Raw genomic sequence first — 69,992 nt, 5'->3', positions numbered from 1 at the left:
TTAGGAGCCTCATCCCATTGTTCCCTCCTTCTCTTCCCTATTATTATTGGGATCCCCCTGCACCCCCTTTTGCTGGGCACTGGGACGCCCTGCTCAGCCATTCCTGGTTTTCCAGACCCCACTTTCTTTGACTCCTAGACCCCTGTGCTCCCCCTTTCCTGGCACTCCCTGAATCACCCATTTCCATACACTGAGGCCCCCCTGCACCCCCTTCTGCAGATCCATGACCACCTGCAGCCCCATTCCCCATCATCTCACCTCTCCAAGACCTCAGACCATCCCTTTTCCTTGACCCTGGAATGCCATGAACCCCCATTCCTGCCTCTCCCAGTCCCCAACCCCTCCTTTCCTCAAATCCCAGTACTCCGTGAACCCCCTTCCTGCACATCCCAGGTCTCCCCACCCAATGAACCACCCTTCCTTGACACTGGAGGCCCCTGGACCCCCCTTTCTTGGGCACAGGGACCCTCTAGACCCACTCTAGTGCCAGTCCCTACATTCTCACTTTCTCCTTGATTCTGGGACCCCCCTTGAGCCCCCATTCCTGGGCTCAGGAACCCCCCTTAACCCACTTATCCTGCACCAATAACCCCCTGTACCCCCTTTCCCTGCCATCCCGCCTCTCCCAGCCCCCAGGTCTCCCTTTTCCTTGATCCTGGGACCCCCTGGACTCCCGTTCCTGCCTTTCTGAAACCCCAGACCCCTGTGTTTTGAACACTGAGGAACCCCCTGAACCCCTTTTCCTGTCATTCTGTGTCCCCCTACCCTGTGACTCCCCCTTTCCCTGACACCGAGGACCCCTGGACCTCCACTGACATCCCATCCCACCTCTCCAATCACTGCACCCCCCTTTCCGTGGCCCTGGGACCCCCGGGAACCCCCTTCCCCAGCACTGTGTCCCCCCTGCACCCCCAAGACTCAGCCCAAAATAACCCTCCCAGCACTTCCCCCTCTCTGCTCTCTCCACTTTGGGGGCCCGAGGGTCCCCCCTCTCCCGGATCCCCCTCTCGGGCTACCAGGGCTCCCCCCTCTCCGTGCTCCGGGCTGGCAACCAAGGGCCTGACCCAGCAACACCGACCCCACCGCGGGGGGGACCCGCATCCCCCCACCTACCGCCGGGAACCCACACCGGGACCCCCAAAAACACCTCCCGGGGACCCCCGATAGCCCCCCAAGGCGCATTTGCGGCTCAGCTTTGGGGTCCTGCAACACCCAAACATCCTCTCCCTCAAAACCCCACAAACCCAGAGCCCCCCCAGACATTCGGGGCTCGGCTCTGGAGTCCCGCAGCACTTTCTCTCTCCTCTCTTGCCCGGCCCCGTTTCCCAGCTCCGGCCCAGCCCCGCGGCAGCACCAACGCGGCATCCAAGCCCCGGGGCCATTCCTGCTTCCCTTCCCGGCCTTTCCCGGGCCCAGCCCGGCTCTCCTGTTCTATCCCACCCCCGCACCGAGCTTTGGGGGGCACGGCGGGGATTGGGGGGCTCTGCTGGGCCACGAAGGGACCCCAAGGGAAGCCCTTTCCCGCCGTCCCACCTCCCCTTATTCCCCCTCTCCCACCCCTTTCCCACCGTCCCCCCAAACCCCGGCTCCTTCCCAGCTCCCTTTGGGAGTGACCCACCGCCCCTCGCGCTCAGTTTGGGGGTCCCATCCCCTCTTTTCCCCCTCTCTTCCCCCCTTTCCCACCGTGTCCCCCCCGCTCACCCGAGAGCTCCGCGGCCGCAGGGACGGAACAGGAAAAGGCGGAGCGGGAGGAACGGGAGGGGATAAAGGAGGAAAAGGAAACGAGAGAGGATCGCCCCGCCCCGTCCCGCACGTTCCTGGGAAGAAGGAGCTCGTCCCAAAAATCTTGGTTGGTTGGTTCGTTGTTTTTTGTTCATGGCGGGCAGGGGGGTGAATGTTTGGATCTTGCAGGACCCCAAAGCTGAGCCCCAAATGCCCCTTGGGGGGATATCGAGGATCCCCGGGAGGTGTTTTTGGGGGTCCCGGTGTGGGTTCCCGGCGCTGGGCGGGGGGATGCGGGTCCCCCCCGCGGTGGGGGTCGGTGATCCCGGGTCAGGCCCCGCCGCCTCCGCTGTCCCCCGGTACCGGCGGGGGGGGCTGGGCCGGGGGGGACGGACGGACACGACCCAGCGGGTTTGGGGACCCCTCGGGAGAGCCGGGGGTGGGGGGGAGGAACCCCTGGAGTGGGGAGAGCGGAGCGGGGCGAGAGCGGAGCTGGGGGACCCACGGCAGCCTGGAGGGGGCGGGATCCCGAAGATGGGTCTCCTGTAAGGCTGGACAAGGAGGGAGCCTGGACAGGGGGACCCCTGAGGTCCCTGGAACAATAGAGCTGAGAAATTAGAGAGGGGGGACCTCCGGGTTTCCTGGCACCCCAAAACAGAGAGTCAGGGGAGAATAATCCCATGGGACACCCCTGCAATTGGTAAGCAGGACTCGGGAGAGAGGACCCCCAACAGCACAGAACAGGGGGACCCGCAGAACCCCAAAACTGAGAGTCCAGAGAGGGAGAGCTCCTGGGACTTTTGTTTTCAACTGAAACTTGTTCTTCTGCAGTTTTGGGGGATTAATCTAAATGTTTCTGAGGTTTCTTAGGCTGAATCTTGATGTTTTGGAGGTTTTATGGTCACAAGATGCCCAGTGACTTCTAGAGATGGACTTGGGCAGGAGAAACCCCCAACCAAACGCACTCACACAACCAAATCCTGCTTGTTATTCCCCCCACAGCAGGATTTCTCCTTCCCAAACCTTGGCCAGATGGAGGAGAAGACTGTGAGGAAGAGGAAGATGCCCCAGGACCCCCAGGCAGGTGAGGAGGAAGTCAGTGCCCCTTTGCCCCTGTCTTGTCCTGTATCTCCCAGCTGAGCATCACCCCCGGCTGCAGGACAACCCCGCTGCCGCCGCCGTCCTGCCGGGGCCGGAGTTGGGGGGATGTCCTTGGCCTTCCCTCTGGGCCGGAGGCAAATCCCCTCCCTGTCTTCTTCCCTCCTGCCCCAGGCCCCGAGCTGAGGACGGAGAGCCTGGAGGACAAATCCCCCCGGCAGAGCCTGGTGGGAGAGGCCGTTTTGAAGGGCTCCACGGCGCAGGAAGGCAGCGGGGAGGGAAAGCCACGAAGGTACCCCAGGAGGAGGGTCTCCAAAGCCAGCCCAGGGTGCTCCCAGGAGGAAAGAGCCACCCTGTGCCGGGAAGGTGGCCGGAGCTTGAGCCAGAGCTCCAACCTGGAGGTCCATGAGCAGTTTCACACCAGGGAGAAACTCTTGAAGTGTTTGGAGTGTGGGAAGTGCTTCAGGCAGAGCTCTCACCTCCTTTCCCACCAGCGCACCCACACCGGAGAACGTCCTTACACATGTGGGAAATGTGGGAAGAGCTTCAGTGACAGCTCTGCCCTGAGCAGACACCAGAAGATCCACACTGAGAAACGGCCCTACAAGTGCTTGGAATGTGGGAAGTGCTTCAGACAGAGCTCCAACCTCCTTGCCCATCAGCACATCCACACTGGAGAACGTCCCTACACATGTGGGAAATGTGGGAAGAGCTTCAGTGACAACTCCACCCTGAGCAGACACCAGAAGATCCACACTGAGAAACGACCCTACAAGTGCTTGGAATGTGGGAAGAGCTTCATCGAGAGGTCAACCCTGAGACGACACCAGCATATCCACACTGGAGAGCGGCCCTACAAGTGTGGGAAATGTGGGAAGAGCTTCAGCCGCAGCTCCCACCTGATCATCCACCAGATCATCCACACCGGGGAGCGACCCTTCAAGTGCTTGGAATGTGGGAAAAGCTTCAGTGACAGCTCCTACCTCCTCACCCACCAGAAGATCCACACTGGGGAACGGCCCTACAAGTGTGAGGAATGTGGGAAAAGCTTCATAAAGAGCTCCAATCTCCTCAGCCACCAGCGCATCCACACTGGGGAACAGCCTTACATGTGTGGGGAATGTGGGAAGAGCTTCAGACAGAGTTCCCACCTGATCCACCACCAGCAGATCCATACTGGGGAACGACCCTATCCATGTGAATGTGGGAAGAGCTTCAGCCGCATTTCCAGCCTCCTCACCCACCAGCGGGTGCACAGCGGAGAGCGGCCCTACACGTGCTTGGAATGCAGGAAGAGTTTTAGCGACAGCTCCACCCTCATCCGCCACCAGAAGATCCACACTGGGGAACGGCCCTACAAGTGTGGGGAATGTGGGAAGAGGTTTCAGACCAGCTCGAATCTCCTCAAGCATCAGCGGACACACACGGGGGAGAGGCCCTTCTGCTGCACCGACTGCGGGAAGAGCTTCAACCAGAGCTCCCACCTCATCAGGCACCGGCACATCCACAGCGGGGAGAGGCCCTACAAGTGTGACGAGTGTGAAAAGAGCTTCTCCCACAGCTCTACCTTGACCAAACACCAACGGACCCACCAGTAAGAGAAGCCCTGCAAGTGCCCTGATTGCAGGAAGAGCTTCGTCCGCTGCTCCAACTCCATCAACCATCAAAGGACCCATGTTGGGCACAGACCTGCTGACCCACATTCCAAGTGATCCATGCTGGGCAGTGTATTGGGTTTGCCAGGTTTTGGTAGCAGGGGGACTCCAGGGCTGGGTTCTGTGAGGAGCTGCCAGAAACCTCCCCATGTCCAATGCCTGTCCCGACCCCCACTGAGGAAGAGGGTGACCCAGGTTCTTGTTAATTGATGCCTTGGGGCAGATTAGAGTTAAAGGACGGTGAATGATTGGTGGTTATAACTATAAATAGTAGAGTTTAGTTTAGAATACTTTGGTTGCCATATAAAGCAGGTTTGGAGCAGTTTTGGTTCCTGTCTATAGTGATAGAAAGCATAAAAATAACACTTAAGAAAATGTATAAGGGAAAAGAAAGAATCAGAGTAGAAAGATGCAGTCTCACCCTGAGGATCCAGCACAGACTTGGTTGGTGCAATTCCCACGTCCCTTGGTCCAAGTGATGGTCGAGGTGTTTTACAGTTGGGGGTGGGGGAAGCCCCTGAAACACAGTGAGTTAATACATGTTCAGGTTCAGGAACACCCAGGTTCCTCCCCTGGGAGCAGTTTTACACTGTCTGATGTAACCCTGGGGATCACGGGGCACTTTGGGGGTCCTTGATGGTTTGAGGCCCCTTCTCACACATCACCCTGCCTCTCACATCTGTGGTTGAGCCAGTTGTGGCCCCTGAGAAGGGATGAAAACTTCCAGGCGACGTGGGAATGTCCCAGTCCTTCCCCAGGGGGAGTTTTCCCCCTGAGCCAGTTGTGTAAGGGAGGACATTACCCTGATCCAAAGCACTGTCCCTGCTGGCAGGATCTGCTTCTGAGGGGCCTCTTCCCTTCTCTGGCTCCAAACCCAGCCTGTCCTCTTGGGGGGTGGGTGTTCCCCCCCTCTGTCCCTGGGCAGTTCCTTTGCCCATGGGCAGCAAATGAGGGGGGCTTTGAGGGGAACATGCAGGGCAGGGGTTGGGGCCGAGGTTGGGGGTGAGATGGGCATAACTGGCCTCCAAGATGGATCAAGAATTCGGACCCCCATGAGTCCTCCTTGTGTCACCCCACTGGGGGGCTCCTGAGGGGCCACCTGTTGCCTAAAATTGTCTCTTAAAGAAACCTCTAGGACCCAGTTGGTGAGTTTTAGCAGCAGACATTCTTTATTACGATGTGCTGCACGGTCACACACATCGGGTGCCCTGGGAATCAGTTCCCAAAGTGCACACAGAGGTGTCTCCACTGCAGCTGATATGTCAGCGTTACATGATTATTCATTTTTCATTCCCCACTGTAGGGGCATTCCTGTTATGTATTCATGACATTTCCCAACACTTATTAGCATATATGCATATCCTTATAAGGTCTCTGAGGGGCTTCATCGTGAGTGTCTCATGGTCGTCTGTGTCTGGAGCCCCCAAAGTTCTAAGTGACCACCTTATGAACTTCTTTAAGACAATTCACCTGAGTTACTCAGTATTGCTTGGCTGCTGCCTCAGTTCCCTTCTTCATTGTTTCATTACTTTGCTTGGTTAGTACCTTTAAATCCCTTGCATCAGCTCTGTGGAGTTTCTATGGTACATTCTGCTGCAGAAGCTTAGTCCTTGTTACATCTCAAAACTCAAATATCACTCCCCTGTTTTTCTTAAGACTTGGCCATTAGGCCAATGTCTCATTATTCAAAGCATACTTTGAACCATAAGTGACTACAACAGCTACAGCATTAAATCATAATGCAAGATAATACACAAACATGGATTATAATTTTTATGGTTCAGTCTGTTGGCCTTTCCAATCAAATGGAGCTTTCTTAACTCGAGGATAGTGTGTCCAAGGTCCTTCTTTGGAATTGTAACTGCTGTAAATGGGGTCAACAAAGCCTGGAAAGGGCCTTTCCCCTTTGCCTGAGGGGGCTCAGAGTCCCCCCATTTGACGTGGACCCAATGGCCAGGCAGGGACAGATAGGCTGGGGCGTCCAATCCACTGGCCAAGGTGTCACCACGAATCTCTGGAGTTTCTGCAGGGTGGATCCTAAAGTGTCCATTAGTTCATAGGGGCTTAAATAGTCTCTTCTCCCAGGCTGACCCTGAATTCTCAGCAATGCCATAGGCAGGGCCTGCACCGATGTCCTTGAGGTTTCCTGGCAAATGTTACTTGTCTTGTGTCCCACTGCTGCAATAAAATCTGATCCTTTATCTGATGACATTCCTAGAGGAATTCTGAACCTGGGAATAATGCAGTTTAAGAGAACCTTCAGTACTTCTCTTGCATTATTGGTGCAATAAGGACAGAGCTCTGGCCATCCACTAAAGGTATCAACTAGCACTAAAAATGTACCAATATCCTTCTTTCCGGGGTAACTCAGTAAAAACTATTTGCAGATAATCTCCAGGAAGATTTCCAGCTTTTGTGACTCCTACAGTTATTTTATTGCTAGTGTTTGGGTTCTTTCATGCTCTTTTTACATATTTTTTTCCCATATTTATAGGTGGGGCTGTCACCTGCCCTGTAGGGGTGACAGCCCATCCTGTACCTTGAAAGTCAGCTTTGAGCAATTCCATTCACTGAAAGTCCTTTTTTATTGTACTTTGGGGCAATTTTAGGTAACATGACCTCCTTTTCTGGGACTAAAGCCAGAATGTCTTTTTCTGCTGCTTCTTTTGCAGATTTGTCAGCAAAATGGTTTCCAGTTTCAGAGAAAGTTTTCAATGCCAAATGTTGCCCTTTTTCCTTAAGTCCAGGGCTAAGAGCAGTTAGTTCTGCTTTCTGAGCAGAGACAGTCGTTGGGGAGGCCAAGATTCGATTCCCTTGTCTGGAGTGGTCACTGCACACCCTGTCACTCGTTTTCCCTCCCAAACAAAGCTGTTTCCATTGTGTACAATTCCCAGTCAGGGTTTTTGGCTGGAATAGGCCTTGGCTCTTCACTGATGCCCAGGAAATTGTGCAAGCACTCCCAGAGCAACATTCTGTCTCTCATAGGTAAACAGTTCAAATGATTTTGAGAGATCTGGCAGACCCAGAGCCGGGGCTCTCATCAGGAAATGCTTTGGCTGTTTAAAGGCTGCTCTTGCACTGTCTGTCCAGGCGAGGAAATTCTTACAGGCTGTGTTTAAAAGCTCATCTAATGGTCTTACCAAAGTCCATAGTGAGCAATCCAGAGTCAACACCATCCTGCCGTTCCCAAGAAGGCACTTCATGAACTGTTCATGGCTCGGGGAGGAGTCAGGTGGCTTCTTCTCCTCCTTCACAGTTTCTGGATTGTCTCATTCCTAAACAAAGATTTCTTGGCTTTCCTTGCTCAAGGGGATGCAGGAAAAGACATCTTGTAAATCTAAAACTGTAAATGATTACAGGTTATCATTTAAGGGAGTTCTCTCAGGTCCTGCCCTAATCAATAATCTTTCCCATTTGCTTTCTTAATGGGTACTTGTATTCCCAGTCTACAAGCAAATCATGCTTAGCAAATTTGTGTGCTACTGGAACCAATCCAACTTGGCTTTCTAATTTCAAAGGATTCTGCTTTTGCCTTATCAGTAAGGTAATTCTTAAGGGTAATTACCCTTAAGGGCTTAAGGGTAATTCTTACAGGTGCTGCCTTTCCTGATTTTCATAGAATCCCACTGGCCCACACGATAGGAACAACTGCATCTTCAGCTTCCCTTGGGATGTTGCTGCTAACTGGAGTTATTTCCTGCTCAAGAAGAGCTGCTGCTTCAACATATTTAGTCTCAGCAATTACAATTTCAGTGTGCCCATTTTTAAATTTAATTTCTGCCTCAAGTTTTCCAATCAATCTCTTCCTAGCAAAGGTTTAGGGGAGTTTGGCAAATAGAGAAACCAATGATTATTTTCCTAATTTAACCCCTGTCACACCAATAACCTTTGCAGTGTCATTCCTTAATTCTCCTTCTGTTGTGTTAAGAACTGAGTTGCACCTGTGCCTGACTAATACATGGGCAACCCAGACAGTGGGGACTCCACCCCACACCTTTGAACCAGACAATAGTGTCAACATCATGCTCAGGATATAAAGTGGGGGAGAGAAGGAGGAAGGGGGGACCTTTGGAGTGATGGAGTTTGTCTTCCCAAGTCACTGTTCTGTGGGATGGGGCCCTGCTCTCCTGGAGGTGCTGACCACCTGCCCAACCATGGGAAGCAGGGAATGAATTCCTTGTTTTGCTTGTGTGTGCAGGTTTTGCTTGTCCTTATTAAACTGTCTTTATGTCAACCCATGAGTTTTCCAGCTTTTCCCCTCCCAGTTCTCTCTCTGATCCTGCTGGTGGGGAGTGAGAAGTGGCTGGGAGGGGCTTGGGGGCTGGATGGGATGAAACCACAACAGCCTTTGTTGGTGTCCAGCGTGGAGCTGGGAGTGTTGGAGATACTGACAGGTGGGATTGGGATGTGCTGCTGGAATTTACAGCTGCTGGTGCTGTCTGGAGCTCCTGGCTGTCTGTCAGAATCTGGTGCTCCTTAGTGGCTGCTCGTTGCTGTCACTGCTGCTGAGCTGCTCAGCTCTGATCACCTCACTGTGCTGTGCCTGGGAACGTTGGGCAACAGCCCCGGCGATGTGCCCGGACTGGCAGGAGGCCCGGGAATTGCTGCTGCACTGGACAGGCTGGAACTCAGTGTGAACTTGAGCTGAAGGGCCTGTGACCTGTGGATGAGTCCAGGATGGAGCAGAGACCCCCCTGCAGCCTGGGGAGGAGCCCACGCCAGAGCAGGGATGCCCAAAGGAGGCCGAGAGCCCGTGGGAAGCCCCTTGCAGAGCCTCGGAGAGAGGAGCCCACGCAGAACAAGCTCCTGCAGGACTTGTGACCCCGTTGGGGACCCACGGTGGAGCAGCCTGTTCCCAGGGGACTGAACCCATGGAAGGGACCCACAATGAAGCAGGGGAAGGACTTCTGTCCCTGAGGGGGAAGCAACAGCCACAAACATGTGATGAACTGACCATAATCTCAATTCCCATCTCCCCTGTACCACCAAGGGAAAGGAGGGAGGGAATCGGGGACAAAGTGAAGCTCAGTGTTTTTTTCAGGATTTGTTTCACTTCTCATTCTCCTGCTCTGATTTGGCTGGTCATAAATTGAGTTAATTTCCCCAAGTCGTGTCTGTTGTGCCTGTGACAGCGATGGGTGACTGACCTCTCCCTGCCCTTATCCCGACCCACGAGCATTTCCTTCTGTCCCCTGCCCTGATGTGGAGGGGAGTGAAGGAGTGGCTTTGGTGGCCCCGGGCCCCCAGGCAGGGCCAGCCCAGCCCAGGAATCTGCAAGAATTCCATCCGGCTCCATCTGTAAGGCAGCCGTGGGCAGGCGGCCCCAGAAATACCAGCTGGGCACAACGGGACAGGGGGAGGGGAAGCGGGTACCAGGGGGGAAATCTCCTTCCTCCGGGCTGGCAGGGAGAGGAGGGAGAACCTGGTGCCGAGTAAAGGGGAGAGGAGGAGGGACGAGGCTGGAGCTCTGGAAGGCGCTGGCGGTGGCTGCGGGGCAGCCGCGACGTTGCTTTCCAAATCTCTGAGGTGAAAGGAAGCGCCGTGAATTCCGTCATGGAAAAGGGAGGAGAAATAGCAGGTGGTGGAAATGGCCGCCCGTTCGGACTCAGTTTTCCGTCTGGATGACATTCCCGACAGAGCCCGAGTGCCGCTGGACACCAGTCTCTGACAGCGCCGTGCCCCGAGGGATCCGAGCTCCGGCTGGCGGGGCTGGAAGCTCCATCCGGCAGCTCCGCGCCTGCTCCGCACTCACCCCCCAAAGCCCAGGATGGACCGAAGGGTCTGGGACACGGCCCCATTCGGGGGGGCAGAGCCACTGCTGGGAGCACCGGGAGTCCGAGGGATCCTTTAACCCCCTCGTGCTACTTCAAGCGCCAGAGGCCAAATCCTGTCTTCTAGGGCTGTCCCCTCCCCTCCCCAGCTTGTTGGGTTTGATTCCAAACTGCAGCGAGCCCCCCTTGCCCCATGGCAGCAGCCGGTCCCGTGACACAGCCCCGGGAGCCGGGATAATGCCCAGCAGTGCCCAAGAGTGAATGAGGGGAGGGGGATTCATAGCGACCAGCGCCCCTTCCTGCCCATAAGAAAGGTTTTTAATCCGTCTGAGCGATTTCCCGGCGTTTCTCAGCTCGGCGGGGCCGGGCACGCGGCAGCGGGACACGCGGGGCCCGGGCCGTGCGGGCGGACCCGGTTGGGAACTGCGGGGCGGCCCCAGCGCGGTGCCCGAGGGCGGAGCGGACCCGGTTGGGAACACTCCGCTCGGCCCCGGCCGGTCCCGCGGGACGTCGCCGCTCCTCGCGCGGGTGGAGGGGTCAGTCGGGGCCGCGCCCGCCCGTCCCTCGGGGCGGCTCTTTCGGTGACACGGGCCGGCGGGGACCCCCCGGTGCCACTCATCGCCCCCTCACACCCCGCGGTGCTGCCCCGCCGGTCCCTCGGGGCAGCTCTTTTAGATGCAACGGGAGCACCTCAGCGCAACCTTTTACTCCAGTGATTTTATTCTCTATATTTTATGGTTATTCGCACCTCTCCTGTCCCTCGGTGCATCTCTTTCGGTGACACGGGGTGGCGGGGGCCGCTCAGTACCGATTTTTATTCCGTTCACTATTTTGTGTTCACACCTCGCCCGTCCCGCAGTGCAGCTCCTTTCGTGACACGAGGCGACAGTCACCCCACGGCGGCTCCTTAAACCCCGTCCCGCCCACAGCGCAGCTCTTTTGGTGACACGGGCGGCAGGAACCCCTTAGCGCAGTTCTTTATTTATTTTATTCAATTGATTTTATTCTATTCGCTATATTTTATTGTACTCACACCTCGCAGGTCCTGCCGCGCAGCTGCTTCAGGGACACGGGGCGGCAGAGACCTCTCTGTGCCTCCTCGTCGGTCCCTTGGGGCGAGTCTTTTAGATACAAGACAGTGGAGACTCCCCAGTACGGCTTTTATGGTGTTTTATTTTATGCTCTATATTTTACTCCATTCACAGCTCGCCCCCCGCCCTCGGCGCGGCCCTTCTGGCGACACCCGATAGCGCAGGTCCCTCGGTGCAGCTCTTTCAGAGACAGAGGGCGGCGGGGACATCTCAGTGCAGCTTTTTATTCTATTTATTTTACTCTATTCTCTGTATTTTATTCTATTCTCACCCCGCCCGTCCCTCGGGGCAGCTCTTTCAGTGACACGGGGCGGCAGAGGCCCCTCGGTGCCGTTCATCGCTCCCTCACAACCCCCGGGGTTGCCCCGCCGAACCCTCACTACAACTCTTTTAGATGCCGGGTGGTGGAAACCCCTCGGAGCAGATATTTTATTCCATTATTTTATTCTCTATATTTCATTCTATTTAACACCTTGCAGGTCCTGTCGTGCAGCTCCTTCGGTAACATGGGGCGGTGAAGACCCCCCGATGCGATTCTTTTATTATATTTTACTCTGTGAATTTTATTCCTTTCACACCTCCCGTTCTCGGTGCTGCCCTTTTATCGCCGCCCCGTGATGCGGCTTTTTCGGGGACACCGAAAATCGCCCGACCTTCCCGGTGCCGCCCCACCGGTCCCTCGGGGCAGCTCTTCTAGATACGGGGCAGCGGGGACCTCGCTAGTGCAGGTTTTTTTCTATTTATTTTATTCTTTATTGTATTCATAGCTCGCCTGTTCCGCTGTGCAGCTTCTTCACTGACACGGGCCGGCCGGGACACCCGGGGGGTGTCATCAACCCCTCACCCCCCCCGGTTCCTCAGTGCAGCTCTTTTAGATATGGGGTGGCGGAGAGTCCCCCAGTGAGGCTATTTTGTTTTCCTTTGTTTTATTCTCTGTATTTTATTCTATTCAGACCTCGCCCCCCCTCTCTGGCGACACCCGACAAGGCTCGTCCCGCGGTGCGCTTCGTTTCCTGTATTTTCCTCTCTTGTCTGGATTTGATTCCATGCCCACCCCGCCCGGCCCAGGGCGGCTCCCCCAGGGCCCGCCCACCGCCGCCGCTTCCCGGGGCCCTCCCCGCGTCCTGCCGGGATCGGACACCGCCGGCAGCCCCGGCTTCTGCTGGGGACAGCACACAAGTGCTGCTGGGGGGTCCCACCTCAGTTCGGCTTGGTTTGTGCTTCCCAGGCTGAACAAAACCCATTGTTGGAGTTTTCTGCCAGAAATCCGCCCCCTCCTCCGCTCAGCCAAGTGGACTGGGGGCCTTTTTCCCTTCTGGGAATAAATAAAACCGATATGTTGAGCCCCGACAAAACACAGCAGCCCTGCAGCCTGCGGAGCCTATGGTTGGCTGCTGTCCCACTCCCCTAAGCTGGGATCCCAAAAGAGGGAGCAGAGGGATTTTTGGGGACACGCAGCTCCTCCTGCTCCTGTGCAGGGGGGTCTGCAGGGGTTTGGGGGAGTCTCACCAGGGTGCTTTGCCCCAGGACACCCTGCCTTGGCCTCTGGGGGGTTGAGGGGGTGACGGGTGCTCTTGAGCCCCTCCTTTTTTCTGTACTCCTTCCTGAACACAGGATCTGGCATCCAGTGCCCCGAGGGGTCCTTGACCGCAGCTGTCCCCCTGCTGTCCCCTCGGGGCCCTTACAGTCACCCTGGCGCTATCCCTCGGGCTGGGTGAAGAATGGCCCCCACGGGCTTTTTGGGGTGGTGGTGGAGGGGTCCGGGTACCCCTCTGGTGTTTTCAAGCATGTGATGAACCGGGAGCAAAACCCCCAAATCAGGTTTCCTGGCTGCAAAGCTCAGTGGGGCTGCCCCATGGCACTGCACTGCCCCTGGAACCGCTCTGCACCAGGGCTGTGAGGGGGGATGGACTGGGAGCACTGGGAGGGGCTGCTTGCAGCAGCCCTGACACCCTCCCACAGATCCCCTCCTCCCCTCCAGCCTTCGCCGGGGGTGCCATGAGGTTTCTTCACCCACCACCCACATTGGAGTTGTCCCACAGCTGATTCTGAGGCTCCTGCAGAGGCATCTTTGGGGGGTCAGGATTAGAGGGGCCCTGAGACCTCTCCATGCAGCCCCAGGAGAGCAAAACCCCCTGAGCAGACATGGGTGTGTCCCCCCTGCTGCAGAGGAGAGACCCCCGGCCCCAGCACCACCTCTGCCCTGCCCAGCTCCTCTAACACTGGAGGCCTGATTGTTAAGAGGTTCTGGAACTGTGGGGTCTCTGAAATGACTGCTCTATGTATGGCAGTTTCCCAGCTAGCACAGAAGTCAGGGTATTTGGATTAGAAGGAAGAAAAATAGAAATCCAGGTGTCATTAGTAAAGTATTATGATCTCAGATTTTTCTTAAAATCTAGGAACTGAAAGGTAAAGAATATTTTTCTCCCTCTGAGACATCCCAGGGACTTTGGCTGCTACAGCTCCAACCTGTCAAAGGCACTCGCAGGGGCTCCATGGGGACATTCCAAGGATCTCCAGCCTGCTAAAGAGCCGGGATGTCACAGACACTCACAGGGGTTCCTGTCCTGGGCACAGTGGGAGTTTAAGGCAAAGTCTATTAGAGAAGCTCCCATTGAGTCACGAGGTGCAGAAAGGACCCCCAACACCCCCCAGAGACCCCCAACCCCCCCCCCCCAGACCCCCTGGCTTTCTAAACTACTTCCCCCAGAGAAGTGTGGCAGTGGCTAGATCCAATCTTAGCCCCAGACTTCTTCAATGGTTTCTGTGTAAAGGATTATGCAAGTCTGATTGAACCTCCCCAGCTCTGCCCCCTCCTGCCTCTTCCTCTGCACTTGGGAGAGGAGAGAGTAAAAAATCTGCATCACCCTCCTGCTTCCCAGCCCAGAAACAATTTTGGAGCTGCAGCTGCTGCTCAGCACCCACAGCTGATTCTTATTTGGGGCTGATTTTGTTAAATCTCTTATTCTGGGAGAGAGATGGAGCCTTTCCCTGGAGCAGAGGCCCTGCTCAGGGGTGGGAAATGGTTCTGCGTGGGGAAGGCTGGTGGAATCCATTCCCCCTGACCCACCCCTTGCACTTGTGGCTGGTGGGTGAATGGGTTGGAGGGGCCCTTGGAAGGGGGGAAAAGCTTTGAGGGAGAGAGATTCCTGTGCCTCCATCCTGTTTTCCCACTTCTTCCTTCCCAACTTGTTTCTCACCCCGAAACACCCCAAGCTGCAGCCTGGAGCAGGAGGAATTTGAGGGATGGAGACAGTAACAGAGGGCTGCATCAATTAAACCTTATTAAAAATTCAAGCATTTGGACAGGAAAAAAACATCCTTTTGAGTCTTGCCTTTGCAAACACAGGCAGGGGGTTCTCACCTGGAAAATATTTACCTGGGGAAGTACCAGGTGCAGGGGCTGTAATAAATTTATTTACAGTGGCGATGCATGACATCTCAGGCATAGACCCCATGCAGTATAATGGAATCCTTTATTACAGTTCTTTCACGGTTTATATACCCCGTTACATCAGCAGTAAATTCCTGTTAGTAACTTTTCTCTAGATCTACTTTTTAGTTAAGCATTCACTGCCCATGAGAAAAATACTCCCAAACAATTTCCTCCCCACAAAGACACATCTCACTACGTCCGCTTTTATCTTGCCAAGTTCCCCTTAAGTTTCTCCCAGGGTCACATAATCTTGGTTCCCTACATCTCCCTCTTCTTTATTTTCTAAGGCAGTTAAAGGTAAAGCTGTATGGACTTGTACCACCAAGGCTCGATGTATTACCTTTTGTTTCATAGATCATACAATCCCAATCAAGCATGGTAAACAGAGAATCATCCCCAATAGACACAACACTAGAACCAAGCCACACATTAGAATCTTTTTCACCCATGGCCCCAATCCCAAAGTCCAATCCCATCCTTCAAAGGGGTTCCATCTGTTGTTCACCGTCAGTTTCTTTGTTAGGTCCTGTAACTGTTGTAAAGCTTTTGTGAATGGAGGTTGATTTGTCACTCAAGTTCATGCAACACATTCCATCAAATCCTTCCCATCCATGTCCCTGTGCTAAAAGCAAAAAGTCAATAGCAGCTCTGTTTTGCAAAGTAGCATGTCCCACTGACTGAGCATCAGTCAATAAATCTGCAATAGCCTGACTAGTAGCATTTGTCTGTTTTGCTAACCAACATCCTAATTTATTTAATGTAGCTACAGTTTTTGCAGCTGCCACTCCAAGTGCTAGGAAAGAGGCAGCAATTCTTGTCCCCTGATTCCAAAATTCTACGTTATCCCTACATTCACTAGTGAAGGTGTGTACATGTCTCTCGTATCTGTAACAGTGTTTTAGGATCATTGTTGTATTAGGAGTGAACAAGGTTAATTTTCCTACTGTATAAGGTCCTCCAATAATTTGTGCTGGTACCAAAACCCAGGCTCGATCTCCACAAAAGAGGAAAAGACTGGATGGTAAGGTCATGGGACTGGAAAAGGATAGGGTACTATTATCTACATGTGAACACCATAGAGACACGTTACTAAATGGTCTGGTACCTGTAACATTCCACAAGGTGCTGACATTGTTCCTAAACATTATGCATCTATGTGCATCCAGGGATTCTAACAATTCCAGTTCTTGAGGGGGATTTGTACCTGGCTGACTTATGTGAGGCCACCACTCATCCCAGGAGTCATAAGTGTTGTTTCTCATAAGATTCTGGCAGGAGGATGGTGTATGCAGTGAGTAATTACAAAGAGTGAACAATTCCTGCAGATCTAGAGGAACACCTACTAAGCAAGTCAAAAAAGGGTTGTTGGGTGTTGCAGTGCTAAGACACAAGGTATCCTGACCCGTTACATTGGCTAATGTAACCCATACGTTCTGTTTCAGTTGAGCCACCAGCCATCCTTGAGTTACTGCCATTACAGTGGCAAAAAGCATACACGAACAGGTATCAACAGATACATGAATGTATTTTAGTCTGCTAAGGGAGGGATAATGAGCAGTATCAGTTTGCTAGATGTCACAGGGCTGTAAGCCCCGAGGGTTCACACCATGTGGCAAAGGCAAAGGACTTATATCCTGGCAATCAGGGCAACTGCGAATAATGTTTTGAGCCTGTTCTCCTGTGTGAAACCATAGGACCTTTGCAAAGCTTTTGCATTTTGATGGAAAAAATCATGTGAAAGTCTGGCCTGCTGATAGGCATTAGGGGTTTTTGCTGCTGCAAGCGAGGGAGTCTGCTATTTGATTTCCCTGTACAATTGGGCCTGGCAACATTGAACGTAAAACAAAATATTCATGGTGATGGTATTCTAATAAAAACAACAACTGCCTAAGGAGTGAAAACAATCGTTGATTAGAAACTGTTTTGAGAAATGCTCTGTCTAAGCGCTGAATAATACCCGTGACATAAAGTGAGTCAGCAACAACATTCAAAGGACGCTGTGAAAGAAGAGTAAAGGCACGAACAGCAGCTGCCAGTTCCACTACCTTTGTAGAGCCTGTAACAAAACTAACATCTGAGTTCCATTTATCACTGTCTGTTTCCCATGCTACCACGGCTTTTCCCGTTGCCCCCGACCCATCTAACAGTTAAAGCATTTGGGATAGCAGCTCGAGAAAGGTGGGTCTTTAACTGTAAAGGCAAGGCTGACAGTGAATGTAACAGCTTGTGACGAGGAAGAGAAAATTTTCTCTTTCAGTAAATTCTGCTAAGGCAATCTGCAATGGCATGTGCTGTTGAAGCCAAAAAGCAAAATCTTGTTTTGCAACCGCTATATAAATTACTGCAGGATCACATGCCATTAATTGTTGCAAGCAGTGTCTGCCTCGCTGTATGAGCATAGTCAACATTTCAATACCTGTGGTTACTGTTTTAGGAAAGGCATGAGGCAGAAAAACCCACTCCAGAACTTGTAAGGGGTTCATCCTACTGGCATAAGCGGGCATAAGGTTGAAAGGTATTATAAATTAAATTTTAAAAGACTGGTAATTCCAGTCTGCGACAGCTATATCGACCCTGAATAGCCTGAAGCACAAAAGACAAAGCTGTTCTGCTTCATTAGTTAATGAACGAAGTGAAGATAAGACAGAATCACGCTTTAACAACTCAAACAATGAGGCCAATTGTTCTGTAGATATGCCTAATTGCGGTCGCACCCAATTCATGGTGAGGAGAGGCCCGGGGAGCGGCGACCCTCGCAGGGGGCCGCCGGAGCGGGAGATGCGTTTGCTCCCAGCGGCGCTGGGAGCCGCGCGTTCCCCGCTGCTGACAGCGCCAGCAGCACGGCCGGGCAGTCTGAGGCCGTGGGGGCCACTGCCCCCGGCCCGCTGGGCTCCCATGGCCCCGGCGGCGAGGAGGAGGCGGCGGTGGAAGTGGATGCGCGGGGCGGCGGCGGAGCGGGGCGGAGCGGGGCGGGGCGGGGCGGGGCCGAGCGGACTGAGCGGGGCGGAGCGGGGCGGGGCGGGGCGGAGCGGACTGAGCGGGCGGAGCGGGCGAAGCGGGGCGGAGCGGACTGAGCGGGCGGAGGGGGGCGGAGCGGGGCGGAGCGGGGCCGAGCGGACTGAGCGGGCGGAGCGGGCGAAGCGGGGCGGAGCGGGGCGGAGCGGACTGAGCGGGCGGAGGGGGGCGGAGCGGGGCGGAGCGGGGCCGAGCGGACTGAGCGGGCGGAGCGGGCGGAGCGGGCGGAGGGGGGCGGAGCGGACTGAGCGGGGCCGAGCGGACTGAGCGGGCGGAGCGGGCGGAGCGGGCGGAGCGGGGCAGAGGGGGGCCGAGCGGGGCCGAGCGGGGCCGAGCGGGGCGGAGCGGGGCGGAGCGGACTGAGCGGGCGGAGCGGGCTGAGCGCTGCGCTGGAGGGCGGACAGAGGGCGGGATGGCGGCGGGAGCGAAGCCAGTCTTCCCCTCCTCCTGTCCTTTTCCCTCCTCCTGTCCTTCTCCTTCCTACACTGCTCAAGAGTCCCACAATATTGTGAAGAATCACTGTTTTTCTCGCTTCCCACCTCGAGTTATGCGGGTTTTGCCCAAGACACGGAATTCGCCGTGGAGGGGTTTTAGCGGCGGATTTGCCGGCGCGGCAGAAGCGGCGACGCGGAGCGAGGGGTTTAGCAGGGCTGTTCCCGAGGGGCGCGCGGTACTTTGCGGTGAGATTGTCAGCAGGAGGCGGATATAAATCCTGCTCTTTTTCAGAATCGATCCAGGGTGGGTCGAGAGGATCAACAGGGTTTGAGTCTTGGGTAGTAAACGGGGATTGTTTCTCTTTAGGATCATTCTTGGCGAGGGGCGCACTTGCCAAAGAAGGTAAATCAGTTACATTTGTGGCTTGTAGGCGGGTTAATGCCGAAAACACCTGTTGCCACGTTGAAAGTAAACTTAAAGCTTTTTCATCCGGCGTTCGTCCCAGCTCTTCCCCAGTTCGCTTCCATATGGAAACATTCAAAGTTCCCTCTCGGGGAAACCAGGAACAATTGTATGTTACCCAAACTAACAGTGTTACTAATGATACCTGGCATACATTACTGCCGTAAATCTTTAATATCTTTGTGAGTATTTCCATCTAATTCTTTTTTGTTCTCGTGTTAGTGATTGTCCCATGGTTCCCAGCTGCTCACCCGCTGTCCTGCAGAGGTGATGGGCGCGTGTAGTCAAATTCTGATCCCGGTCTCTTTCCATGGTTCACCAGGGCTATGCCACCGGAGCTCCAGCTATATTTTCTGGATTAAATTTTGCAAACCCCACGTTCAGGATGCCATTCGTGACGTCTCAGACACGGATCCCATGTGGTATAATGGAATCATTTATTACAGTTCTTTCATGGTTTATATACCCCATTACAGCAGCAGTAAATTCCTGTTAGTAATTTTTCTCTAGATCTACTTTTTAGTTAAGCATTCACTGCCCATGAGAAAAATACTCCCAAGCAATTTCCCCCACACAAAGATACATCTCACCACGTCCACTTTTATCTTGCCAAGTTCCCCTTAAGTTTCTCCCAGGTCATATAATCTCTGTTCCCTACAGTGATGCCAAGAACACCTGCTGGGCATTGCTAAGGGGGTTTATATAGTTTTAGTAAGTATAGAAACACTTTACATTTGCCAGTGACTCGGCAGCAGAGTCCACAGGTACTCCTAGTCTGTGTCAGTTGATCCTTGTTCTGTTTTCTGGATTTTTTTCCTTATAAATATTCCACAAATTGCTCCTATGGGATCAGTTTTGCTTTGCTGAGGAGACGTGTGACTTCTGGGGGCCGTGGGGGAATTATCAGCTTTGTGTGTTTTCATTTGAGGAGAACAGGAAGATCCTGATAAAGCCCACGACGGAGCAGGACCTGTGCAGGCCCTGGGAGCTCGGGGTGTTGTCCCAGATCAGCTTGTGGCAGGAGGAGCTGAGGGTGCCCATGTCCCCTCTGTGGCCCCGGGGGTGGCAGAAGCCCCTCGTGAGGCAGGTCCAGAGGCACCATCTCCTGTCCTGGAGGCTCCATGAGCTGCCCTGCAAAGGGTGTGGAGACAGGGGTGGCCTCAGGTGGGTCTGAAGGGCCGTCCAGCACCTTGGGGGGTGACCGGGGGGGCCTGGGACTGAAAACACCTCCCGGCTGTGCAAGTCCTTGGGACGACACCTTTCCAGGTGTGGTGGTGCATCCCCACCCCCCCAGGCCTCCCTGTGATCTGAGAAATGCTCCTTAGGCCTCAGCCTTGATGAACAGCCCTGGGTTGAGCTGCTCTTGAGCTGCTCAGAAACACTCTCTGCTGCCAGGAACTGGTGCTGTCTAACCAACTCCTGCAGTTTAACCAACAGCCTGGGAAACTTCTTATTTTTCCTGCCTGAAGAACAACCCAAGTGGAATCCGATTTTTGTTCTCCAGTGGATGACAAGGTGGGAGTTGTGGTTGAAGCTCTTCCTGTAGTCAGTGCAGCAGAAAGGCCTCTCCCCTTTTGTGTGTCTGCTAATGCAGGAGATGTGAGCTGGTCTGAAACCTCTTCTCACTTTCAGGACACTTGTAGGGCTGTTCCCCACTGTGGATCTTCTGGTGGCAGATCAAGTCAGAGCTCAGGCTGAAGCTCTTCCCACATTCCAAGCACTTGTAGGGCCGTTTCCTGGAGTGCAGGCGCTGGTGGGTGATGAGGTTGGAGCGGTCATTGAAGCTCTTCCCACATTCCCCACACTGGTAGGGTTGTTCTCCAGTGTGGATGATCTGGTGGCGGATCAGGCAGAAGCGCCGGCTGAAGCTGCTCCCACACTCCGAGCACTTGTAGGGCCTTTCCCCGGTGTGGGCGCGCTGGTGGCAGATCAGGTTGTATCTCTTCCTGATGCTCTTCGTGCATTCCAAGCATTGGTAGGGCCTTTCCCCAGTGTGAAGCTGCTCATGGACCTCCAGGTCAGAGCTCAAGCTCTGGCCGCCTTCCTCCTCAGAGCACCCTGGGCTGTCTTTGGAGACCCTCCTCCTGGGGTACCTTCGTGGCTTTCCCTCCCCGCTGCCTTCCTGCGCCATGGAGCCCTTCAAAACGGCCTCTCCCACCAGGCTCTGCCGGGGGGATTTGTCCTTCGGGCTCTCCGTCCTCAGCTCGGGGCCTGGGGCAGGAGGGAAGAAGGACAGGGAGGGGATTTGCCTCCGGCCCAGAGGGAAGGCCAAGGACATCCCCCCAACTCCGGCCCCGGCAGGACGGCGGCGGCAGCGGGGTTGTCCTGCAGCCGGGGGCGATGCTCAGCTGGGAGATACAGGACAAGACAGGGCAAAGGGGCACTGACTTCCTCCTCACCTGCCTGGGGGTCCCGGGGCATCTTCCTCTTCCTCGCAGCCTTCAATTTTGGCTGCATGTGCGGGTCCCCACCCCCGATGGAGCAGGACTGGTCACTGTGACTCTGATCCTTGATTCCAAATCTCCTTCTCTCTCTTTCTCTTCTTGTCCCCTTTCCTCGTGATGATCATAAATGCCAGAACTGCTGTAGACTCCCTTCCCCAGCCACGGATTACCCATTATGGTTCCAGAGTTGCCAAAAATAAAAGCCATTCCTGTTGTCACTCCAGTTCTTGTAACAGTTCGTTTGGATACATGTCTGGAATAAAGACAAGTGCCAGAAATATTCAAACACACAAAATATCTTTTATTACAGTGAGAATAAAAATAATAGTAATAAACTTAGCAAGAGGAATTAAAAACTAAAAAAGGATACAAAATAACTACCTTATCGGGTGGCATTAAAACAAATACTATGAACAGCATTTAATACAGTATTAACTAGTGAAAAGGGATACCAAAAAAGGATCTTAACACAATATTATGGATAACACGATATTGGTTAGTAAAAAGGGAAATTAAAAGGAAAAAATACTATAAATATAAAAGGGGAATTAAGGGAACACTAAAAAGTTAAACATTAAAAAGTTTGTTCTCTCAGTTGCTTCCTATCAAAAACTGTGCTTACCCACACAGACAGGCCAGGGCTGTCAGGATCTGCAGCAGCTGGTCGGTGCCCGTGCTTAGCGGGCGTCCCCACGGAGCAACACAGTCTCGGTGGTAGGATGAGGATCGCTCAACTCAGCAGTCCCGACACCCCATTTTATCAGTTCTACATTACACCACGTAGGGCCAGTACGCAGTATAAGGTGATGCCTGAATGGCAGCCAAACCCCGCCTGATCATCACCTCATGGCAACAGTCTGCGCATGCCCTACTTGTAGGGCAAGGGGCCAGCGACCCCTGCCCACATCATCTTCCTCCCATCATCATCTTTCTCACCCCTAGGTATGACCTCTACCATTGTGTTTCAAGGGTAGATGTATCTATCTTGCAGTATGTAGCAAAACCAAGGAAGAACTCAGCTCTGATAAGAGGGGATATCAAGCTGACTTGCTAAAAAGCACAATGGACCTTACAATTAGCTTGTGCCATGAAGTTACATTGTACCATACTCTAGCTGGTTTCACATCCTAATATGATTCCTTTCTCACGCCTCTATGCTCCATTGATCATCTAATTCAAAAGTACCCCCCTTACAGTTCTCCAGCGGTGTTTCTCTTTCATTCCCTCCAATTTCATTCCCCTCAGGAAAAGAACCTGTTGCGGTGCCTCTGGGGCCGGTCATGACACGGGCTCTGACAGAGCCATGTGTGGGAAGAGCTGGGAGTGGAGAACTGGGGGGACATGGATACTGGGGGGGTTTGGAGGGTCCGTGGATTAAGAAAAGGGGGAACTGGGAGAACTGGAAGAGGCAGGAAGGGGCTTCAGAGGTACCTGGGTTCAAGGAAAGCAGGGCTGGGGGCGAGGTGACCTGGGATGGCTGGGAATGGTGGTCTGGGAGTCCCCAGGGTCAAGGAAACAGGAGATCAGGGACTGAGAGAGGTGGGATGGCTGGAAAAGGGGTTGCAGAGCCAGGGAAATGGGTGCAGGGGCGTCCCAGTGCCCAGGAATGGGGGTTCAAAGGAGTGACAGTGTCAAGGAAAAGAGGAGGTCTGGAAGAGGGAGAGTGCCTGGGAAAGTAGTAGTAGGAGGGTATTGGTGCAGGATAAAGGGCTGCAGGGGGGTCCTGGAGCTGGGGAAGGGGCTGAAGGGGCATCTCAGTGTCATGGTCACCTCAGGGAAACTCAGGGGCACCTCATGGGCATGGTCATGGCCATCTCATGGTTTTTATCACCTCATGGCCATGGTTGTGTTGTGGATCTCATGGTCATCTAAGTATCACAATCATCTCATGGTCAGTCATCTCATGGTTTTGATCACATCATGGTCACAATCACCTTGTGTTCATGGTCATCTCATGGTCGAGGTTGGAAAAACCCTCTGAGACCTTTAAGGCCAACCATTAACCCACCACTGCCACGGCCACCACTAAAACATGTCCTGAGGTGTCACATCCACGCTTGTTTTGGGCACCTCCAGGGATGGTGACTCTACCACTGCTCTGTGCCAGGGCTGGACAACCCTTTCCCTGGCAAAAACATTTTGCTAATATCCATCTAAACCTCCCCTGGAACAACTTGAGGCTGTTTTCGCTCAGATATTTTGTTGATTTTGGACGGCCCTCATTTGTGCCCCATTGAGGTACCCTGATCTTTTCGGGGTCACCAGGCCCTGGGTAATGACCAGTGATAGATACAGTTATTGTACTGACTATAATTCTATAGAAACATATTAATATATTAGTAGAGTAATAATGCTATTTACTCTATTAATTCTAATTAATAATTCTACTAACTATAATTAATTTTTACATCATAAATAGAGTCCTAACATTTGTAATTTCATTACATTTTTACCTCCCTCAATCACATTAAACCTTTGGTTTCCACATGGGAAGAATAAATAGATTAAACAGCAAAAACAACAATTTCCTAATTTTTCTCCAGTTTATTCCCCTCCCCAGGCCCGGTTGGGTGCCCCCCACCTGCCACCTCCTCAGGGGAGATGAGATCCCAGGTAGCGGCTCCAGACTCCTCCTAGGCAGGTATCTCAGATGATTTTCCTTTTTTTTGCATCCTGAATCTTCCAGGATCTATCAGAGACTCTTCCCAGGCAGAGACTCTTCTGTCTTTTCACATCTCTTCAAGGGAGCTGAGAGCCCAGGAAGCAGCCCCAGGCTACTCCAGGGAAGCTGCCCAAGATGATTTTTTCCCTTTTGCAGGAAACTGTGTCCTCCTGTATTCACCCAAGACTCCTCCCATGATTCTCCTGGAGTATTTTAATCTCTGATTTTGGGACCTGAGTTGCTCTCCCCAGGCTCAGAATCTTCCAAGAAAGGTATCCAATATGTTTTTATTTCTTTGGAGGTAAATTTTTGCTGTGGAATCCACCTCAGACTCAACCCAGGTGTGTCCCAGAGTCTTTGCATCTCCTCGAGGAAGCTGAGTTCCCAGGAAGCAGCCTCAGATTCCTCCAGGGAGGCTTTCCGAGACGTTTTTGCTTGTTTGGAAGTAGCTCTCTACTCCAGGATGCACTAGAAACTCCTCCTGGCATCTCCCAGAGTCTTTTCATCTCTGATTCAGGCACTTGATATCCTGGGTAGAAGCTCTCAGTCAGGTATCCAAGATGATTTTTCTCTTTTGAAGGAAAATGCATCCTCTGGGACCCAGCTGGAGCCTTCTCAAACATTGCCTGGAGTCTTCATCTCTCATCTGGGGACCTGAAATCCTGGATAGCAACCCTAAACTATTCCAGGGATGATTCCAGATATCGTTTTTTTCCTTTTTGTAGTTCCAGGATCTTCCAGGATCTACTTGAGACTCCTCCCAGGCTTCTCCTGGAGTCTTGGTCTCTGATTTCAGCATCTGAAATCCTGTGTGTCAGTCCAGACTCCTCCAAGGCAGGTAGGCAAGATGATTTTTCTTCTTTTGTAGATTCTGCGTCTTCCAGGATCTACATGAGACTCCTCACAGGCATCTCCTGGAGTCTTTTCACATCTCCTCAAGGGAACCGAGATCCCAGGGATCAGCCCCAGACTGCTCCAGGCCAGCTGCCTGAGATGATTTTGTGCAGGGTAGGAGGAAGCTCTGCAGGCCTAGAGTAGCACAGGGGCTCTGGGGCTCTGCTGGCTCAGGAGCAGCCAAATGTGCCTCCTCTTGTGCCGGGGTCTCCGTCCTGTGCCCTGCTGGGCACATGGAGGAGCAGCTGAAGCTGCCCCCTGTTGCGGTAGGAATTCTTTAGGACACAGCAGACGTAAGAAATGATCTTAGCCAGAAACCTTGAGATTTAAACACAGACAAGAAAGCCTGTTTACATTTGCTCTCTGATATCCTTACACTAACTTTTAATTAAATAGACTTCTAGACTACAGAAGTAAATCCCTTTACCACCTTTGTTTACCCCCATCTGTTGTGATTGTGATAAAGAAATATTTGTTTATCTGTTTGAAGAAAAATATCTCCCTGCACTTCCGAGACCTTTAACCCTAGCTGTGAATACAATGTATGCCCCTCCTTCTCTGAATCCTATATAAACCAAAAGTTTTGTACAATAAACTATTCTGTTTCGGACCCTCAGACTGGATTGTTTATTATCATTCTAAGCGTCTCAGCCCCCTGTGCCAGGGGGTGTGTCTGGGTTTGCTGCTGGACACAGTGGGGCCCAGCTGGGCTCCTGTTGTGGCACAAGGGGCGCACGGGGTGGGCAGTGCCCTGTGGTTCTGTGGCACTGCCAGGCCTGCCCGCCCTGCTGCCCCCGCCGGCTGCTGGCCGGGGCCAGGGGCTTCCAGCCCCACCAGCACCTGCTCCTTCTGGCCTGGGACATCCCTGGGCTGCCTCTGGTGTGGCCGGCGCAGGGCAGGAGATGGTTTGTATGAGAAATAAATAACCTGGTTTTATTATAAGCAAATGAACTTGATAGGAAGATGGAAGGGGGTGGGTTTTTTATTTTCTAAGAGGTTTTTTTAGGCATACTGCGGAGGCTGTAAGGTGGATGGTCCTGCCTGGACCTGATGACAGGGAACCTTTCACGGCTGGGAGTAGGGAAAAATACAAAAATAAAGATGTATCCTCCATGCAGCAGCCTATTGTGTACAGGGGGACCCCCCCCGTACAGGTCCAGGGGGATAAGTCACAATCAATCAAGAGAAACCCCCTTCTGGGTCAGAGAAATTACCCTTTAAGGCAAAAAACCGGTGGTCAATGAATACATAACAGTTTGTGATAAACTGAGAAAATGATTCGAGCTAATTAAGAGAAAACTGTGTAAGGTTAATATGACCTGGAGAGAAAAGAAAAACAAGTCATAAAACTTAATTGGGCCCCTATAAAGGGATAAAACAAGTTACCTCCCTTTTACCTTGTGTAGGATTTATAGTGAGAGAATTTTGGTTAGTTAGCTAGATAATAGCACCTTTCTTAAAATTTATAACTTTGTATAGATAACAAGCGAACATCTGCTGAAAGTCTGATTTAACAATATATTATGGATGCTTATAGATAACATTCTTGTTAAGAAATATCTGTGGAATGTCTGATCAAACAGTGTGTAATGTTTATACTTATGTATAATGAATATTCATGTAGTAGCTGGAAATAAATGTAGAACAAATGTCTTCTTTGGGTGTGACAGGCGTTGGGAGTTGTTGAACCCCTTCCCTGATCACCCAGCGCTGAATTTGCTTTTATCATATAATAAAATTCTGATTGGAAATTGCCCGACTGGGTTTCTATTTCTCACAAGTTTATGTAATGGAAAGAATACAAAAGGCGCGATTTTCAAACCGTTGGTGTGCTTTTTAGATCCTTGTGATTTTGGAGCGCCCAGCGCGCTGCATTAAAAAAATTCTCGCTACACTTTCCTTGTCCTACAGGTATTTTTTTGCCGTTTTTAAATCTAAAGGAAGGATTTTTCCGACAGTTTGCCCTGGGGGGGCTGAAAGGAGAGCAGGGGACGCGCAGAGGCCACCCGGCTCCCCCCAGCCAAGGCCTGCCGGGCCCCGCCAGCAGCGGCTGCTGGCCCAGGGCTGGGCAGATGCCGGGGCTGCAGCGCTGCGGCGCAGAGGGAGCCTCCCGGGCCCGGGCCCTGCCCGTGTCCCTCCGTGCTCGGCACTGCCGGCTCCTTGGCGTGCCGCTGGGGCTCCAGCCCCCCCAGCCGCCGCAGCCCCGGCAGCTCCTGCCCCGCCGGCGCTGGCCGCGGGCTGCGGTGCCGCTGGCCGGGCTGCCCGGCTGCCAGGGACCCCCAGCACAGGCCCTGCCCCGCTGCGGCCCTCGGCCCTGTGCCCCCGGGGCCGGGCTGCCGTGGCTCCCGGGGCTCCTGCAGCTCCGGGGGCTGCGGGGCCAGCACGGCCCGGCCCCGCCCAGGGACCAGGCCCGGCCCGGCTGCCCTGAGGCTGCCGCTGCTGCAGCTGAGGGCGGCGGCAGGAGGAGGCCTGGGCGGGAGGCGGCTGCCTCGGCACAGTGCTGGGGAGCCCGGTGCCGGCCCACCAGCGGCCTCTCCTCCTGCCCCGGCCCTTGTGGGCGGGGCTCCTCAAACACCCCAGGGCAGGGCGGGGCCCAAAGGCTCACAATGTCCCCTCGGTTCCAGGAGTCCCCGCAGCGTCACAATGTCCCCTCGGTTCCAGGAGGCCCCGCAGTGTCACAGTGGCCCCTGGGCACCCGCAGGCCCCACATCACACAGCCCTGGCACTTGCCATGGAAACGCCCGTGCCCAGAACCAGCTGGAATCGGCCCGAGCAGCCCCTTCCAGCACAGCCGCTCAGGGCGGGGCCATTTCGGCTGCTCTGGGGCACCTTTTGTCTGGAGGGAGCATGTGGGGATCCCCCCCGCAGCCCAGACAGCGGGACAGCAGCACCTCCTTGGTGCTGACAGCCCCCAGGAGTGGGGGAATGTTTGGTTTTGGCCCTGGGACATCTCTGGCTCCTTGAGGGCTGCCGGGGCTCCTGTGGGATATGTATGTAAGGAAGAAATCGAACCATTAGAGAGCAACCAAAAGGAGGCAATGAGGATGGGGAAGGGCCCTGGGGGGAAGTCGTGTGAGGACACTGAGGGCACTTGGTGTGTTCAGCTGGAGAAGAGGAGACTGAGGGGAGACCTCACTGCAGGTACAACTTCCTAGGGAGGGGCAGAGGAGGGGCAGGCCCTGAGCTCTGCTCTGTGGGGACCAGGGACAGGACTGAGGGAATGTCCCGAAGTTGTGTCAGGGGAGGTTTAGGTTGGATATTAGGAGAAGGTTCTTCCCCCAGAGGGTGATTGGGCACTGAACAGGCTCCCCAGGGCAGTTGTCACAGCACCAAGGCTCAAGGAGGGTTTGGATGATCCTCTGGGGCACATGGGGTGAATCTTGGGGATGGTCCTGTTCAGGGCCAAGGGTTGGACTCCATGATCCTTGTGGGTCCCTTCCAGCTCAGTGTATTCTGTGATGCTGTGACACCAGCTGGACTGGTCTAAGTGCACAAGGAGCCTCTTCTTCCCCCCTCTCAAAATGTGGGTGCCCCCCATGTGGGGAGGGGTCCTAGACCTGCTGCAGGGTGCCTGGAGGAAGGAGGGACACCCTCCTCCAGGTGGGACGTCCATCAAATGTGGGACCTCCACAAGCCCCTTTTAACCCCACAAAACTGGGGGTATAACCCCTCCTCAGCCATCAGTGGAGCCATGGAGTCACCCCAATCCCCCAAAATGAGGGGGGGGACCCCCAAGAGCCATTTATAACCCCTAAAAATTAGTTGAAAACAGCAGGATCCTGCCCAAAATGGAGTCATCTCACCTCCCAAAACGTGAGGGGTTTATCTCAGCCCCTGAAAATGAGGAGGGGGACCCCCAAAAGATGTTTATAATCCCCCAAATTGGTGGAAAGCACCAGGACCCTCCCCAAAATGGGCTCCCTGGGTCCCTCCTTGTGGTGTCCCACTCCAAGTACTGGAGCCACGCATCCCCCACCCCATCTCCCAGTACCTCTTCTCAGGATTGGGGGGCACCCAAAAAACTCCCTCAGTATTAGAGGGCACCCCAAAGACCCCCCAGGAACATGGGATACCCCAAAAACCCGTCAGGAAAGGGGTGCCTCCTGGCCTCATCATCCCCAACATTCAGCTCTCTCACTACAGACCCCATCCCACCCCCCCCCAAACTCCATCCCATCTCTCTCCAAGCCCCATCCCAGCCCTCCAACCCCATCCTACCACTCCTGGGCGTGAACTTCCCCCTCTCTGGTTGCTGACACCCCACAGGGTGATTGGAGGGGGCTTTGGAGGGACTGTGTGATTGAGGCATTTTGGAGTGGGACTGAGTCATTATGAGGTGACAGATTGATCCATCTCAGCTTTTGGAGTGCAAAGTGATGGAGAAAACTCACCCGACCTGGGTATTCCCAATTTTGAGGGAAAACTCCCCCACCCCACATCCCCCCAGAACCCACAAATCCTCCTGAATATCCCCTTGAACCCCAAATTTCCCCTCCCAGAATCCCAGAAAAATGGTAGGGCTTTAAATATCTTTATTGTATTTCTTTATTTTTACCCCAATTTCAGGTGTTTTTAAGGAATGAAGATGGATCAAAACAAAATCAGGGCCAACATAAAAGGATCTACATGTCAGCATCCTGTGAGGTTGGTTCGGGTGGCCTGTCAGCCATGGAGAATTAGAAACACAGAATTATTTAGGATGGAAAAGATCTCGAAGATCACCCAGTGTTGCTTGATGCCAAATCAAATGATTGGAATGAGCAGGTGAAATTCTTTGGCGGTCTAAAGACAACAAATCCACTCTTACCAATGAATTTCTGACATCTGGTCTGTGTCCTGATGGATGTTCCTCCCCCTGCATTCACCCACGTGCCTATAGGGAACCATAAGGATGTGCAGACCCCCAGCCAGATGTCTTCCCAATGTGGGTCAACAGGAACTTAGGTCAGCGGGTCTATGCCCCACATGGGTGATGGAGCAATGGATGAAGCTCTTCCTACAGTCAGAGCAGTCGCAGGCCTTTCCTTAATGGTGGGTCTGTTGGTGTGTGGTCAAGGCGCAGCTCTGCTCGAAGATCTTCCCACACTTGGGACACTTGTAGGGCCACTCTCTGTGGTAGACGTGCCGGCATCTGATGAGGTTGGGCTTCTGGCTGAAGCTCTTCCCACAGTCGGTGCAGTGGAAGGGCCTCTCCCCCGTGTGCGTCCGCTGATGCACGAGGAGATTTGCGCTGCTCTGAAATGTCTTCCCACACTTGAGACACTCGTAGGGCCATTCCCCACTGTGGATCTTCTGGTGGCGGATCAAGTTGGACTTGATGCTGTAGCTCTTCTCACACTCTAGGCACTTGTAGGGCCGTTCCTTCATGTGCAGGCGCTGGTGGTTGGTGAGGTTTCAGCTCTGGCTGAAGCTCTTCCCACATTCCCCACACTTGTAGGGCCGTTCCCCGGTGTGGACTATCTGGTGGCAGATCAGGTAGGAGCTAAAGCTGAAGCTCTTCCCACACTCAGGACACTTGTGGGGCCTCTTCTCAGTGTGGGTGTGCTGGTGGGTGATGAGGCTGGAGTTGTGCTTGGAGCTCTTCCTGCAGTTGGTGTAGAGGAAGGCCCCTCCCTCGTGTGCGTCCACCGATGCCTTATGAGATTTGCCCTGTTCCGAAACCCCCTCCCACACTCAGAACACTTGTAGGGACATTCCTCTGTGTGGATCACCTGGTGGCGGTTCAGGTGAAAGTTCCGGCCAAAGCTCTTCCCACATTTCTGACACTTGTAGGGCTTCTCCCCTGTGTGCAGGTGCTGGTGGGCAACAAGAGCAGAGCTACAAGTGAAGCTCTTCCCACAGTCCAAGCACTTGCAGGGCTGTTTCCCAGTGTGCAGGGATTGCTGAGTGCTAAGCTTGGAGCTCTGGCCAAAGTTCTTCAATAATTTCACTGTGTGTACGCTTTGGTGGTAGAAGAGGTGGGAGACGTGGCTGAAATTCTTTGTACATTGCAAGCACTTGTAGGGCTTCCCCCTGGGGCGAAACTGAACGTGGACCTCCAGGTCAGGGCACCGGATCAAGCTCCAGCTGCCTTCCTGGCACAGGCTGAGTCTTTCCTCCTTGGAGGACTCTGGGCTGGCTTTGGAGACCCTCCTCCTGGGGTACCTTCGTGGCTTTCCCTCCCCGCTGCCTTCCTGCGCCGTGGAGCCCTTCAAAACGGCCTCTCCCACCAGGCTCTGCCGGGGGGATTTGTCCTCCGGGCTCTCCGTCCTCAGCTCGGGGCCTGGGGCAGGAGGGAAGAAGGACAGGGAGGGGATTTGCCTCCGGCCCAGAGGGAAGGCCAAGGACATCCCCCCAACTCCGGCCCCGGCAGGACGGCGGCGGCAGCGGGGTTGTCCTGCAGCCGGGGGCGATGCTCAGCTGGGAGATACAGGACAAGACAGGGCAAAGGGGCACTGACTTCCTCCTCACCTGCCTGGGGGTCCCGGGGCATCTTCCTCTTCCTCGCAGCCTTCAATTTTGGCTGCATGTGTGGGTCCCCACCCCCGATGGAGCAGGACTGGTCACTGTGACTCTGATCCTTGATTCCAAATCTCCTTCTCTCTCTTTCTCTTCTTGTCCCCTTTCCTCGTGATGATCATAAATGCCAGAACTGCCTTCTCCACCATTTGGTCAAGGTTTGGGAAGGAGAAATGCTGGATTGGGACAAAAAAACAAGGTGTGAGCATGTTGGCTTAGGGGTTCCTCCTGCCCAAGTCCATCTCTAGAAGTCACTTGGAGTCTTGTGTCCATAATAACACCTACGAGTGACCCAACTGCGATCCAGGTTGGGCATGGACCTGGTGACCCACATTCCAGATGATCCATGCTGGGCAGTGTATTGGGTTTGCCAGGTTTCGGTAGCAGGGGGACTCCAGGGCTGGGTTCTGTGAGCAGCTGCCAGAAACTTCCCCGATGTCCAGTAGAGCCAATTCCAGCTGGCTCCAGGACGGACCCGCCGCTGGCCAAGGCCGAGCCCATCAGAGATGGCAGAGACACCTTGGGGAAAACGTATTGAAGGAGGAAAAAGTCCTTGTGCAGATGGAATTGGGTGCAGAGAAGAGCAGAGTGAGAACAGGGGAGAGGAACAGCTCTGCAGACCCCCAGGGCAGTGCAGAAGGAGGGGCAGGAGGTGCTCCAGGCACCAGGGCTGAGATTCCCCTGCAGCCCAAAGAGGAGCCCACAGAGCAGGGGGAGGCCCAAAAAGAAGGATGTGAGCCCGTGGGAAGCCCGTGCTGGAGCAGAGTCCCTGCAGCTGCTGCGGCCCCAGAGACCTCAAAGGGTCTCACTCAGCAGCGCTGGTTATGGGGCCCCCACAGGAATTGTCCATCCTGGCCCCAAGTCAGATCCGTGACTTTCTCTGAAAGTTGGAGAACAAAAATAGGATTCCACTTGGTTGTTCTTCAGGCAAGAAAAATAAGAAGTTTCCCAGGCTGTTGGTTAAACTGCAGGAGCTGGTTAGACAGCACCAGTTCCTGGGAGCAGAGAGTGTTTCTGAGCAGCTCAAGAGCAGCTCAGCCCAGGGCTGTTCATCAAGGCTGAGGCCTAAGGAGCATTTCTCAGATCACAGGGAGGCCTGGGGGGTGGGGATGCACCACCACACCTGGAAAGGTGTCGTCCCAAGGACTTGCACAGCCGGGAGGTGTTTTCAGTCCCAGGCCCCCCTGGTCACCCCCCAAGGTGCTGGACGGCCCTTCAGACCCACCTGAGGCCACCCCCCGTCTCTCCAAGAACCTGCAGGAGGGAAAGCAGCTGAGTCTAAACCAGCAAGTGTTCTCTCCAGCTCTAATGTCTCGTAGCTGCTTGCAAGCTTGTTTTGCTTTGTTTGCTAAAATGTAGAAATAGTAAAAAGCTTTATGAGTTGGTACTTGACTTGTAAAACAGCCCCGAGCAGCCAACTCTGAAACAATAACGACTCAATGTGTCTCTCGAGTGTGTCATTATCGGCTTGTCGCAGCCCCGGGAACGAATGCGATGTTTGCGGCCAAGGCCGAGGCACAAACCCGTTCCGAGCCCGCCGAGGCTCAGCGGGAAGGAGGAGCCCGCGGGCAGCCGCTCCCTCAGCGGCCCCTGGGGAGGGGACACGGGGGGACACGGCGGGCCGAGCCCGCCAGACCCCGCTCCCCAGGGCCGCCGACACCGCCCCGCCCGGGGCAGGCCGAGCCCGCCAGACCCCGCTTCCCGCGGCGCCTCCCGCCCCCTCCGCCCGCAGCGAGCCCCGAGCCCCGAGCCCCGGCAGGACCGAGCGCGGGTCCCACCTGCGCCGGGGCCACCTCCGAGCTCCGCCGCCGCCTCAGCACCGTCCGGGCGCTGCCGCCGCTGCCCCGGCCCGGCAGAGGGAGGGGGCGGGGAGTGCCCGCCCGATCCGACCAATCAGCGCGCGAGGGTGAGGAATGACGGGAGAAGCAGCCAATCATGACGGGACTCGAGCTCTGCCGCCGCCATTTTGTGACCCAACGGGGTCACAAGTCCTGCAGGAGCTTGTTCTGCGTGGGCTCCTCTCTCCGAGGCTCTGCAGGGGCTTCCCACGGGTTCTCGGCCTCCTTTGGGCATCCCTGCTCTGGCGTGGGCTCCTCCCCAGGCTGCAGGGGGGTCTCTGCTCCATCCTGGACTCATCCACAGGTCACAGGCCCTTCAGCTCAAGTTCACACCGAGTTCCAGCCTGTCCAGTGCAGCAGCAATTCCCGGGCCTCCTGCCAGTCCGGGCACATCGCCGGGGCTGTTGCCCAACGTTCCCAGGCACAGCACAGTGAGGTGATCAGAGCTGAGCAGCTCAGCAGCAGTGACAGCAACGAGCAGCCACTAAGGAGCACCAGATTCTGACAGACAGCCAGGAGCTCCAGACAGCACCAGCAGCTGTAAATTCCAGCAGCACATCCCAATCCCACCTGTCAGTATCTCCAACACTCCCAGCTCCACGCTGGACACCAACAAAGGCTGTTGTGGTTTCATCCCATCCAGCCCCCAAGCCCCTCCCAGCCACTTCTCACTCCCCACCAGCAGGATCAGAGAGAGAACTGGGAGGGGAAAAGCTGGAAAACTCATGGGTTGACATAAAGACAGTTTAATAAGGACAAGCAAAACCTGCACACACAAGCAAAACAAGGAATTCATTCCCTGCTTCCCATGGTTGGGCAGGTGGTCAGCACCTCCAGGAGAGCAGGGCCCCATCCCACAGAACAGTGACTTGGGAAGACAAACTCCATCACTCCAAAGGTCCCCCCTTCCACCTTCTCTCCCCCACTTTATATCCTGAGCATGATGTTGACACTATTGTCTGGTTCAAAGGTGTGGGGTGGAGTCCCCACTGTCTGGGTTGCCCATGTATTAGTCAGGCACAGGTGCAACTCAGTTCTTAACACAACAGAAGGAGAATTAAGGAATGACACTGCAAAGGTTATTGGTGTGACAGGGGTTAAATTAGGAAAATAATCATTGGTTTCTCTATTTGCCAAACTCCCCTAAACCTTTGCTAGGAAGAGATTGATTGGAAAACTTGAGGCAGAAATTAAATTTAAAAATGGGCACACTGAAATTGTAATTGCTGAGACTAAATATGTTGAAGCAGCAGCTCTCCTTGAGCAGGAAATAACTCTAGTTAGCAGCAACATCCCAAGGGAAGCTGAAGATGCAGTTGTTCCTATCGTGTGGGCCAGTGGGATTCTATGAAAATCAGGAAAGGCAGCACCTGTAAGAATTACCCTTAAGCCAGAAGCTGTACTGATAAGGCAGCTCCCGCCTGTCTGTGAATGCCAGGAGGAGGAACTGGGGGATGGAGCTGCTGTTGGGCATTTGTTGTTTCATGGTATGGGTCCCTATTCCTGAAAGGAAAGACATGGAATAATTAAGACAGATGTCTCTGAGCAAAGCCACTCCAGTTTTGAATGGAAAACCTGCCAAAATAAATCTGTTTCCTTTCCCTGGTTTTTGTTGGCTGTGAGGAGCAGGAGCTCTGCCCATGTGCTGCCAAGGACTCAGCTTTGCTCTGCTGCAGTGCAGACATGGAGCTGCTTTGTGACAGCTCTGACATCCACAATGGACATCAGATGTAATCCAGTGGAAAAGCTGCATCTCTGACCTTGTAACTCAGAAGACCGTGGGCTGCAGAGAGAAGCTTAGCACAGCCTTTTACTGATTTTACCTGTGTTTTTTCTTTTGCACCATCACATCTGGAAAATGTACTCTTTATGGGCAGAAATCCACATTCTAGTTACTGTGAATGTGAACCTGGACAGGCAAAACGGATCAGCTCTCTATGGCTTAGAGTAGAGCCAGAAAAGGTGCAATGTCCATCAGTCTTGTTGCCGGTGTATTTTGTGCTGAAAAAATCTCCGGAGCAGTTAATTAGGGGTGAGATAAGAAAGGGTTTATTTGCCAAGGCAGTAGATATTATAGGACGCGCGCCGGCTGTGCCTGAGAGGTTACATTTTATAACATTATCCATCCAATCCCAGAGGTGTCCACCCTTTGGCCCTTCCTCTGGTCTGCCCCAGGCCCTCCCCCTGAGAATTGGGTCTGGGGTCTTTTTGGGACCACTTACTTCATCATCTTCAACTTCATCAGAGTACAAAGGGTACATATTTACCTAATTTTTGACCGTACTCTGTGGTTTAGGCCCTGATATGCTGTTCTCCAAACAGTCTAGGCCTTTGCCTTGACAAAAGACTAAACACTGCTGTTGAATTCAGGGGTAGGTTTGATATGGGAAGGCATAGAATGGGGTAAAAAGGTTAGGGAATGTGTAAACAAGGGAAAGGAACGAGGGACAAAGGGGTTTCTGCTTTTTAAAACCTACAATTCTTACCAGTCTTACAAATATTAGAAAAATAAAAAAACCATTAGGGGCTTAAGGCATCAGTCTGTTTCCCATCTCTCCTGAGTTTTCCCATTTACTGCCTCAAAGGTGACTTCACCTACAAATTAGTCTTGAAAACCATGACAGAACAGGACAGGAGTCCTCCCACAGAGAAGCCAAGGGCTGGCAGAGCAGAGTGTCCACCCCCAAGGGAAGGTTCAGCACTGCCCGGGATCCTGCCCAGGCAGAGCTAGGCCTTGCTGGGGGCAGCTCCAAGCCCAGCAGCACAGACCCAGCAGAGAGGGGGGGTCCCGCAGGGGAGATGTTCTCCAGGCAGAGGCAGCTCCTCACCCAGCACACAGTGCCCAGCAGAGCTGCAGGGAAGGGCCCCCAGAGCTGCCCGAATGCCCCCTCCCCCGGGCCTTGGGGGCACTTGCCCCCCACTCTCTGCCCTGGGCTCTGCTGCCGGGAGCTGTCCCTGCCAGCAGCTGCTTCCCTGTGCCCAGAGCTGGGCCCTGGCAGTGCTGCCAGAGCCCATCCCAGCCCTGAGGGCTCAGCTCTGCCCTGCAGAGCCCTCCCAGCAGCACAGGGCACTGCCCAGGGGCATCTCTGGCTGGGCAGGCTCTGATGGCAATGTCAGAGCAACCCTGAGGAGGCTGGGAAAGCGACACTGATGCTGCCTGTAAGGCACCATGTGCTGATCTCTGATACTGCCTGGTTTATTCACCTCTGCACAGAGCAGATTTGGAATTGCAGTGCTGCCCTCTGAAATGAGACATTGATTGGTACTTCTCATTACTCACGAGATAAACAAGAGCATGAGGTTGAAAGAATGGGATCATACCCTCTGAGGCAGCCCCTGCCTTTCTGTGCTCATTGAAAAGTCTCCCGTGAAATCTCCTCTTGTGCTCTCCAGCTGTGAGCAGCCCTGACTCACAGAGCACCTTATCCACATAAGGACTCAGCCCTCCAAGTCATTGTCCTTGCCCACAGCCCTTCTCCCCCAGCCCTGGCAGCAGCTCCCCGGGCCGGCTGAGAGCTGCCCCTGGCAGGCAGCAGAGTCCCTGCCCAGCACAGCACCCTGGGCTGCAGGACCCTGCTCTGCCCCACAGCCCTGTGAGTCTGTGGCTGCAGGGCAGGGCAGCTCCTGGAGGCATCTCTGAGCACTCTCCAAGGTGCCAACAGATGAAAACATGGTCTAAGTCACAGGGATACATTTTACCAAGGCCTGTAGTGGCAGAACACAGGGCAATGGCTTTAAATTGAAATAGGGGAGCTTTATGTTGGATAAAATAAAGAAATACTTATCAATTGGGCTGGCAAGAACTGCAACAGAAGAGGATGTCCCATCCCTGGATTTGTCCAAGGTCAGGAACTTTGAGCAGCCAGAATTAGTGAAGACGTCACTCTCCATGTCCAGGGACTTGGACCACATGAGCTTTTATGTCCCTTCCAAGCCAAACCATTCTTGATTCTTTGAGTCCCAAACTCCTTCTCCAAAGAATTTCTATTGCTAGGACATGAATTACCATGTTTTTGGAGAAGCCATTGTAAACTCAGAAGGTAAAAAATCAATTCAAATAAAGTTCCAACACCTCTGTGTGAGAGCTTCACCAAGTGGGTCAATGGCAGAGCCTCCCAGGATGACTTTGCCAGTTGAAGATGGGGGTCTGATACTTATGATGGGCAACAAGAAAGCACACTTGGGGACTGTGCAAGACTTGTGGGATCTGTGATGCAACTAAAACAACAAGGATTACTTCCAAGGATGTTAAATGTATTGTCAGTCACACGAATCACAACACCAGGTGCAGCCAAGAAGGCATCTGAGTGACAGGGACACACCACGGCTGAGTCATTAAGCCAGTCAGTAAGAGTTAGTAGACACAGTGAATTCCCCCTAGAACAGTGTCTTCCCTATGGGACATCCGGGCAGGGCTTGCTGTGCTCAGCATTCCCTAACTCCTCCCAGGATTCTAGCCTCTGCGTCTGCAGAATCGGATTGCAGACCGGCTCCACTCAGGATAAGGTTCCATCAAAGGGGCTGGAAGCCAGCAGGGTCCTGTGGGAGACAGAACACAAGCACAGCCCTTCCCCATACTGAGCACTCCATAGGACCTTGTCATGAGGTGTCTTCTTGTGGGTTTTTGTTCAATACTTGTTGATTCAAATTCAAAAAACTAAGGGTAAATACAACTTTGTCTACTTGGGGTGTCATATTCCCCCTTTTTTGTTTTAAAAGAATGGTTTTTAATCCAGAGCACACATTTCTTGCACCTGAGATAGGCACAAGTGATAAGACCACATTTATGTTTTTTTGGTTTTCTGTCTTTTTTTTTTCTTTTTTCTTTCCTTTCTTTTTTTTCTGTCTTTTTTTCTACTTTCTCCCCCTTTTTTTTCCACTTTTTTCTTTATCTTCTTTTGTCTTTCTTTCCTGGTTTTTCTTTTTTTTTTCTCTTTTTTCCCTCTTTTTTCTTCCTTTTTTTTCTTTTTTTTCCCTGTTGTTTTCTATCAGTTGTATTTTCAAGGAAGATTTAAACACATATCAGAACAATCTCCATGTACATATCTTACGAAAACAGATAATCTGCCATTGTTCCAGGTTAGTGAGGATTCCCAACATCACAAACACTGAGGTACCAAGGGTGGAAGCCAAGCAACTTTATCCTGTCCCTTGCCAAAGCGTTCAGTCCACACCCAGCCCTGGATTTCTGGAAAGCTGCTGGGTGGGAGCAGCAGATGGAGCTGGTGCTCAGGAGGGGCAGGCAGGCCGTGCACCTTCCCTTAGAGGCACTTCAATTATCCAGGAGATTCAATGGTTCCATGGCTGTGTGTCCATTCTTCAGGCATCCAGCCCCGGCACGGCCGCAGCCAAAAGCAGCCCCGTTTCCCAAAAGCACCATGAGGAAGGATGGGGGTGGAAAACCCCCACCAGAGGTAAATGAACACCATTAAAGGCAGGAGAGAGAACCCCCACCGGAGGGAGATTCCCACGAGTCAAGGTAGGAGACAGAGCCCTCAGCAGAGGTCCTAAAGCCCCATCAGTGGGGATATCAATAGGCTGAGCAGCAGAGCAGAGAGAAACGTCAGGGAATACATCCTCCTTCTCCCCGAAGACGTTGTCCAACAAGTCTAAAAGATGCATTTTCAAGGTGTCCAAATTGAAATAGAATATTGCCATCATCATGTATTCGCGCTTAATTAGATGCCGCTAATTTTGGTCTGTGTTTTGGCCCAGCCACCTCCAAGAATTTGTTCTTCTCCTGCCAACTTATGTGAAAACAAGCACTGAGAAACGAGAACTCCATCCTTGAAGGAAGCATCTTGTATAAACTGGAATTAATTGGGGGCTGGCTATTGGCCAATGGGCCTCCAAGGCCATTTGAAGAAGAAAGTGAAGAGAAGGAGGATGAAGGAAGCCCCCAGACTCATTTAGGACAGACCCCCAAGGTGCAGCACACCGGCACAGAAGGGGCACCACTTACACCATGGGGGGAGGGACCAAGGACCTCTGGCTGGGTGGTGCTGGCCACATCTGCCCAGGGTGACATCCCAGGTTAATTGTATAAAAAGCAGAGAGCTCGTGCTGGGAGCAGATTCAAGCTGCACAGGGAGGACAACGTTACCTCTGCAGGGACCCTGCTAAGCCTGCCGACGCTCTGGGGATGCAGCTCCTGCTATGGGGGAATTCTGAGCATTTCGGGGTCAGTAAGACAACCTCATCAGTAACGCCTGAGTGAGTGAGGGGTTGTCTCGGGGGCTTGTTTCCCTTCTCTTTCCTGTCTCTCGGTTTCTCCTTTTGTTGGCTACTTCTTTGTAATAAATGTTGCTTTGTTGAACTTCCAACGCTGTACTGGTTTCAGTTTCGGCAATCTCCCTGCTACAATTACCCACCAAATGCACCCAGGGCCTGCAGCAAAACCAATCCTACAGGTGGGTTTGCCTTTGCTTGAGGCAGGACTAATGCAAACTGTCTTTCCTAACACATTTCTCATGTGCACCATGGGCGCTGTATCTCTTCCAGTGGTATGTGGGGGTTCTGATTGGGCAGGGCCAGCTCCACGGGCAGAGCCTGGGATGTGAACTAACCAAGTGCCCTTTGCTAAATGCAAATTGAAGGTCCCACTGCCTGTTGCTTTCAAGGGGATGTTTCACAGTCCATTGTACCATTCAGTCAAGGGGCCATTGTGACACTGCAGGATCCTATGGAGGCACAGGGGCCATTGGGACACTGTGGAACATCATGGAATCAAGGGGCCATTGTGACACTGCAGGGCCTTATGGAGACAAAGGGATGATGGTGACACTTTGGAACCCGATAGAATTAAGGTGCCTTTGTGACAGTGGGGAACCTTGTAGAATCAAGGAGTCATTGTGACACTGTGGAAACTTGTAGAGTCAAGGGTCCATTGGGACACTGTAGGGACTTATGGAGCCAAAGGGACCATTGTGACATTGTGGAGCTGCATGGAATCAAGGGGCCATTGTGACACTGTGGAATCTCATGGAACCAAAGGGGCCATCGTGACACAGAAGGGCCTTCTTGGGCCAAAGGGACCATTGTGACCCTGAGGAACCTCCTGAAATCAAGGGGGCCTTTGGGACACTGTGGCAGCTCTTGGAATCTTGGGATCACTGTTGCAATGCAGAACCTTAAAAACTCAAGGGTGCATTGTGACACTGCATGGTCTTCTGGAACCAAAGGAACCCTAGGACACTGCAGAACCACGTGGAATCCAGTGGTCTTTTGGATGCTGCAAATCATCATGGAATCAAGGGGCCATTGTGACACTGTGTGGCCTAATGGAACCAAAGGAAACCTGGGGCGCTATGGAATCTCATGGACTCAAGGGGCCTTTCTGTCACTGTGGAACCTCATTGAATCAAGGGGACATTGTTACACTGCAGGCCCTAATGTAGCATCAAGGACCATTGCGGCTCTGTGGAACCTCCTGGAATCGAGGCACCTTTGTGACACTGCATGGTTTAACAGAACCAAAGGGACCCTGGGACACTGTGGAACATCTTGGAATCAGGGGGCCTTTTTAACACTGCAAGGCCTTATGGATCCGCAGGAACCATTGTGACACTGTGAAACCCCATAAAACCAAAAGGCCATTATGACACTGCAGGGCCTCTTGAAACCAAAGAAACCCTGGGACACTGCGGAACATCTTGGAATCAAGGGGCCTTTGAGACGGTGCAAACCCTCGTGGGATCAAAGGGCCTCTGTGACAATGTGGAGCTTTATGGAAGCCAGGGGTCATGATTACTCTCCAGAAACTCGTGTAATCAAGTTTCCATTGTGACACTGCAAGGACCTGTGGAGCCAAAGGAACCATTGTGACACTGCAGGGCCTTGTGGAACCAAAGGAAACCTGGGACACTGCAGAATCTCTTGCAATCAAGAGGCCTTTCTGAAACTGTAGAACCTCATGGAATGATGGGGCCATTGCGACACTACAGGACTTCATGGACTCAGGGGGCCTTTGTGACACTGTGAAACCTCATGGAATCAAGGGGCCATTGTGACACTGCAGGGCATCATGGAACTAAAGGAAACCTGGGAGACTGTGGAACCTTATGGAATAAAGGGGCAGTTTTGACACTACAGGTCCACATGGAAAAAAAGAAACCTGGGAAGCTGCAGAAACTCATGGAATCAAGTGGCCACTGTGATACTGCAGGGCCTTATTGAAACCAAAGAGCCCAGGAAGATGGAACCTCATGGAACCAGGAGCCTTTTGTGACCCTGCAGGGCCTCCTTAAATCAAGAGACCATTGTGACACTGCAGGGCCTGATGGAGCCAAAGGAAGCAGGGTCACTGTGGAGTCTCATGGAACCAAGGGGCCATTGTGCCATCCAGGGTCTGATGGAACCAAAGGAACTCTTGAAACATTTCTGAACCTCATGGAGTCAAGTGACACTGCAGGGCCTTACAGAATAAAGGGGCCATCATGACTTGCAGATAAGGCAGAAAAGGAAAGTGTGTGCCCACTGGAAGGAAGGTCCAGTGACATGGGAAGAATTTAGACATGCTGCTTGCTGTTGTAGGGAGAAAATTCATGTGGACAAAGCTCAACTGGACTTGAAGCTGCCAGAAATGTGGGGGACAAAAAAAAGGATTTTTTTTCCAAATAGTTTAATGGCAATAGGCAGTACAGAAATATCACTGGCCTGCTCCAGGATGGGGGCAGTCACCTCCCAAACAGGGACAGAGACAAGGCAGAGGTGTTTAACACTCTCTTTGCCTCTGTCTTCAACACGGATGAGGGGCCAAGGGGGTCTCAGTGCCCTGAGCTGCATGACCATGACTGCGAGAATGAGCAACTCCCAGTTCAGGCCTGACAGCGGGATCTGCTGCTCCAGCTGGATCCCTACAAATCTCTGGGGCCTGATGGGATTCATCTCAGAATCCTCCAAGAGTTGCTGATGTCATCACAAAACCTCTCTCGATGGTTTTTGAGAGGTCTTGGGAATCCTGGGACATCCCGGCTGACTGGAAGCTGGTGAAAGTTGTCCCGATTTTCAAGAAGGGCAAGAAGGAGGACCCTGGAAACTACAGCCCTGTCAGTCTCCCTTCAGTGCCTGGTAAAGTTATGGAGAAGATTATTCTGGGAGGTGTTGAAAAACACCTGAAAGACAACGCAGTCATTGGTGACAGCCAGCAGGGCTTCAGGAGTGGAAAGCCCTGCTTCTCCAACCTGATTTCCTTCTATGACAAGGTGACCCACCTGGCTGATCAAGGGAAGCCAGTTGATGTGATCTTTCTGGATTTCAGTAAAGGTTTCTATCCTGTCTCTCCCAGGATCCCTCTGGACAAACTGTCCAGCCCATGGCTGGATAAACACATCCTGTCTGGGTGAGCAATTGGCTCCCAGGTGTTACAACCTGCCCCAGGAAAAGGGGAGGGGGGTGTATCAATAATTCCCTTGGGGTGGATTAGAGTGAAACGACACTGAATAATCGGTGTCTGAAAACATATATTGGTAAGGTTTATTTTAACAATTTTGTATCAACAGGTATTGCTAGCATTTTGGGTGTTGTCATATAACAACGTGGCATAGAGATAACCTTTGTGGGGGGGAGAAAATGCATAAGGGAGAAAGACAGGATAACTGAGAGTAAGGAAAAAGAAAAGATAACAGTGGAAAAAAACGTATATAGTCACCGCCCACGGGGTCCAGCGATGACACTTGGTAGTTGCCGCTTCCATGTCTGTCAGTTGAAGTGGTGGCCTTGATCTGCTGGGGGTGAAGGAGGGAAGCCCCCACACGCCAAGAAGTTATGAGTTATTATATCCATGGTTAGTGTCATGGGCCATGCCTCCAGCCTCCAAACTCTCCCTGGGCCCTGTGCAAGAGTTTCTGTGTCTGGCCTGGTTCCCACCTTTTTTTAGATGGGCAGAGGGGGGGATGGGCTTTTATGGACCATCAGAGGTCCTGCCTTTTCAGGGCTTGACACCTTCAATTGCCCATCAGAGGTATAATGCAGCAGTCAAAAGCCTGCAAGAGTCTCCTAGAATGCATAAATCATCAACCATTTCAGTCTCTGACACCAGGTCGGGCACAGAGGGTGACAGTGACTGGGGTGACATCACATGGGGATCACTTAGTGGGGTTCCACAGGGCTCCATCTGGACCCTATGCTCTCCAACATCTCCATCAATGACTTGGATGCAGGACTGGAAGGGACACTGAGCAAGTTTGCAGATGACCCAAAACTGGGAGGAGCTGTTGAGTCCCTGGAAGGCAGGGAGGCCCTGCAGAGAGACCTCGACAGATCCAAGGGCTGGGAATCACCAACCATGGGAATTTCAACAAGGGGATTCTGCCCTGGCATGGGGCAACCCCGCATGGACGGACAGATTGGGAAGGAGAGGCTGGAAAGCAGTGCCAGGAAAGGGCCCTGGGGGTTCTGGTGGGTGGCCAGTTGGCCCTGAGTCAGCAGTGCCCTGGCAGCCAGGAGGGCCAAGCCTGTCCTGAGGGCATCAGGCCCAGCATGGCCGGGCCAGGGAGGGGATTGTCCCGCTCTGCTCTGCCCTGGGGCGGCCTCACCTGCACCATTGGGGCAGTTTGGGGGGACACAATGGAAGGGAGAGATTGAGCCATTAGAGAGTGTCCAAAGGAGGCAATGAGAATGGGGAAGGGCCCTGGGGAGAAGCCGTGTGAGGACACTGAGGGCACTTGGTGTGTTCAGCTGGAGGAGACTGAGGGGAGACCTCACCGCAACCTTCAACATCCTCATGAGGGAAGAGGAGGGGCAGGGACTGATCACTCATGAGCAGTGACAGAACCCGAGGGAATGGCCTAAAGTTGTGTCAGAGCAGGGTTAAGTTGGATATTAGAAAGAAGTTGTTCCCCAATAGGGTGGTTGGGCACTGACCAGGCTCCCCAGGGCAGTGGGCACAGCACCGAGGCTGCCAGAGCTCAAGAAGTGTTTAGATGATACTCTCAGACATACGATGTGACTCTTGGGGGTGATCCTGAGCAGGGCTAAGTGTTGGACTCAGTGATCCTGTTGAGTCCCTACCACCTTGGCATATTCTTTGAGTCTGTGCTTCTGTAATGTCCTGTTGATTCCACGAGGTTCCACAATGTCCCTCTGTTGGTTTTGTGCCATGAGGCCCTGCAGTGCCACAGTGGCCTAACGGCGGAGGGGTTCAGACAGAAATGCACACAAATCAATATGATTGGCAAAAATGTCCGCTTTATTAGAGGAAAAGCAGCTTATATGCTGCTTGTGATGCAGAGACATGTGATTCTTTTTCAGGTTACATTGGATACATAAGGTAAACACACTGAGCTGTACATTACTAATTGGACCACACCAGGTGTCCATAAAACTTGTTTTCCTGCCAGCATAACTCCTCCTTCACCCTGGCACAGGACCTGCAGTCATATTAGTGGCGCAGTATTTTTTTTACTGTCTGCACCCAGCCATGCCAAGGTGAAGGTCGCAGAAATGCAATGGAAACTGTTCACACAGTTTCTGTCCTCCGACAAATCCCCCATTGAAGTTTGAGCAGTTTAAATTGCATTTCTGTAACATTCCTTATTGTATCCATAACATCTCAATAAGCGCAAACATACAACAACACCACCATCACCAATAAACTCAACAACCTATTGACCCTAAGATGTGTGCTCTCAAAGTGTGCCTAAAAGTACTTCTTTAAATGTAGGGTTTATTCTTAAAACTTCCACTCTGTTCAGAACATCCTTGGAAATGGAACTCCATTAAACTCTGGGCCATATGTCTTCTGTTATTCTTTTTCACCCCTTGGCCCTTGAATAACACAATGACATGATCGTATATTAACACTGGATCTTCCGTTTCTATTGCACTCTTTGCATACCATTCTATTGCAGCCCGGAGAGTTTGTTCAGGATTTCTTGCCATTTTATGGAAAGGTATCGGTGTATTTGTTTATCCAAAAGTGTTTGTGTAAGTGAATATTCACACATATACATGCATACATTTTCATTCATTCACTTTCACACGGTGGCCACCATCATTCAAACACACTTCACACACACATACTTTTGAATCTCATTTTACTGTCTCATGAGTTACGAAACCATACTAATTCTCTAGTACCTTATGGTGTTAAAGCTTCTCCACCAAACAGGTGAACTTTCCTCCACCAATACCCAGTGAATAATCTAAGATCTTAACCTTCTATAATTATATGCTTAAACATACTAAAAAATTGTGCTCCAACAAAACTAAAAATACTGTGCCTTAACAACACTAAAATGTGCTCATAATGCTGACAAATTGTGCTCCTGTAATACTTACTTTAAAGTTCGTACACTCTCTTAAATCCTTAATTTCATGTGCTTAAAAAAAAATATACAAAAATATACTAAAAAGGTGTATATGACTAAGAAAAACTATGCTTATAATACCAAAAAGAATTGTGCTCCAAAAACTGTGTTCTAACAATGTTGAGGAAACTGTTAGCCACAACAGCTCCTGATGTTACCATTGTTACCTGCAGAAAACAGCATCAACCTTGTTCTTTCTTTCCAAGGTTTCATTCATCATGCAGGCAGCTACCAACACCTGTGTACAAAAAAAAAACTTAACATATGAAACAACTTTTGCAAATGAACTGAGGGGGTTGCCACCTGTTCTCTCCCCGTTTCTGTCTTGCAAAAGTGTTTTACAAATTCTTAAATCACTGACCCCTATACCAAATACATAGCATTGTCTGGCAACTTGGTAGTAGTTTTCAAACTGGACAAGCAATCCACCCTTTTAAAGTTTTTCTAGTTTGGATATGATATAGAATTTTACCCCAAAAATTGTTATTGCACAATCACATATAATCTTGGGAAGACTCGTAAGCCAAAAGGTTTCTGTCATATGTTGATTCCAAATAAATCTTGCTACCCACTGTAACACTACTGAGATGAAACACAAATACAAGCACTGCAAAATAGTTAATGTCTGATGTAGAGTTCCCAAACCACACCAGTCTGCCTGATCTTCACAAACATCACTGATGTGACATGAGCAGCACAGAAACAGATCGTTGTATACAGCGACAACCCTTAGGCCTCAGGATGTTAAAAGTTCTATAGTTTTCCATTGTCTTCCTTTCCCCTTAGTGACATGTCTGCCCTATCTCAGTCAAGAAATCATCTTCTAAATCCGCATCTAAACAGACATTCCTCTGCTCCACAGTTTGCACAGGCAACACGGAGACAAAAGGTGTTTTTCGCAGAGTGTGATCTTTTGGCAGCTCTGGATGAGTTGTGGGGAGAGAATCCTCCTCTGTCCTAGATACCAGTGACAAGCAGTCTGCAGTGGAGCTGCTTTCCAAACAGCTGAATGTTTGTGTACATTCAGTGGTAGACCTATTTCTGTTTTCTCACTTTTTCCTCTTTGGCAAAGGCTGTTTGGTTCAAGTTGGCTGCCAGAATGCAGGAGTGCTTTTGATTCCTGAGTATGTTCTACCTCAGTGCTGGCTTCCTGCAGTTCATCTTTGTCCACTTCTTCATGCATCAGGCACAGATTTGTATTAAACTCACATTGAACTTCACAAGCTACAATATTAGTAGGTTTCTTTGGATTCTGAGATACACTAATGTCTTTAAAATCCTTTCCACTGCTGTCTTCAGTTACACTTTGGACTTTGGCTTCTGGATTGTCAGGTAAACTTTCAATCTGTCCGGGTGTAATTTCCAATATATTTTTTTTTTTTTTTTCTAAGTTGATTGCACTACTGGTTAATTGGTTAATTATTTCTGCATCACTGTATGTTTGAATTCATAATGATTCAGTGAAGACAAGTCTTCATCCTTGGATTCATATTCTTTGTGAGATATGAATGAAAGCACCTCTGGCATAACCTCTGCCAAACTATCTGTGTTTGTTTCCATACAGATTATCTCTTTTTCAGACATCTCTACTGGTGCTGCAGATTGGCTGTAACTTGCACTGGCAGCAACAGCTAAAGGGTGACATCGATATGTTGTCTCCTGTGAGGAAAAATCTGTCTCTGTTGTTATGCCTTCTGCAGATATTTGTCCATAATCCGTTTCTTGCATAGTTTTCAAATTACTCTCCCCAGACCTGAGGAGACAGTCTGTAACAGTTGATTCTGCTCCATGTCCAGCCAGTGTCTGAAACTCATAGCTGCTTACTAGAGAGCAGTTCTTATTTGCTAAGTCACTGAGAAAGAAACCTTCATCACAACGTGTTGGTATTTTTTGTATTGGCAAAAGCTGCCCATGGTTTCCAAATTGGATGTGTTTTACTGCAGATATCTGTGTTGAGGTCATATTAAGAGCAAGTCCCATAGAAGATTCAGCAGTAGATGCACTGACAGATGCACTTCCCCTGCCTGAATCTGTCACACTTAATTGTGCCATCAAGTTATTATAGTCATTGTCAAGCTCATCTTTTTCAAAAGTTCGCATTTAAGTCTATGACAGTGAAAAAATACTGTTTGATCATTCTGTTTAATACTCAGCCTTAAGCTACATGTGCAGTTCAGAAGGATATAGAAGGCCAGATTCCAGCTTGCAGCCGGTTCCTTAGATGTGATCTACATCATCTGCTCGTATTTTTAGTTCTTTTATCTATGAAATTTCGGTAAGGGAACAAAATTCACAACATAAGCAGCACAAAGGAAAACAAATAACTAGTTATAAGAACATGTAACTCCATAATCGTGGAACAACAGCACAGAACAGGTAAAAACTACACCTGTTATATTAAAATCCTAAATCACTCACAGGTTTTAATTAATTTCCCAAATGTAAAGCTAACTAAATCTAGCTTTGAGATCGTTATATTGGGAGGCAAACTAGAAAAATTTTACTAAATTCAACCTGACTCTAGTAACTCAGCTTTATTGCAATCTCTACTGATTTCCTGACAGATTATCATGTGGTCTCCAGACATTTCTGCTTTATAAATCAAATGGGCATAAAAAGTTCTAATTCACGCATCAATAGTTTTGGAAAAGTGTAATTTAGCAATCTGCTCTTTTATCGGTATAAACACACGCATTTTGCATCTTGTTAGGTTATTTTAAAAATAATCTGAAATTCATGTAGTATAACTGTTGACATAACATCAGTGCCAAGAGAGATAAGTCAAACTTCACAGCATAGTGTGTGCCTGAGTAGTGTTTTTAGAAAAGCAATTAGGCTGTATGCTATATCAGCAGTTATAAAACATTTAAAAACATATAATACGTTTCGTTTGACCAAACTGCTCTGTACATACTGTACGAATCCACGACAGAAGATATATATTAAAATCTGAAAAAAAAAAAATGTACTTGCTGCTAGGTTATAAATAGAATATTAACAATTGCTTAAACAGCACATGAAATGCAACTCAAAGTTGCAACTCTGTCATAAACACAGAAGAAAAAAAGAAAGGAAAAAATAATGAATTCACTAAGCTTGACCAAGGAAAAGAAATAATATCAGACAGGAATGTAAACTAAACATCCAAATGTTAAAATCAGCTGAGTAAACCTTTTTAAATACAATTCTAAAGATGTGATTTCCACTGTCACAATAACTTCTCAGTTTATAACAGGAAGATAGAGAGATGTTTTACCTAAGAATTAAGGAAATCCTCAGCCTGCTAGCTTTCCATTTATCTTATTTGCAGATTTGTAGTTTTTGGTGTATAAGTTCTACTCTCTCCCTAGTCCTGAGAAACTGCTGGAGGTGGTTTGAGTCCCACCCAGTTGCTAAGCAACAAATGATCTCTATTGTGTGAACCTTATGTCTCCTGCTAAGACTGAACACGAAATTTGGGCAGAAGGTCTTTACAGGGGTAAAATGTAACTAAAAACAAGGCAATTCACTAAAGCTTTTATATAAAGATTCATTCTCTGGGAAACTCTTAAAATTTCTTGCATGCTAACTTTTAGTAAAACACAATCTTTTAGTTTTAAGTTATCTACAAGTGAGTAGAAGGACTAAAGAGAGAGATTCTGCTTTCTGTTCTCAATTACTGACATACCTGGATTCTGCGGGGCAACTCCCCCGCAAGCCAGTCACCGCCGAGCTGCTGTTCCCCGGGCTGCTCCGTGCGCCGTGCAGCTCCCGGGGATCCCCGTAGAAGTCTGGCTGGCTCTGCAGAAGTAGCTGTCGGCGTTGCCTCTGTCGCTGAGGTGCCTCTGCCGCCGAGGTGCCCCTGCCGCCTTTTGCCGTGGCTGCCAGCGCCGCCTCCCCCACGGCCGAGCCGGCGCAGCGGCAGCCCCAGCGCGCAGCCCCCAGCCCTGGAGCGCGGCCTCAGCACCCGCACGCCGGACTCTGGCAGCTGTTTGAGTAATCCTAAAGGGAATTTTTATGCTGTTATGTGTACCCGAGACACTCTAACGGGAGGAAATTCTCCCGGACTCTCACCTCTGGCTTTTAACAGTTACTAACAAACGTATGGCCGCTTCTCCACACACACACAAGCACGGTACCGTTAACAATACAGTGAGCTCACAACAACGTTGGACACACAACACAATTAACACGAGAGTTAACAAAAAATACGGAAAGGCAGTTCTCTAGCCTGCCTCTCCTGTCAACGAGAAGTGGCACTTTTTCGGTGTTGCTCGTTGTGCTAATATAGCATCTTCCAATGCAAGGCCCAATAGCTGCTACTTTCTTTCATATGTACCACACCTGGAAACGGCATGGTTTGTCTTTTTTTTTTTTTTTTTTTTTTTTTTTTTTTTTTTTTTTTTCCGAAAACAGCGTCTGTTGCCATGGCAGCGATTCAGTGGCTTTCTTCCGGGTTTCGTGGTGGCTTCAGGCGCCAGCGGTGCAGCGCCATCTAGGGACGCGGAGGCTCCCAGCAGTGCCGGTCCAGTTGGCACATGCGCAGTAGCAGGCACAGTGAGGAGCGACACTGCCGACTGCGCAGCCGCAGGAGAGAGCGGTGCTGCTGGCACGGCTCCAGCTTCATTCTCTGCCGCTAGTGATGTTCCTGCAGCCCCTACACGTCCTGCTGCTACATGCACGGTGCTAAACGGAGGTGATCCCGCTGCTGTTAAGGGTCCTAGCATTCGCAACATCGCAGCCGCAGGCACGGAGATCCCCCCTACAGCAGACCGAACGGGGCGGGGACCCACCGTAGTCCCGCCATCTCCCGACAGAGCCGTCCGAACCTTCATGAGTTCCCGTCGCTCAGAACTTAACTCTCGTAGCGACTGAACTGCCAGACGCCAAAGCAGGGTACACGTTCTAGGGGCTCCTGACCCCGTAGAGATCTCGTCCCAAAACAATTCCTTTATAGCGTCCCTTGTGGACACCTGAAAGGCGGTTCGAGCAGCGGGAAGTAGAGTCCTCGCTCTCACCCATGCCATCAACCCCTTAGGGGCGGTTCCATCAGAAACAGGCTCTCCTAGAGAGAATATATATCGGAGGAGCGTTTCCGCGGCCTCATCCCCTTCGGATGCCGCGGGCCCCATGCTCTCTCCCTCGGTCGACTCACCGGGCCAGGGTGAGATTCCTCTGTACCATGCGCATGGCTTTGTTCCGTGATGCCGGGGACAGCATCACCTCCCACGACCGCTTCCCTCAGCTCCTTCCGTTCGCCTTGCGTCCCTGCAGAACTCGACGAAGTAGAACTCCCTGCTAAACGGGCGCCAGATAACGGCGGAGGGGGTCAGACAGAAATGCACACAAATCAATATGATTGGCAAAAATGTCCGCTTTATTAGAGGAAAAGCAGCTTATATGCTGCTTGTGATGCAGAGACATGTGATTCTTTTTCAGGTTACATTGGATACATAAGGTAAACACACTGAGCTGTACATTACTAATTGGACCACACCAGGTGTCCATAAAACTTGTTTTCCTGCCAGCATAACTCCTCCTTCACCCTGGCACAGGACCTGCAGTCATATTAGTGGCGCAGTATTTTTTTTACTGTCTGCACCCAGCCATGCCAAGGTGAAGGTCGCAGAAATGCAATGGAAACTGTTCACACAGTTTCTGTCCTCCGACAGTGGCCTTTTGATGTCATGATGTTCTGCAGTGTCCCAGGGTTCCTTTGGCTCCATGAGTTCCCGCCTGACACAATATCCTCTTGGTTCCAGGAGGTTCCACAGTGTCCCAGGTTTGCTTTGAATCCATGAGGCCCTGCAGTGTCACAGTGTCCCCTTGATTCCATGAGTTTCCGCAGAGTTTCAAAGGCCCCTTGATTCCATCAGGATCCACAGTGTCCCAGGCTTCCCGTCGTTCCATGATATTCTGCAGTGTCACAATGACCCCTTGTAGCAGGATGTTCTACCTGGAAAAGAATCTGATGGGAGAATGCAAGCAATGCAAGCTCTCTGTGGTGAGTTACTGCTGGTGCCAAGGGGTTGGTTTAGTGTTGAATTGTGCCAAAACCAGCCTGGTTCCCCAACCTTCGAACACATATTCTGCCTTTGGAAGCAGTTTGACAGATCAGCTGCTCACTGGCCTGGGAATATGTGACTGGCGATCCATGACTGGATAAGCATAAAAGCCTAGGGCCAATTTTCATAGAGCAGATTCTTCCACAGACTTTCTTGAAGTGTGTGGAGCTTCTCCTGTGAAGCAGGGACATCTCTTCATGGTCACTGCCCAGGGGACAAAAGAGAGCTCTGCCTTGATTTATTTCTATCAGACCCCGCCGGGCCCTTCCCGCTTCCTGCCGGGATCGGACACCGCCGGTGACCCCAGCCCTGCTGGGCTTCATCAGCCTGAGGAATTGCTCCTAATTAGGGGCCATGGGTTTCATCTTGGACTTCGTCTCCCTGGTCCTGGGGCTTGGCTTCTACCTGCACCAGAAGGTGAGGGGGGCCCAGGGGGTCGTGTGTCCCCTTCAGAGCATCTGTGCCCCCCTGGGGACCCCCCACCCTGCTGTCACCCCCTTTTCTCTCCCCACAGAGCTCCTGAGCCGGTGGCTGCTGCAGCCCCTCCCCGGGGCCTCAGGCTCAGCCTGGACCCCCCTCCCATCCCCACAAGGATTTTGGGTGGGTTGTGTGTCCCCCCCAGCCCTGCTTTTCTTCTGACACCACCCGGCTGCTCCCAGTGATCCCAGTGAAGCTTCCCAGTTCTCCCCAGTCCTGGTTATTGGGGGGCAGTGGCACGGGGGGGACCCAGATGGAGGAGCTGAGTTTGGGGGGGGCAGAACCGGCCCCGGGATAGATCGGGAATTGCAACCCTCCTGTGTTCCCCCTGTGTCAACCCACTCTGGGGGGACTTTGGGCTGGCACCTAGCCCTCAATAGGCACCCAGCTCACCCCAAAAGGTGCTGGGACCTCCCCAAAACCTCCTCACAGCCCCCCAAGGACCCCCAAACACACTCAAAGCCCATCCAGGACCCCACCTAACCCCTTTTTTGGAGGGACTTCTCCAGGCACTGGTGGTGCTGGGAGCCCCCCCGGCTGTGGGCGAGGAGCTCTCGGGTGAGCTCCTCGGGTGGTGGGAAGGGGGGGGACGGTGGGAAAAGGGGGGTCAGAGAGGACAAAATGGATGGTGGGACCCTCAACTGAGTGGGAGGGGAGTGGGACATCCCAAAAGTGGAGGGGGAGGGGCACTGAGGTTTGGGGGATGATGGGAAATGGGTGGGAGAGGTCAGAAGAGTGGGGAAAGGGGAGGGTGGGACCCCCAAACTGAGCATGAGGGGGCTGGGGAGTGGGGGATGATGTGGAAGGGGTGAGGGGGGGAAAAGTGGGGGTTGGGACCCTCAGAGCGATCCTGGGGGGAAACTGGGGATCGAGAAGACCATGGAAAAGTGGGAAGAACAGGGAGAAGGGTGGACAAGGGCCCCTTAAGGACTACAACTCCCGTGGTGCCCCGCGCAGCAGAGTGGGCGGGCAGTGGAGGGCGCGGCCGCGTACTGATTCGCTGCGCCGGAGTTTCTGAAGGCGTTGCGCGCGCAGAGCGCCGTGTTGGCTGCCGGGAAAAGATGGCGGCGGTGCTTGCGGCTGCGCTGTGAGAGCTGGCGGAGGCTGCGGGAGAGCGGGGCTCTGGGTATCCCCTCGGGGCTGCGGGGAGCGCGGCTGTGGGTGGAAAGGCTGGAGGGTTCGGGAGGGTTTGGCCGAGGCGTTCGGGGGTTCCCGAGGGTCAGAGCACGGGGCCTGGAACCCACTCGGGGGGGCTTTGCCAACGCCCTGGCTGCACTGCGCAGGCGCGCGGGCGGAGTAGTCATGAGGGAACTGCAACTCCCATGAGGCTCCGCGCGGTCCGCCATTACTCTTCCTGCCAAGCGCCTCTGCCGGCCCGGCGGGCCGACCCCGGGGAAAGGGGATCCCAATGCCCCCCCCGAACCCCAGAGACCCCCAACACTCAGCACACAGAGACCCCACAGGGAGGGGGGTCCGAGGGCCCCCTAAAGCCCAGCAGTGGGGTTCAGGGGATCTCCCAGCCCCTAGGGCAGGGGTCCTGAGGGTGCCCCCTAAAGTCTGGGGGGGAGATGTACCACATCCGGGTAAGGGGATCCCAGTGTCCCCAGTATAGCCCAGTGACCTCCCAGTGACCCTCAGTACGGCCCAGTAACCCCCTCAGTGACCAGCCAGTGTGTCCCAGTGACCTCCCACTGCCCCCTAGTATGCTCCAGTGACCACCCAGTAACCCCCAGTATGGCCCAGTAACCTTCCAGTATCCCCTCGTGTGTCCTGGTAATCCCCCAGTAACTCCCCAGTCTTTCCCAGTGCCCTCCCAGCATCCCTCAGAAATCCCCCAGTCCCTCTTAGTGCCCCTTGCTTCCCCCCAGTATGTCCCAGTATCCCCCAGTAATCACCCAGTGCCCCCCAAAGCCCCCCAGCTGTCCCCAAAGTGTCCCCAGATGCCCTTGACCTTTCTGTGAGCATGGGGTGGGGCCGTTTTTGGGGTCAGAGTGTCCAGGGGGGGCTTCTGGGGTGAGATGGAGGGTTGGGGACATCAGGGATGGAATTTTGGGACAGTGGAATTGGGACTGTCAAGGGGGGAATTAGGGCCATGGGGAGGCCCTGGGGACATTGGAAACACTAGGGGGGTCTCAGGGTGTCAAGTGGGGAATTAGGGACACCCAGAGGGTCTTGGGGACACCAGGGGGGTCTCAGGACTCACCTGCTTGTGGTGCTGCCCTTCCTCTCTCCTCCCAGACCCCATTAACCCCCCCCAAATGTCCCCCAACCCCCCTTTTCTCTTTAATCCCCTCCCCCCACAGATCCCTTTGACCCCCCAAGACCCCTTTTAACTCCCCCAGATGCACCCAAAGCTCCACAAAACCCCCCAAATCCCCATCCAACCCTCCCAGATCCCCCCAAATCTCCCCCAGCCCTCCCTCAAATCTCTTCCAACCCCTCCCAAAGAGGGATCACCTGGCACCCTGTGACAGGAGCACAGTGGGCTGTACTGGGGGCACTGGGCTGTACTGGGAGGGCACTGGGGGGGCTCAGGTGTCCCACGACAACGTGGCCTGTCACTGATAATGTCGGAACGGCCAAAGCGACACGAAAAAAGGTTCCAGCAAAGTTTATTCCAAGAAAAAAGCAGGGACGCCGGGGCTGCTGCGCAGCCCCTTAAGTACAGTTTTTGAACACACGTAATGCACACGAATAGGACAGTTCAAACTTTCACACCAGAATTCTTACAGCTAATAGGTGCATTTTTTAAAACTCTTCTTTCTCACAACAACTTTGCTCTTTCTCAAAACAGCCCAGTTCTTTCCCACAACAGTCCTGAGCACCTGCTCTTATTTTTCTCTCATGTTGATGTTTTTCCCAACTACTCTCGTTCAAAACAGGTCCTTGTTCTCATGAGACAGTGCTCCTGTTCTCATGAGACAGTATTCTCTGTTCCCACGGGACAGCTTCTTCAGGATGCATCAGTATGTTGTCAGGATCAGAGCCTCCATTTTCAGTCCTCTCTTTCAGTCCATCTCAGGGGGATACTTTGATCTGGTCAACATCTATTGCTTCATCAATATGTGCCAAGGTGCTGACAGACCCGCTGTCACCCGTGACAGTGGCCCAGCTCCAGGAGAGATCTGGGGAGCAGTGAGGAGGTACTGGTCTGTACTGGTCTATACTGGTTTGTACTGGTCTTTCCTAGTCTGTACTCCCAATCCCCAAAGTCCCTCCCCAGCTCCCCCAGGACCCTCCTGGACCCCAAAGACCCCCAGGCCCCCCCAGGCCCCTGACTTGTTCCTGCTGCCCCTTGAGCATCTGCAGCTCCTGCAGAACCAGGCATTTCATCAGCAAATGTGCAGCTGACACCAAGCTGGGGGTGTGTTGATGTGCTGGAAGGCAGGAGGGCTCTGCAGAGGGACCTGGCCAAGCTGGATCCATGGGCTGATTGCAAGGGGATGAGGTTCAACCAGGCCAAGTGCTGGGTCCTGCCCTTTGGCCACAAGAAGCCCCGGCAGCTCCACGGGCTGGGGACAGAGTGTCTGGAGAGCAGGCAGGCAGAAAGGGAGCTGGGAGTGGGGATGGACAGGAAGCTGAACAGGTGCCAGAGTGTGCCCAGCTGGCCAAGAGGGCCAATGGATCCTGGCCTGGCTCAGGAAGAGTGTGGCAGCAGGAGCAGGGAAGTGATTGTTGGGCTGGAGTGAGCGCTGGTGAGGCCACCCCTGGAGTGCTGTGTCCAGCTCTGGGCCCTCAGCTCAGGAAGGCCCTGGAGGGGCTGGAGCAGGTGCAGAGAAGAGCAGCGAGGCTGGGGAAGGGAGTGGAGCACAAGTGGTGTGAGGAGAGGCTGAGGGAGCTGGGGGTGTTGAGGCTGGAGAAGAGGAGGCTCAGGGGAGACCTCCTCACTCTCTACAACTCCCTGACAGGATGGTGTAGCCAGGTCGGGCTCTTCTCCGAGGAACCAGCAGTAGGACAAGAGGGTCTTCAGCTGTGCCAGGGGAGGTTTAGGTTGGATATTAGGAAGAAATTTTTTCCAGAGAGAGTGATCAGGCATTGGGATGGGCTGGGCAGGGAGGGGGTGGAGTCCCCGTCCCTGGAGGTGTTGAAGGTGAGACTGGATGTGGCATCAGTGCCATGGTCTGGGAAGCACAGCGGGGTTGGATCAAGGGTTGGACTTGATGATCTTGGAGGGCTTTTCCATCCCGGCTGATTCTGTGATTCTCTGATTCCCATTCCTATGGCAGCACCTGCTTGAGGCTCTATCCCCAGGGTGATAGAGATGTCTGTCCATATATATCTCTGAGGTTAGTCTGTAAATATGTGGTGTTAGAAAAGCAGGCTAAGTTCTGGGATGATTCTAGAAGGAGAAAGAAGCCCCCAGCCCAGAGCAAGCAGGCAGCCCTCAGCTTCCACCTCATCTTCCCTCCCTGCAGGTTCATGTCCTTGAGCCCAGGCCCTGAGGTGAGCCTGAGAACTGGCCTGGAGGTGAGCCCAGAGCTGGCCCTGAGGTGACCTTGAGAATAACTGCAAGGCAGAGGTGCTGCTGAGGAAGGACAGCCCCGTGGTGGGGAAGAGGCCAAGCTGTGAGTGCCCAGCCCCAAGAAGGTGCTGTCTCCATCCCCTGTGTGCCAGGTGAACTGGGGCTTTGCTGCAGAGCTGCGGGCGCTGATTTGAGCGGCTGCAAGTGCTGAGATGGTGGGCACCCAGGAACACAAACTCTGCCTGGCCACGGAGCCTGCAAGGAGGAGCAGAGACAGCCCTGGCAGTGTGGGGGGCCTGGTTGTCCCTGTGCCTTCCCCTGCAGGCCCTGTCTGTCCCTGCTGGGCCCCTGTCCATCCTCATCAGGTCCCTGCCCGTCCCCCCCAGTCTGAGCTCCCCCCAGGAAGTGCCGTGGAGCTGAAGCTGCTGCCATCCCCCCCCTGCAGCCGCTGCCCCAGCCAAGGGAGCAGCAAAGGCAGGGCCAGGAGCAGAGGCAGCAGCAGGGGAGCCCTGGGGGGGCCGGGAAGCTCTTGTGTGGGGCAGGAAAGAGGCGCTGGGCACGAGGCCGGGGCTGTGCTGAGCAGGCCCAGCCCTCACATCCCCCCAGCCAACGCCGGCTGCCCGGGGGGCTTGGGAGGGACCCCCAGCCCATGTGCCCCACACTGAGCTGGCAGAGAGAGAGCCAAGGGACAGGGACATGGGTGAGGGGACAGCCAGGGACATTGCAGAGACAGGGTCAGGGCACAGCCTCTGGCAGCAGAGCTGCCCAGCCAGGCAGAGCATGAGGCCTCTTCCAGACACCTGGAGCAGCCTCACACTTGCCAGTGATGCCAAAAACAGCATAAGACAACTGCTCAGAGACAAAATTTGATCTTTAAGCAGCAAGGGTATTTATTCTGTGCAACGTTGAAGAGCTACCAATTTGCACTGGGCAAAATAGCTCTAAAGTTTTCAGTGAAAAGGTATGCAATTTATACAGTCTTGGTGAGGGATTACGATATTTTAGGTGAATATTCATTAAAATTACATCACCTAGTTATAATATTCATATTAGGTGGGGTTCAGGTGGAGCTTGAGGCAGAGCCATCCTTTTGGGGAGGTTTCTGGGGGTCGTTCCTGTTTCTCCAGCCTCATGAGGGTCGTTTCTCTGTTCCTCATCGTCATGAACTTTTTAACTCTTCCTGACTGTGTGCGAAAGTCTTACTAAAAACCCCTTTACTCAGCTCTTCACCCCCCCTAAATGTCCATCCTATCTAATTTATGACTACTAGGCCAACCATTTTGTTATCTTTCATTAGAATAGAGCATACCAAGGACAAACAGGCCTCTCGGAACCTGGTACCTTCTCTCCCTTAACTAATCTCATAACACATGTTCTCTATCTCTTTCATTTTAACCTAAGTGCAGCTTTCCTCAGAGTGGGATCTGTGAGCCTCTTCTCAGAGCAGGATTCAGCATCTAAAAATCCCTGCTCTGTTTCACCAGTCCCACCCTCGTGGGGTGACACCGTCCCCTCCCTACAGGACACTCCCCCAGAAATCTTTGGGGGGGCCTTTTGTGTATATTCCTGGTTGCTGATTCACGCTGGGGACCTGAGGGACCCTCTGCAATCCCACCCATGGGGCATAATCTGCTCTCCAGGGCTTGACTCACTGTAGACTTTGCAGGGAAATCTGTGCTGGCAGCCTGAGTATGTCCCGACCCCCCGCGCGTTCCCCCCCAGGATATTTGGGATGAGTTCCCCCTTCCCAGGAAGCCATGGGATGGGGGAGTGATTCTTCTCCTGCTGTTGCTGTTGCTGCTCCGCCCCTGTCCCTGCCCTTCCTGCCGCTGTCGGTGAGCGGAGCAGCCACGATGGGAAAGGGGTGAGAGAACGAAAAGAGAGGGTGGGACCCCCAAATGGAGCGCGAGGGGCGGTGGGTCACCCCCAAAGGGAGCTGGGGGGAGCCAGGGTTTGGGGGACTGATGGGAAAGGGGTGGGAGAAGGGGGCTAAGGGGAGGGGGGAGAGTATCGGCAGAGAGGCACGAACATAAGCTCACAGACCCTTAGGATCAGCAATATGTCAAATTTATTATTTAAATCAGTTACTTTTATACAGTTTAGTTTGCTCAGGGTACATGCTCACAACAAGATGATTGGATAGCTCAGTTTGTGCACGCGTCTCATGTCTCCAGTTCATTGGACCTGATGTTCTGTCCACGCAATCTGAAATCATCTTTGGCATAGAAACCTCTTTCTAATTAATCTGCTTTTAGGGTTTTACTAAATTTGCAGGTGTTTCATTATCTTCAGTTTCTCAGGTTTTCTTTCTATAAACATATTATGTTCTCAAACCTTATAATTAGACACACAGCTAACAAGTATAAGCATCACATATTTTCACACAGTCTATAAGTATAAACAATACATGCTTGTCACTTCCATGGCAAGCAAGGCCTACAGAGTACAGGAAAAATTGTTCACAGAAATCTCTGTTCCGGCGACAATTCCCCAGTTCTGCTTTGAACAATTTTTACTGCATTCCTGCAACATTCTTCATCATGCCTATAACATATTACCAAACACAATTACATATAATAATACCACTACCATTAACAAACTTAACAACCTATTGATCTCAAAGTTTGTGCTCTTAACTCTGTGCTTAAAGGTGTTTCTAAATATAGGATTTATTCTTGAAAGCTTTTATTCAATCTAAAAACACTTCTGCAAATGGAACTTCTGTTTTTATTTAAGGTGTTTGTGTCAAAGTTGTTTGTGTATTTGTTCATATATTCACACACATACATGCATACGCTTTCATTCATTCACTTTCACACGGTGGCCACCATCATCCAAACACATTTCACACAAACATACTTTTGAATTTCATGTCACTGTGTTTCATAAACTAAGAAACCATAATTATTCTCAGTACCTTATAATGTTAAAGCTTCTTAACTAAACAAATAAAATTAACCAGATAGATAGACTTTCTTTTACCAATACCTAGTGAGTAATCCAAAGGTCATACAATACATTATACTTAAATTCTTACCCTCTATAATTTATATACCTCTTAACTTCTAAAATTATGTGCCTTAAAAGTATTAAAAAATTGTGCTCATAATACTAAAAAATTGTGCTTTAATAATATTGAAGAGACTGTTAGCTACAACAACTTCTGGTGTCACAGTCACCTGCAGGAACAACATCAACCTTGTTCTGAAGAACCAGCTTCTTACCAAGGCTTCATCCATCATGCAGATAACCAGAGTACACCTGTGTGCAAAAAACTTAAACACATGAAACACTTTTGCAGGTCAATAGAGGAGGGCTGACAGCCTTCCCTCCCGTTTCACTTTGCAAAAGTGTGATAAGAATTCTTGAATTATTAATCTCTTTACTTAATACCTTTGTGCTAATAACAAAAATCTATAACAGTTCTATTTCATAACAGAGCATGCTAATACTATCTACATCTTCTAACAATTCTGATAAAATTATAGGTTAACATGTTCAAAAATTCTACTTTCATATTCTCATCTGGGTTAGGATGGGTATTGATTACATGATGCAACCGATAAATTTCCCAAATGGTTCTGTTAGCTCCTGTCGTACTGGAATAAAGGATGGAGCTGTCTTATCATCATGTACTGCTTGTAGTGCTTTTCTGATTAAAATTCACAGCTGTGTTACAAAGTAGGAATAGATAAAAGGGAAAAAAAAGGCATTGTTTGCTTTAAGAATGTTTAAGGAAAACCGCAGAACACTTTCATCTGGTATTAAAATGATTTTGATTGTATTGATCACAAAAAAGTTGGATTTCTTACAAAGGCTTGGCCTGCAAAGAAAGGTTAGAGAAGATGGGTGCAAATCTGTCTTAGCAAAAAGAAGCAGTAGTCAGAGAAGTAACTTTTCTCTCCCCAGACTGTTTAGATTTAGACAAGAGAGTCCTAATTACTCTTTTCAGCCTATAGTCTGAAGTGCTAATGGATGATACATGCAAAGCAAAGCAAAAGTCACTGGGAAAGGAGTGAAGAATCTTCAATACACATGCATTTGTGAGTGTAAAATCAAAAAGAATACTGAGCATTCTCTGCTTAAAATCTCTAGAATGCAAATGAATAAGTTAAAACTATAACAGAGAAAGAAATATTTTCTTTACAGATGAAGTGATCAAAGATTGCAAGAGTGAGAATTTTTCTCACTATTTACCAATTCTGCATATGCAGATTGCAAGTAGATACTAACACCTGGCAAAGAAGGCAGTCTCAAAGGATTAGCAATTTTAAATAAAGAAAAAAGTTGCAAGAAAAAGGTAATTTCATGCTTCGAAAAGAACTTTCATTGATTTCAAAAGTTTGGATCCCAGAACCATCAGTTCAGAATTTTATCCAAATGATGATGTCATCAATGCATTTTAAAGCAGCTTTCAATTAGGTTAAATAAAGAAAATAGAAGCCGATGAAGAAAGCTCAGTAAGAGTTTCAATTTCTAGATCAAGTTTGTTTTAAATGTATAATCAGTTCTGGTAACTGTAGGATGTGATACACATGACTGAGTTTATAGGCAATTAGTGAGAGTTTTGTGCTGCTTAGTATGTTACTGTGAAAAGTCAGCACAAAAATAATGTTATAAAAGAGTGGGTCTATAACTTCTACTCCTTCTCATTGAAAAAGGACATATTTTGCATAAGTCATACTCGGTAACATTTGCTCTGGGCTGCAACAGCATTTGCTTTTCTTATAAAATGTTTCATCTGCCTAAATTAAAAAAAAATCCTTTTCTAGTTTTCTTAGCTCAAATGAGCATACAAACAAGGTAAGCATTCAGGGAACATGTTTTATGTTTAAACTTTCTCAATCAATAGTGCTGTAACTTAAGTCTTCTCTAAACCATAACAAGGTCCTAAGAAAGCTAAATTATATATGCAGCAAAAAGAGAAGAAATAAAAATTACGTCAGGTGTTTGATATTAAACTAGCAAATTGACAAGGAGCATAAAAACTAAGCTCTAATATTTCTTCTAGGGGTCCAAGAACTTCAAAGCTTTCTCAAATAGTTAAAGATCATTACAAACTAAACAAAAATCTAAAATACTGCAGTGCAAGGAACAGTACAGACTCTTACAGACTTCAGCGTTTCCAGTTTATACAAGCATTCTTGCTACTAGAATCTCAGATAAAGTTTAAAGAGCTAAGAGAAAAAAAAAAGAAAGGAAAGTCCTTATTATTGAAGATAATACTTATTCTTAAAATGCTGTAACACAAATGTAGTATAACCTGATCTCAACCCATACTGAATAATTATAGATTTAGCTTCTTTTAACATCTTCTAATTTAATGCTTAATAGCTTCTATTGTCTCCCACATCTGTTATAACTGGGAATGCGTTAGGACTTAACAACCAAACTTGTTCTTATAGCATTTCACAGAATCTCTTTCTATCTCTGCTCCAGACTTTTCGCTTTCGCCAGCCCCTGATCTTTCAAACAGCAGATTTACAGATCTTTCCAGCACGGTCCCACCCTCCTCCCCCCTCCCTGAAATAGAGTTTGAGGAGGTGGTGGAAGCGACAGAAAAGGACTTGGGGGAACCTGCCTGCATGGGGGTACAGGGAGCTGGCAAGAGGGATTTTCTCGCTTTAACTTCTGTTCTGCCACAGAGGTCTGCAAAACTTTTCTTGCAGCTGCGCTCGGGTCTTTGAGTCTCTATCTGTTCTCGTAGTTCGATGTCGAATCGGGAACAGGGGGGCTGATGGCAGCAGCGATAGATAGGGTGGTACGGGATTGGGTTGGTTCGTGGTTCCTTCCCCCCTCCCCCTTTCTTCTTACCGAGACTGTCTCTTGCCGGGTTCGGCGGGGGAGGGGTAATGGCGGCTTTTGGCGACTCGGGGTCGGTGTCGCGCGGTGATGATGTCGATCAGGGTGCGACAGTGGTCGGTCAGCGCGGGCTATCGTGGAGGCGGGGTCGCGGCAGCAGCGATCGCGTTTGTGGACAGGCAAGCGGCGTCGGGCGTGGGGTTCACAGTGGCAGTGCCGGCAGCGGCTGGCAGAGGGGTTCGCAGCAGCGGCGGCAGCGGCTCCTGGCCAAGGTGGCGCCGGAGGGGCTCCGTCGGTTCGGGACTCTCAGCTGGGGCTCGGTGCAGGTGGGGGAGCAGCGGGGGGAGCGGCTCCACGCAGCAGCAGGACAGCACCGGGCACGGCTTTAGGCGGCGGAGCGGCAGCAACTTTAGAATCAGCGGCGGGAAAAGTGGCGGCGGGCGGGGTGGTGGAGAGCTCGCCGTGAGGGAAGGCGCAGCTGGCAGTGGCCTCCCTAACGTCCTGCACTTTGGAATTCTCTGGGGCTAAGGCCGCTGGCTGACGGTTGGGCAGAAGCCTGCACTTTGAAACTCGCCGGCAGCACGATCGTTGACAAAATGAATAAAAGCTGATAAAATGACTCGCTCTCTTTGCTTTCAGTTTCGCTGCTCGCTAACGCAGCATAGGCTAAAGCTGTAACTTACCTCTCAGTCCTTCAAAATTGCTGTTTCAGTCAGCAGCTGCCACAATGTAAAATAGTGAGCTGCTTCGTCAAATCTTTTTGTGATTTTTTCCCCTAACTGTTCCTTTATAGCGTCCCAAATGGATACCTCAAAGGTGGCTTGAGCAGAAGGGAGTAAATTCTTAGCTCTCGCCCAGACTATTAACCCTTCAAGGGCTTTTTTATCATAATTTGGCTCTCTTAGAGAGACTGTATATCGGAGGAGCGTTTCCGCAGTCTCATCCTCTTTGGATGCCGTGGGCCCCATGCCTCCTCCTTTGGTCGACTCGCTTGGCCAAGGCGAGATTCCAACACCACCATGCGCGGCTTTCTCGTGGCGCCGGGGACAGCACTACCTCACACGACCGCTTCCCTCAGCTCCTACCATTCACCTTACGTCCCTGCAGAACTCGGCGAAGTAGAAGTCCCGTTTCGGGCACCAGTTATCGGCAGAGGGGCACGAACATAAGCTCACAGACCCTTAGGATCGGCAATATGTCAAATTTATTATTTAAATCAGTTAACTTTTATACAGTTTAGTTTGCTCAGGGTACGTGCTCATAACAAGATGATTGGATAGCTCAGTTTGTGCACGCGTCTCATGTCTCCAGTTCATTGGACCTGATGTTCTGTCCACGCGATCTGAAATCATCTTTGGCATAGAAACCTCTTTCTAATTAATCTGCTTTTAGGGTTTTACTAAATTTGCAGGTGTTTCATTATCTTCAGTTTCTCAGGTTTTCTTTCTATAAACATATTATGTTCTCAAACCTTATAATTAGACACACAGCTAACAAGTATAAGCATCACATATTTTCACACAGTCTATAAGTATAAACAATACATGCTTGTCACTTCCATGGCAAGCAAGGCCTACAGAGTGCAGGAAAAATTGTTCAGAGAAATCTCTGTTCCAGCGACAGGAGAGCGGGAGTGGGATTGCTGTGGGGGTGCCTCGGTGTCCCCATGCCTTGATCCCTGGAGGGTGGGGGAGGCTGGAGAGAGGGGAGAGCTGTGAGAGCCCTGAGAGCCTTTAGAGGGGGGAGCTCAGGCCCCCTGTGCCAGGGCAGTGGTCGGGGCCGTGCTTTTGGTGCCACATTGCCCCTGGTCAGGCTGAGCCCAGAGCCCGCCCACGTGTCAGGGGGCCCGATCCACTCCCTGCTCTCGTTGCCCTGGGGCAGCCTCTGGTGTCCCCCCATCTGTGGGGCTGTTTGGTTGCCTTGGGCACAGCCGGCCCTTGTGCAGGGCTGTGCCCTTGGGGGCTCTTGGCGGAGAGCAGATGTTTTTTGGGATGCCGGGCTGGGTTAGGGGCAGAGCCCCGGCGGTAGGGAGGGGGATGAGCGTCCCCCCCGTGTTGGGGGTTGGTGTTGCTGTGTCAGGCCCCGCCGGCTCCATTGTCAGCCCGGTGCCGGCAGGGGGGACACAGCGGGTTTGGGGCCCCCCGGGAGTGCCGGGGGTGGGTGTGGAGCCCGGGAGCTGCCGAGTGTGGAGGGCGGAGCGGGGAGATGTCAGAGCTGGGGGACCCCCGGCAGCCTGGAGGGGGGAGCACGGAGAGAGAGGAGCCCTGGGACCCCTGGGAGCCTGAAATGGGGTGTGGAGAAGGGGAAGCCTGGACAGTGGGGACCCCTGGGATCCCCGGGACAACAGAGTGGAGAACCTGGAGAGAGGGAATGTCTGGGAATGCAGCACCCTGAAGGTGAGAGTCAGAGGAGAAGGAACCCTTGGGACCCCCAACACTCCCAGCATCTGTAAGTGGGACCCCCAGCATCCCAGAGAGGGGAGAACCTCTGAATCCCAGAGGGGAGAGATCAGAGAGGGGGAACTTCTGGGAGTGTTTTAGAGTATTTTTCAGCTGAATCTCAAGGTTTTGCAGTTTGGGGGGATGGGGTCTTGCTATTTCTGAGGGGCTTTTTGCCTGAATCTGGGTGGTTTGGGTTTTTCTGGGCTGAATCTTGGTGTTTTGGAGGTTTTTATGGTCACAGGATGCCCGGTGAGTTCTAGAGATGGACTTGGGCAGGAGGAACCCCCAAGCCAACGCGCTCAGCCCTTGTTTTCCCCCCACAGCAGGATTTCTCCTTCCCAAACCTTGGGTGGATGGAGGAGGAGGCTGCGAGGAAGAGGAAGATGCCCCAGGACCCCCAGGCAGGTGAGGAGGAAGTCAGTGCCCCTTTGCCCTGTCTTGTCCTGTATCTCCCAGCTGAGCATCGCCCCCGGCTGCAGGACAACCCCGCTGCCGCCGCCGTCCTGCCGGGGCCGGAGTTGGGGGGATGTCCTTGGCCTTCCCTCTGGGCCGGAAGCAAATCCCCTCCCTGTCCTTCTTCCTTCCTGCCCCAGGCCCCGAGCTGAGGACGGAGAGCCCGGAGGACAAATCCCCCCGGCAGAGCCTGGTGGGAGAGGCCATTTTGAAGGACTCCACGGCGCAGGAAGGCAGCGGGGAGGGAAAGCCACGAAGGTACCCCAGGAGGAGGGTCTCCAAAGCCAGCCCAGGGTGCTCTGAGGAGGAAAGAGCCAGCCTGTGCCGGGAAGGCGGCCAGAGCTTGAGCCGGAGTTCCAAACTGGTGGTCCCTGAGCAGCCTCCCAGCAGGGAGAAGGCCTTCAAGTGCTTAGAATGTGGGAAGAGCTTCAGCAAGAGAGACCACCTGATACGACACCAGCACACCCACACTGGGGAATGGCGCTACAAGTGTGTGGAATGTGGGAAGAGCTTCAGGGACAGCACCGACCTGATCCGACACCAGCACATCCACACTGGGGAGCGACCCTACATGTGTAGGGAATGTGGGAAGAGCTTCAGGATCAACTCCCACCTCCATGCCCACCAGCGCATCCACACCGGGGAACGGCCCTACAAGTGCTTGGAATGTGGGAAGAGGTTTCAGACCAGCTCAGATGTCCTCAGGCATGAGCGGACACACACGGAGGAAAGGCCATTCCACTGCACCAACTGCGGGAAGAGCTTCAACCGCAACTCCACCCTCATCAGGCACCGACGCATCCACAGCGGGGAGAGGCCCTACAAGTGTGACGAGTGTGGGAAGAGCTTCACCAGGAGCTCTACCTTGACCTCACACCAACAGACCCATCAGTAAGGGAAGCCCTGCGAGTGCCCCGACTGCAGGAAGAGTGTCAGCTGCTGTTTCCACCCAGAATGAACCCCCTGATGGTGAGGCAGCCCCTGGAGTCCAGTGACTGTCAGTCCATCCCTTTCTACCACAAAGGGCCAGTCCCTTTCACAGGGGCAGCTTCTTCCAACAGAACCCTTCCTGGGGATGTGTGTGGAGATTCCTGCCTTGGCTGGGGACCCCCCCAAGGTCACTCCTGGAGCTTGAGAGCAGAGATCTCCCCACAAGCGTTGGTCTAGGGGAGTTCCATACATCTCTAATTAATAATTATTACTTTTGTATCAGCTTTAGTAGAATTGCTTCAACTGTTGCTTTAGTGTAGAGCGCTGTCTTATCTCATCCTGTACTACTGGTTGTTTTAGTGTCTCTGTTGTGCAGTAAATAATTCTGATGAAGATCTTTTGTCTGATCATTTGTAACCCTAAATAATTCATTTCTATCAATAGATCTGATTTGCCATCATTAAAACCTGGGGGACAAAAGTCATTCAGTCACACCTCTGTATTTCCTCTAAACTGAAACTGTTGGCATAATCCAAGGCTGAGATTGGATCAAGCAGCCCCCAGCACCCCACAGTAAGTTGGGAGCTCAGGGGGGCCATCCCCCTTTGCCAGCCCCCCTGTGCCCAAAGACCCCCATGGGACCGTTGGACCTGCCAGACCACCTCCCCTTTTCCACCCTTCTCCCTGTTCCCTCCACTTTTCCATGGTCCCCTCAATCCCCAGCCCCCCCCCCAGGATCACTTTGGGGGTCCCAACCTCCATGTCTTCTGCCTCTCCCACCCCTTCCACATCATCCCCCCACTCCCCAGCCCTCTCATGCTCAGTTTGAGGGTCCCACCCTCCCCTTTCCCCACTCTTCTGACCTCTCCCACCCATTTCCCATCATCCCCCAAACCTCAGTGTCCCTCCCCCTCCACTTTTGGGGGGTCCCACTCCCCTCCCACTCAGTTGGGGGTCTGTGCAAGTTTCGAGCTGGCTTCCGGCCAAGCCCCCGAAACCCGACAACAAGGACCCGCCTCCCAGAGAGGGAAGAGAAAAGAAAAAAAAACCCAAGCAACCAAAGCTATAGCAAAAATATATATATATATATATATTTTACATATGAGACAGATACACAAAATGAGAATACCACACACCAGGAGCACTTCCAGGGAAGAGGGGGAGGGAGAAGGGAGAAGGACAAAAAGGGGCAAGGACCGAGCAAGTCAACCAGCCAACCGAAGGCAAACTAGCAAAAATCTCACCACTTCCCTTCGAACAGGTAGGATGGCTGGACACGGCCCAAGGCTCCCCCCTCACACGTGGCAGATAACAGCAGTCACTGTAGGCCTCGGCTCCAGATAAGGCAGACCGAGACAGGGACCCACCGTTCTCGAACCTCGCCGGAAAGGAAGAGAGCGAGGTCCCTCCCGCTGGCTTTATTTATACCTCAAGTTACGTAAAGGAATAGCATGGAATACTTCCGTGATCACTTTTCTAGTTCCTTCCTGGTTACAAGCTGGTCTCCAGGAAGGCCTAGAGTGAAACCACCACATTCTCCACCCCTTATTCCATACTATTTCTTTACGTAACACCTATGTCTCACATTCGCCTACATCCCGCGCATATATATACACATATACATATATATATATATAGTTCTTGTTGGTCTCTCGGCACAGTTGTCTCGTCGTTGGAAAATCAATACCGATGTCAGTTCAGTTCAGTCCAGATCTTTGGTCTCCTCAGTCACAATTACAGTTCTGATTTATGGCCGTTTCACCACTGGACTGTCTCATCACCGGATACCAGCATCAGCTTAGTTCAGGTCTCTCTCTCTCTCATCTGGTGACTGGCTTCCTGTAAAAACACAACTTAGGACATACAATTAGTTTTTCCCCAAGGCTAAATTTCCTTGAGGCACACACTGGATGACTCCATCCTTCCTCATTACCCACCACGTATGTCCTGGCCCTTGAGCAAAGACAATCCCACGAATGGGTTTGTCTTGGCCTGAGGCAGGGGTAACCCAAACAGCTTTCCCTAGCATTCCCCTCAAATGGATTGCTGGAACTTTATCTCCATCAACAATGTGAAGGGATTCTGCCTGTGCAGGGCCAGCTCGATTGACAGAACCCCTGGTGTTAACTAGCCAGGTAGCCTTGGCTAAGTTTTTGTCCCAGTTTTTATAGGTTCCTTCACCTAATGACTTTAGAGTGGTCTTCAATAGTCCGTTATATCTCTCAACCTTCCCAGCAGCTGGTGCGTGATAAGGAATGTGGTACACCCATTCGATACCATGTTCCCTCGCCCAAGTGGTGACTAATTCATTTTTGAAATGAGTCCCCTTATCTGATTCAATACGTTCTGGGGTCCTGTGTCTCCACAGGACTTGCTTTTCAAGGCCCAGAATGGTATTCCTGGCCGTTGCGTGGGGCACTGAAAAAGTCTCTAACCATCCCGTTGTTGCTTCCACCATGGTAAGTACATAGCACTTACCTTGGCGGGTCTGTGGCAGTTTGATATAATCAACCTGCCATGCCTCTCCATACTTATACTTATCCCATCGTCCACCATACCACAGGGGTTTCAGTCTTTTTGCCTGCTTAATAGCGGCACAAGTCTCACAGTCGTGGATAACTTCAGAAATGATAGCCATGGTTAAATCCACCCCTCGGTCTCGTGCCCATCTATGGGTGGCATCTCGACCTTGATGACCGGAAGCATCATGGGCCCATCGAGCCAGAAACAGCTCTCCCTTCTGCTGCCAGTCTAGGTCTACTTGTGACACTCCTATCTGTGCAGCTCGGTCTGCTTCTCTGTTGTTATTATGTTCTTCATTAGCTCGCTTCTTGGACACATGGGCGTCTACATGGTGGACTCTCACATTCAGACTCTTCGCTCTGGCAGCGATGTCCTGCCACAAGTCAGCAACCCAGATAGGTTTTCCTCCACGCCTCCATCTTCTTCCATCGGTCTAACCATCCCCATAGAGCATTGGCTATCATCCACGAGTCTGTGTAGTGGTAGAGTCTCGGCCAACCTTCTCATTCGGCAATGTCCAGGGCCAATTGGACTGCTTTGAGTTCTGCAAATTGACTGGACTCGCCTTGACCCTCAGCGGCTTCTGCCACTCGTCGGGTGGGATTCCAAACGGCTGCTTTCCACTTCCGGTTCCTTCCTACAATTCGGCAAGAACCATCAGTGAAAAGGGCATAACACCTTTCTTCATCTGGCAGCTGATCAAATGGCGGAGCTTCTTCGGCTCGGCTCACTGGCTCTTCTTCTTCTTCTGCCAGACTGAAGTTCCCACCTTCAGGCCAATTGGTTATGATTTCCAAAATGCCAGGGCGATTCAAGTTCCTGATTCAGACACGTTGCGTAATCAAAGCGATCCACTTGCTCCACGTGGCATCGGTGGCATGATGTGTAGGGGGCACCTTCCCTTTGAACATCCAGCTCAAGACTGGTAATTGGGGTGCCAGGAAAAGCTGTGCTTCGGTACCAATTACCTCTGAAGCTGCTCGTATGCCTTCATACGCCGCTAAGATTTCCTTTTCCACAGGGGTGTAATTGGCCTCAGAACCTCTGTAGCTTCGGCTCCAGAAACGCAGTGGTCGCCCTCGCGTCTCGCCAAGCACCTTTTGCCAGAGGCTCCAGGAGGGACCTTTATTTCCAGCTGCAGAGTAGAGTACATTCTTTGCATCTGGTCCCTTTCTAACTGGTCCAAGAGCCACGGCATGTACAATCTCTTGCTTGATCTGCCTGAAAGCTTGTTGTTGTTCAGGACCTCACTGGAAATTGTTCTTTTTACAGGTCACAAAGTAAAGAGGGCTCACAATCTGACTGTATTCTGGGATATGCATCCTCCAGAAACCTATTGCTCCCAGGAAAGCTTGGGTTTCTTTCTTGTTTGTGGGTGGAGCCATTGCTACAATCTTGTTGATGACGTCTGTTGGTATCTGGCGTCATCCATCTTGCCATTTCACCCCTAGGAATTGGATCTCTCGGGCAGGTCCCTTGACTTTGCTCTTCTTGATAGCGAAACCGGCCTCGAGGAGAATCTGGATGATCT

The 69,992-nt window shown here is 51.8% G+C and overlaps 2 protein-coding genes, 1 long non-coding RNA gene and 1 pseudogene across 3 annotated transcripts; 2 read left to right on the top strand and 2 right to left on the bottom strand.

Moving 5' to 3' along the window:
• The first annotated feature begins 1,126 nt into the window (after positions 1-1,126).
• Positions 1,127-9,582, top strand: LOC135406018 (zinc finger protein OZF-like). Its single transcript, XM_064640539.1, has 3 exons — positions 1,127-1,849; positions 2,725-2,806; positions 2,995-9,582. The coding sequence occupies exons 2-3, from the start codon at positions 2,755-2,757 to the stop codon at positions 4,416-4,418; spliced, it is 1,476 nt and encodes a 491-aa protein (XP_064496609.1). The 5' UTR covers positions 1,127-1,849; positions 2,725-2,754; the 3' UTR covers positions 4,419-9,582.
• A 9,521-nt stretch (positions 9,583-19,103) lies between these two features.
• Positions 19,104-30,355, bottom strand: LOC135404876 (zinc finger protein 551-like; annotated as a pseudogene).
• Positions 30,356-30,615: 260 nt separating this feature from the next.
• Positions 30,616-33,071, bottom strand: LOC135406203 (uncharacterized). The gene is made up of 3 exons (XR_010426220.1): positions 32,962-33,071; positions 31,136-31,359; positions 30,616-30,947 (listed from the first exon to the last, which is right to left on the bottom strand). It is a non-coding gene; the product is annotated as an uncharacterized LOC135406203 (long non-coding RNA).
• Positions 33,072-52,892: 19,821 nt separating this feature from the next.
• Positions 52,893-66,420, top strand: LOC135406120 (gastrula zinc finger protein XlCGF7.1-like). The gene is made up of 3 exons (XM_064640666.1): positions 52,893-52,976; positions 64,879-64,960; positions 65,149-66,420. Exons 2-3 carry the CDS (start codon positions 64,909-64,911, stop codon positions 65,901-65,903), a joined length of 807 nt encoding a protein of 268 aa, XP_064496736.1. The 5' UTR covers positions 52,893-52,976; positions 64,879-64,908; the 3' UTR covers positions 65,904-66,420.
• The last annotated feature ends 3,572 nt before the right edge of the window (positions 66,421-69,992 follow it).

This window comes from Pseudopipra pipra, chromosome W, assembly GCF_036250125.1.
Source record: "Pseudopipra pipra isolate bDixPip1 chromosome W, bDixPip1.hap1, whole genome shotgun sequence".
NCBI classification, from domain to species: Eukaryota; Metazoa; Chordata; class Aves; order Passeriformes; family Pipridae; genus Pseudopipra; species Pseudopipra pipra.
The sequence above is the reverse complement of the archived record's forward strand: the minus strand, read 5'-3'. Positions and strand labels throughout refer to the sequence as shown.

Excerpts from the sequence above, each read along its gene's own strand:
- LOC135406018 (XM_064640539.1), top strand. The coding sequence starts at position 2,755 with ATGGAGGAGAAGACTGTGAGGAAGAGGAAGATGCCCCAGGACCCCCAG. Across the intron at positions 2,807-2,994 it reads GCCCCAGGACCCCCAGGCAG|GCCCCGAGCTGAGGACGGAG; the intron begins GTGAGGAGGAAG and ends CTCCTGCCCCAG.
- LOC135406120 (XM_064640666.1), top strand. The coding sequence starts at position 64,909 with ATGGAGGAGGAGGCTGCGAGGAAGAGGAAGATGCCCCAGGACCCCCAG. Across the intron at positions 64,961-65,148 it reads GCCCCAGGACCCCCAGGCAG|GCCCCGAGCTGAGGACGGAG; the intron begins GTGAGGAGGAAG and ends TTCCTGCCCCAG.